This window comes from Blennius ocellaris, assembly GCF_963422515.1.
Source record: "Blennius ocellaris genome assembly, chromosome: 7".
Classification (NCBI taxonomy): Eukaryota; Metazoa; Chordata; class Actinopteri; order Blenniiformes; family Blenniidae; genus Blennius; species Blennius ocellaris.
The window spans coordinates 4973795-5045883 of record NC_137656.1 but is presented as its reverse complement, the minus strand read 5'-3'; the positions used below and the strand labels follow the sequence as shown (position 1 = coordinate 5045883).

The following is a 72089-nucleotide window of genomic DNA, read 5'->3' as shown; positions in this document are numbered from 1 at the left end:
CATAATATGACCCCGGGTTTATCTCTGATCATGTGTCCAAGTTCTGCCAGTGGCTCATCTCTGATGAAAAACAGCATTGGTTGGACTTAACTCACTAAGGAAGCGAACAGCTAACCGATTGTGTGAGTTATGGAGGACTTGTGCTGGACTGTGGAAACCGAGTTGCCCCTCGGAGATAAAAAGAAAAAGAAAAAAAGGTTTTTGATTCTCATGTAACTCTTATTGTAACTTGGGATTCTAATATTGCTAAAGGAAATGGATTTTTCTTTCCAGTTGGCATCGCAGAATTTCTTCTTTGGGATTTAATTTGTGCACAAATGCCAGAAATGTACAAAACACGACAGTTTTCTCCACTGTAAGCAGAATATCATCATTGCTGGTTAGGTGTGCATACTTGTAGTATTTACAAATTATGATGTCAGATCATCATTGCTTAATGCCTTTCCTGGGGCTTCTTTGCTAAAACACAAACGTTGAAGCCTTTCACAGTTGCTGCTCACAGTTTGGCAGGTTGTGCAAAAATCTGACACCCAAAGTGCTGTGCTACTCTTGCATTTATGACAGAAGATTTGCTCAGGATGTCTTTTTTTTTATGCGGTCCTTGAATGTTTTCACAGTGAATTCCTGAAGGGGCTGATTAAATCAAAAGTGATGGAAATGACACCCAAAAGACATCTTCAAGGATGCAAAAATACACGTTTTGGAACTCATAAGACGCCGTCTTGTTTTAACTTTAGCCATCAAAAGAACCGTTCAGTCTAATCTGATAAAACAAGTTAGTGGCATAACAGAAAACGCGTCATTTGAAAACCTGGACGATGGGGGAGTTAACAAGACATCCATAGACACAATTAAGTAAAAGAGCTGTAATTACACATCGTGAGCAACGCGTGCAGGAATACCGTGAACCAGCGGGAAACAGTCACTCAAAACAAATGAATCACACAAGTGTGGAAAGTGGATTTCTAATCACCACACTGGTGGATGTGACTAACTAGGTACTCTGCAAGATGAAGGAATGGCCCGTTTTGGAAGTACTACACAGTGAGTGTCGTCATCAGTCAAACTACATCCATGGTTAAAATACCCATTACAGCTCGTTTCAATTGGGCAGCAGACTGTTAAAACCATCGACACACAACTGGACAGGCTTATAACATAATGTTGTGTAAATAGAGGACTTCATTGGTCAGAGGAAATGCACAAATTAAAATGACTACTGGCCCTGTTAGGAGGATTTCGTGATTTTGCGCCTCGATGCCTCTCATTGGGGAAGCCAGTCAGTCAGCTTTGGGGGAGGAAGGAGGCAAAAATAGCAGAAATGTCTTTTTTCTAGCAAGATGTTATCCTTTTAATTTTTGACCTGATAATGATCCTGATAATGATTTCATCCATCCATCCATCCATCCCCTGCAACTTCCTCCTGCTCTCCTGGGTGACCCCAAGCTGCTCCCAGACCAAACCAGAGAAATAATCTCTCCAGCTGGTCCAGGGCCGACCTCCATCCCTCCTCCCAGTCCGACCTGCCTCGTAAACCTCTAATGGGAGGCAATAATAATACTGCAATAACTCAAAGGTCAACTGTGAATAATTTCATTAAAATATACATTTTTATGAAAGGGATTTATTGGAGGTGTGATGGATGAAGTTAAATCATGAAATATGCTTCAAAAAATATTACCAAACTACATATGAGGTTTTACCAGATCATTGTGCTTTTTATTACCTATGGATCTCAACATTATATTATCTAAAGAAGATTTCAATTACATTTGATGTGCGAAATAGTCTGTCAAAGTCTACAGATCATCCTCAATTTTTTTTCTTTTTAAATAAGAATTTATTCTCATAGTTGAATATTTTCTGATTTAGCTAGTGGTGATAAGTGGGAGGGCACTTTTTTTTTTTATTATTGGTAGCTGAGTTTTTGAGGGTGAAATAAAACTAAATGCTGACTTCAGTGCCGTAGACCCACAGAAGTATATATAAACAGAAGTGTTTTACAGATTACTCAACATGGAAATGAGCAAAACAAAATGAAATTGCAATTCATTATCTCACATACAGTCCATCCAATATGTTGTATTGCATCCCTTCAAAGTTTATTGTACTCCTACGTGCTTTGGTGTTCATTTGATGTGCACATATTTGCCATTACCTGACCATAAAGGGAAAGCAAAATTAGATCAAATGAGTTTCTCAAAAGCTACAGCAGAGGCTGTGGGAATCATGTTGGGGGGGGGGGACCTCTATTTTGTTTTCTATCCACATGGAAAAATTAAACTTGGAGCCCTGTGTTATCTGCTGTTTGGTGGTGACAGCATGCCACTTGTAAAAACAAGGACAGCACAGGATGTGGCAAAAGATGAATCGCTAATCAAATTGCAGCAGTGGCTTGAAAACTGTAATAATAACACATTGCTTTGATTTTCAAATCAAAAACTAATAACAAGAATGACCTTGCCCAAGTGCAAATAAAAGCAATTTATCGGTATGGTTCAGAAAACTTATCACAGCTTTCAAATATTAACAGCCAGTGTTTTTTTTTGTTTTGCCTTGATCTATTGTATACTTGTGTATTAGTAAATCGCATCTACATCCCAAACACTAATAACACACATAATTCATAACACCAGAGGGGAAAGAAAGACAAACACAGCCCATTCCTCCCCTCAGGCAGGGAACATCAGAGCTAAGCATTAAAATCTGGTGAAAACCTTAAACCCTCCCTTCAGGCTCAACTGAACGCGCCTCTTCCTTTCTGTGTCCCTCTAGATCCAACCTCATCTCCTCTGCTATTTCTGGGCCAATTAAAGCCCAGTTTTTGGATGGCCGAATGGAGGGGATGGCCTTTAGGGTAATCCTGGAAAGAGGAGGGTAAGGATGAACTCATAGCCAGTCATTGAGGGGAAGAACACCATACGTGGGAGGGAGACTGAGCCATTCTGGTGGAGACGGTCAGGGGGGGGAAAAAAAATAAAAAAATCAGTCTCTTCAGCGAATGCTGTGTGCATTTAGATTTGTTATTTTCGGAGTGCAGACTGTGGAGAAGTTTATGAATCTACAAGATGAAAGATTTAACTTGAGGTTTGAAGGATACCCAAATTCAAATTGCAAATAATTACGTTTTTTTGACAAGAAACTAACAAAATCTCCAGAGAATCATCACTTGCAAGATTAGGTGCACCTGATGAGTACCAAGTTGGATATTTGGATTAGTGTGTTGAGGATTTTCACCAGTTAGGAACTCATCGTCAGTCTGAAATGAAATTCAAACGCCCACAAGAATGTGTTTCATCCAATTACCGTTCTTTGGTCTAAACTGTGTTTAGACTTGAATTGAACTTCAATCAAATTGCACCAGAAAGAGTTTGTCAGTGTGCCAAGACATTCCGCCAGCCCTATTTCCTGTCCAATTCACAAATGGATTGGACTAATGCAGGAATCGTTCAGACGTCGACTTGTGTGAACACAGATTTTGAACACCCTCTCTAACACAGCGCTGCGATATTACGCGACTGATTTTGCTTAATATTGCATGATGGTATCACACAGTTGGAGAGCATTTGTTGTCTGCACCACATAAAAAAAAAGACCCGATTTACACGATAACGTTGTGTGAAAACGCATCGTTTGCATTTTTGTTTCCGAAATGTTTTGCGTTTACTCTGCGATGTTTTGAAAAGGATGTCCCTTGACATGGAAACAGCAGAAGCACTATAAATGATGTAGTTAGCATGTATTGAGTTGGTGCTGTTGATTGTGTGTGTCATGAAACCAAACACACAAGAGTGCAGAAAATGTCATAAACATTAACAATGCGAGTACACAAGACATTCGTATGGACAGATGACTAAGTTGTATTGCTCATATGGGTGGCTCTCAACTGCAAAACCACAAAGTCCCAGGAGAATATGCACCGGAAGTCTTGGGAGCGGTTTTCAAAAACATGTATTTTTAATTACTTCAAGCTCCATTGTCAGGTAAATGGATCCCCATAAAGCAATGCAAGTTTTCCGTTTTCATGTGATAATGTGTAAACGGGGCCAAAGGACTCAGATCTGCTGACTGTAGAGACTCCTGAATCCAGTAAAAAAAAAAAAAAAACATCTTCAAGAAAGCACCAGAAGATGATACAGGGCTTGTGCTGATTCATAATTGTATTATTTATCAGGCATTAACAGAAAATCAAGATTTTTTGGGGGGTAAATGCACATTTACTTTAGAATTGTAGACAATGCAGCAGCGTCGTCAAGCTTCGCAGAGGAGATTGAGCCAGGTCAGGGGTTTCCTCGTGAAACTCGCAGGACAGCTGGTGTTATCCAAATGAAAATATCGTGCGTTAGTAGTCAGAGACACAGAAGCACAAAAATAACGGGAATATAAGTGGCACGGAACAAAAGGTGGCACAGTCCAATCTGGTGTAAATTACCAAGAATTTTACTCGTATGAAATCAAGCCCAGTTGGTAACCGGCAAACAGCAGTCATTCAGACAGCATGGATTAAAGCTATCATGTGGTGTCCACCAAATTCTGAGCCAACCATCTGAATGCGACCGCAGAAATCCAGACTTATCCGACCAGACTTTTGTTTTTCAGCCTGGTGGAGTTTTAATGAGTCTGTGTGAACCGGAGATTCGGTGTCCTGCTCCTGGCTGGCTGGAGAGACGTTGCTCTGATCTCAGTTCAACAAGTTGTGTGCATGTCTTCTGCTGTAACCTGTGTTTTTTTATTTTTTTTGGTCATCACTTTGTCATCACCAACTAGTTTGACCATTCTCTAATAATTGGCATTAACAAGGAGCCTTCACCAATGCTCGTCTCTTAATACATTCTCTTGTTTCTATTTCACAACTTTCTTTAAAAACACTCCAGATGGAGGAATTTAACATCACAGCATAGTTTGTAAAGTTCTCAGTTCTGCAACCGTTCTGCGTTTCGAGTCACTTTCTTGTTCATATTGATGCTCCCTTTTATTCTGTTTTGTATATTTACACATACACACATGCATACATACATGCAGTTAAATACAGAGTACGGTACTATATATAGTAGACAGAGTACATTAAATAAAGCGCATATAGATATTTTCGTGAGGATTACAGTTGTGAAAAGGTCACAGCAAGGAAGCTATTTCAAGGTTTTTAGGGGGAGGGTTTCCTCCACACACAGTGGTAACAACGAGACTGACTAGAAGATAACAACTTCAACAAACAAAAAAAGAAAGTACATGTTATTGTCATACAACAAACAATACCAGGATTATGATTACCATTAGGTTGATAGTATAAAAAGTTGTTGTTTTTAGCAGCCTTGTATTATTCATTCAATAAGAATATGAGAGAGGTCCTTCATTTTGACCATATTTACTAATATAGCAGCTTATCCTTGGATCAATTCAATTGGTAAAACAAAACAAAAACAAATACTGACTCAAATATGGACTGCACATGTTTCACTTGATTAAAGAAACTTTTGTATTTCTTCTCCAAAGCATTATTGAGTTTTCTCTTGGTGTGAGTGAGTCTGTTGTATCTCACTCCCAGAACTTGTTAAATGGAGTTATTACAGTAAGCATTATCCATTCAAACTGAATTCCTGTGATTTAAATGGTGACGCTGGCGCCAATACACAATACCACAGTTGTTGTTAGTCAATTATTTGTCTACCCTTTAATGCGCATCTGTCCACAGTGCACTTATTAGCAACAGTCAAGATATTAGACATCTATAAAGCAATCCTTTCTCCCACGAGAGCCTGATTAAGATGGGAAAATACTCCCCGGTGAGGGTTCTTTAGGCCCTCTTTAATATCTCAGATGGAGCTGAAATCGATCCACAATCCCATTTGAAGTGCTGAGGTGAGGATCTTCCCACAGTGAGACCACGCTCTGTTCCATCAAGCAGATTAATATCGCTGCCATATTAAGACTTCCAATAATTATTTCTCAACATAATGTGTAGAAACTTGAATGCTGCAGTTAATGCATCTGCCTGACGCATGGAAATAACTGATGTGAAGGTGAAGGTCTGAGTACTTTTTGTGTGTGAATCAGTGTTTTTATAAGAAAAAGTGAAGAATTGTTTAATGCATACACATAAGATCAAATAGTTCCGCTGCAGTTCAGGAGCCACATACAGCCCAATGTTATCATTGTGTGCTGGACCGGTAAAATAGTACCGTAATAACCTTTAAATTTAAAACGTTTAAGTGTTTCTTTGTTGTGACGTAGAGTATACGCGGGAAAAATATCTATATTATAAACACTCCAAATAATCAGAAAATTACTTCAATCACAACTTAACCACAAAAAGAATTAATAACAATAATACATTTATCTATCAGCACCTTTCACAACATCCAATGTTGCAGTACAATATACATGTTTATATACATCTAAAATATAAATAAATACACAAAACATGTTAATGTTTATAATGATTATGCTAATTCAAAGTTATAAAATGGGATTTAAAAGTGCCAGTTTTGGCCCGTGGGCCTTAGATTTAACTCCCCTGTCCAAAAATAGTAACACTGCATGAATATTTTTAATCAGCTGTTGTATTAATTTTGAAGGTGTTATTTGATGGAAAATGTGTAAAAACTGATACCCATAATGATTGCAGACAAATAAATCTGATCCACAAAGACTCGCTGCCAAACTCTCAGGACTTTAAGAATCTCCTGCTGACGTTCCATGCCTTGATGTGTCAGGGTTGTTTTTCTGCAGCAAAATATCAGGTGGGTAGTCATAATGTTTATGGCCCTTAGTAGATATAAATTGAGTATGTGAAAATCTATCAAATACAGTTATTTACATACAATTAAAACCTTGTTAGCCAGTGTTATCAGAGAGAAAAGGAGGGGGCGAAAAGTGAATTTGCAGCACATAAATTTTCATTATAAAATATCGCAAGCGAGTAAGAATTCCATGCCTCAGTGGGTACTATATATTTTTGCTTTATCTGCATTTTGCATGCTGCTTCAAGCAGAAGCAGACTCCAGAAAAATCGTGTTTCGCCATTCATGTTTGTTAACCCCCTCCCTTCAATTTCATGCGAATATGCACATCCTGCTCGGCTCAGTATGCCACCAAATAGGCACGGGAACCCATATTGCACCTTCACATGCACTCAAGAGGCGCAGCGCAGCCCGGCGGCATGCGACAATACAAGCGCATGTGCATTTAGTAAAATTACTTCATCCTCTGCTTTCAGGATTAGGCCTTTCGGAACTTTCATTCCCCTGTCGAAATGTAGGTAACGGGGCGACTGAGGTAACACCAAGTCACGCGGCAGTCAGCCTCTTCTACAAAGTGACTTCCCATCATGCACTGCGCACCTCTCTGCGCTGCTCCTTAGCTCCTCTGGTACAGTTGTATGCCACCATTGTATTATCTTAGTCTCTCTTCTCTCCACATAAAGTTATCTCTGTGTTCTGCATCCTCTTCCCTTTCTCGTTTCCCCAAGTCAAGTCCTAGGATCATATCGTTTTAGAAAACAGGTGGTTTTTCTCTGCCTCCATGCGGATTGTTGAATTCTTAATCTCTCTGATAGCGTTTGTATTTGTCTCAACTCTCTCTGTTTGCCAAAAAAAACCCTTCCATAAGTCTTCCCTAGATAACAGAGGAGCTCGGGAGAGTGTTTATAGCCCAGATAGAGGATACCTGTATGATTCGAACTGGATGAGCTGCCTTTATGATCTCACCTACTTCCTGTGCATGCATAGTAAATGGACACCAACAACAATAACAGTCCTGACTATACAGACTCCCAGTCCATATTCTCCTGGGACTTGGTAGTTTTAAAGTTGACAATCATCCATAATGAGAATCCAAGTCGTCTGTCCATACAAATGTCCATGTACTCCATTGTTAAGGTTTATAGCATATTGTTCTCAACAGCACCCACCAGTGGCCCAAAATGCGAACTATTCATTTTGGGTTTTTTTCATTTTAGTGTAAACAGACATCTTTTACAAAACACTGTTGCGGAAACCCAAAACCTTTTTTGAAATGAAAATGCAAAAATGATGCATTTTCCTTGAAACCAACAGATTGAACTCAGTTTCTGTGTTTGGCACATTTTATGAGAGCTGTTTTGGGTTGCATCTATTTATCCCCCAAAGCACCACTCAACATGTTTGAGAGAGCATAATTCATTTCTCTCTTGAGCATATGAAACAGCTACTCTGCTTCTAGAGACAACTAAATGACAAAAATAAGCCATGACTATATACACGTAATGAGCAACATTATGACAAATTCATCAAAACATTATGGAAAGAGGTCGTTTCTCACAGATATACCGCTGCCAACGTTGCACATTCATTGAATTATGTATGTTTTCACCTGAACTATAGTAAGTTTTGACTATATTTACAGATCACATGGGAGTTTTCCGAAAATGTACACTTTCCTAGTGGGAAGTACCCAATTGAACTTGTTTTCTGGGCAATAACTATACATTTGTGACCAGGTCATATTTTTATGGGAGACTTTTAAATATCCCAGTCACCCATGAACACACTGTACCAATTTGAAAGGGTTCAAGACATTCTCTTTCCTTAACGGCTACAACAACATAACAAAACATCATATTTTTTCTGGTGTAAGCCTGAAAAGTGGAGCATTTCAGTTAAACACCTAACCAGCAGAGTGGCCAGTTGGAGCTCAGCTGAGCCTGAACAAATCAAAGACAAATAGGACAGACAGACGGAAATAGACTGCTTCTGTCTCCACAATGAATGAACACTGTGTGTGTGTGTGTGTGTGTGTGTGTGTGTGTGTGTGTGTGTGTGTGTGTGTGTGTGTGTGTGTGTGTGTGTGTGTGTGTGTGTGTGTGTGTGTGTGTGTGTGTGTGTGTGTGTGTGTGTGTGTGTGTGTGTGTGTATGACACACATCCAGCTCCATCACAGTGTGTTTGTGCATGTACACAGGTTGAGCAAATAAAAAGTGGATGTATTAGTTTAGTCAGCGGGTCAATATCAGGAGTCGAGCCTTATCCCTGTGTAATCCGGCCGTCCTGATAACGTGCGTGTGTGGAAGTGTGTATACACACATTTTATCCCCGTGTAATCCACTGACCCTGAAACACAGACTTCGATAAGTCTGTGTGATTTTTTTTTAAGTTTTCTTTTTCTTTTTTTTTTACTTCTTAATTATATCTTCTTGAGAATGTGATCACACAATCAAGGACACAGATCAATGCAGATTTGAGTTGATGGACTAAAACCGTGGGAAAAAAATTATTTACTCTATCCACTGTATATACAGACAGACACACTTTCAGGTGTATCTTATTAAACAGGGCATGTTGTATGACAATTGCTTTGTGGTATTTAAACTACGTTGCATATTAAAGTCAGTTGAAACGACAGACCTAAACTGAAACACAGGTTTCTGTCAATCCTTGAATTTAGTCAATGATGTCAAAGCACAACCATTTTCTTGCAAATTGCTCGACTTTTTCTGATTTGTATTGTTCGCTATGCGAATCTATATAAATAGCTGTTGTTGTGGTTTTAGAAAAAAAATCCTTGACCTATATTAACAAAGAAGATTTTTATTAAAGAATGTATCTCAGAATTGTATCTGGACAATTGTGCTGTGTGCGAGAGCTGAACAGGACATTAGATACAATGCATACATGCAAACCTATACTCTATTATCAAACAGCCCATGTCTTAAGACAGGGGTGTCTAATATAGGGCCTGTGGGCAAAAACCGGCCTGCAAGAGTTTCTAATCTAGCCGCCAAACAAAATGTAAACATTTCAATGAAAACATAGATATTGGTGATGGTTGCCATGCAAGATAGCTACGTTGTTGCTAACAAACTAGCCTCAAAATCATGTCAGGGCAAATTTGTAAAAACAAACAAGACGCAACAATTTGACACTTTACTGTATTGAGACTATCGTCAGTTTTGGTAGTAATTATTTGGTTTATGTCAAAACATTGATATTTTTATGACGTATCCTCTGCACCACGACAAAGAAACACTTCAAAGTTTAAACCTATGAAGTTATTATGGCATTATTTTACTGGTCTGATCTACTCAAGATGAAATTGGGCTGAATGTTGTCCCTCATAGTTCGCTGGGTTAGTTCGATGGAAAACCAGGCTGAGGAAGAATATGCAAACACCAAAGAAAACCCTTATTATCGAAATACACCTTGTCATCCGATGGCAAAATAACAGAGTTAACCACCGAGTCATCATCGCCTGCTCCCAAAGGGAATATCAAGCCTGTGCGCAGCAGAGTTTCTTGTCAAGTAGGCTATGAGGAGAAAATGTGTGGTCTCAGCGACGAGCTCGAAATCTGCTTATAGTTCAGTCGTTCATAGTTTTTACATTTCCATGGAACAAGCAAGCAAAAGTCAGCAGCAAATGAGTGCACATATGGTTTTCCCCAAGAGTTTATTTTATAACTTTAAAATCGTCTCCACCATACCAAAAATAAGTGGAATAAAAACAAATAAGTCTTAAAGTAATTTGAGTTTTACTTATTTCTATGAAATGCATCCCTCTGATCCATGGATTTTTGAAGCTGCTGTGTGCTTATGCAAATGTCAGGTAGTGTATTGAGCAATTACTTTTTCTGACATTTATATTTTCTTTAAAACCAAAAACTAGATTTTTCCTCAGGGAACTCTAGCTTTGCTGCGCTTGAACTTACTCTAGTCTGGGAAAAAAAAATAACTTCCTTCCTCTCCAGTCTCCTATGAGTTTCATTCATTTATCCATCCATGTCTTAAACTGCCTCCCTCTAATTTATCCAGCGGCATCTGTCAGACAAATATGGAGTGTGTCAGACTATTGATCCAAGTCAGAAATGACTTCAACACAACGTTTTAGGGTATTTGGCTTCCAGTCGAACCAGGAAAGACCAGCAAGTGACACATGGCTGACCACATCATACAATCACTGTAAACTGACTGTACTGTAGTGAACAAATCAACATCTGTGTAAATAACCTCAGTACACAGACTGAAGAAGACAAAGCCAGTAAAGTTGGTAAAGTTAATGTTACAAAAAAAAATTTTTTAATGTAAAAGTAAATTTAGAATTAAATAAGGAGATCTGGAGGTGCCGATTCATGACTTCTTCTCACACTTCTTTGGAGAAAACTATGAATAGAATACAACACAATGCAGTATCCTTTAGACCAGTGTTTTTCAACCTTTTTTGAGCAAAGGCTAAGTTTTTTCGTTGGAAAAGGCACACTACCACCTGAAAATGGTAACATTTTAAACTCTGTAACCTATATTAACAATATAAAGTAATTCTCATCAATGCTTTATCAACAGGAATCAAATAAATACAGAAAAAAAGTATTTCCCAATTTCTTTTTTTATTTTTACTCACTCAATGTGAAACCTGGGCGTGTTTAACAGCCATACCACAGCAAGAGTCACATCACATTTGAAACACACACAACATGTCCACCCCCCCGGGTCAAAATGTGTATAAATGTGAATAATGAAGCTGAAAATATCTCCCAAAGGCATCAAATTACAGATGAGACATTTCCATGATTTCAAACAAAATTCGGTTTTATTTACATGTTTAATTAACAGAAAACAAACAACAGGCTCCCAGAAAATGGCGTCTCCGGTTCACCATTGCGAAGCTCTTCTCTTCTTCTGTTGTTTTGCTTTCTTCGCTTGCCTTCTGCTCACATACTTCTTTCCTTGTCCCAAATCTGAAAACCAAAATGTGTTTTGTGTTAAACAATGCTGGTTACACAGCCTATCAACCAAGGTTAGTGCAGCTCTCTAATTAACTAGATATAAAATAAAGCCCATCCAACCGATCCAGTCATTTTTCAATGGTGAATAGCAGCTTGTCTTGTCATTGAGGTGCTTACTTGGATTATTGTTGGGCTGGTTCTTTTCCGTCGGGTTGGAGGAGAAGTCAGAAGTCGTGACCTTTGTCTCCTCTTTATTAGGTTGTGGTGATCTTTAATAAGCAAGAAGGAAAATAGTTAGTTTCAGTTCAGTTAGTCTTTTTTCTAATAATACTAAAACTCCTCAGAGCGGTAGAGTTTGGACAAATACCTGTTGACAGAGGCTGAAGGTTGTTGTGGGACATCTTGTGCCGGGGCCTGCTCCTTCTTGCTCAGGTCAGACGGACTATATTTGGACCAATATTTACATCCGGGCCAGGTGATGCTGGCAAGTAGTGGCTCAATATAGTCAAATTCATAAGAAATGCAGCTGTCGCACTCCTCCATGGGTTTGCTGTAAGAGTTCACAGTGGAAGATTAACAATCATTACACTGAACGGCTTGCAAAACCACAATGATGTTGAATATTTGTAACACTTCGCAGCTATTGTATTGGTCTGTTTGTTTAAAAAGACTCAAAATCATCAGAGATAAAGTTTGGACAAAATACCTGTTGACAGTCTCTGCATGGTCCAACTCCTCCAGGTGCTTTTCACTGGTTGAAGTCTTTTCACTGAAGGTGACGCTGGAGAAAAGAGGCTGAACATACTCATATTCGTAAGAGCTGCAATTGTCGCACTCCACCACACAGTTGCTGTTGGACCTGGTGATGCTGGCAAGAAGTGGCTCAATATATTCCTCTTCCTCAGAGCTGCAATCATCAGATAGAGAAACATTACAGGTCATTACACTCAACAGCTTGAAAAAGCACAATGATGTTAAATATGTGTAACACTTAGCATCCAACTCCTCATTGGGTCTGTTTTAAAAGACTAAATCATCAGAGAGAAAGTTGTGACAAATACCTGTTGACAGTCTCTGAATGGTCCAACTCCTCCAAGTGGTTTTCAGTGTTGAAACTCTTTTCGTCACTGAAGGTGATGCTGGCGAAAAGAGGCTGAATATATTCCTCTTCCTCAGAGCTACAATCGTCACACTCCACCACGTGTTTGCTGCAAGAGTTCACAATGGAAGAAAAACAATCATTACACTCAACAGCTTGCAAAAGCACAATTATGTTAAATATGTTTAACATTGAGCAGCTATTTCATTGGTTTGTTTGTTTGTTTGTTTAAATGACACAAAATCATCAGAGAGAGAAAGTTTTGACAAATACCTGTTGACAGTCTCTGAATGGTCCAACTCCTCCAGGTGGTTTTCAGTGTTGAAACTCTTTTCGTCACTGAAGGTGATGCTGGCGAAAAGAGGCTGAATATATTCCTCTTCCTCAGAGCTACAATCATCACACTCCACCACGTGTTTGCTGCGAGAGTTCACAATGGAAGATAAGCAATCATTACACAGCTTGCAAAACCACAATGATGTTGAATATTCATAACACTAAGCAGCTATTTCATTGGTTTGTTTGTTTGTTTGTTTGTTTAAACGACACAAAATCATCAGAGAGAGAAAGTTGTGACAAATACCCGTTGACAGTCTCTGAATGGTCCAACTCCTCCAAGTGGTTTTCATTGTTGAAACTCTTTTCGTCACTGAAGGTGATGCTGGCGAAAAGAGGCTGAATATATTCCTCTTCCTCAGACCTGTAATCATCACACTCCATCTCATGGTTGCTGCAAGAGTTCACATTGGAAGATAAACAATCATTACACTAAACAGCTTGCAAAAGGACAATTATGTTAAATATTTGTAACACTTAGCATCGGTCTGTTTGTTTAAAAAGACTCAAAATCATCAGAGAGACGACGAGAGGACAAATACCTGTTGACAGACTCTGCGAGGTCCAACTCCTCCAGGTGCTTTTCTTCAGGTGAACCCTTCACTTCTGCAAAGAAATCTTTTTGCACCGAGGGAAACCCATGGCTTGTTCTTTCCTTGCCATTTTCCACCTCTTCATGCAGGTCCTTCAGCTCTTTTTCCATAGCACTAATTTTCTCCTGGTGGCCATTCAGATTTTTTAAGAACATCGCTGCAACTCCCATCACCTCTGCCGCGAGGGACTGTCTGTTAATTGTGGGAGCGCCACAAATGTACTGTAAAACACAAGCAAAGACCATCATTAGAACTGCTCAATTTAATTTTTGCCTCAGTTCCCTTAGAAAACGTTATTGTGGTCTTCAATTTTCCTCTCATTTCATTGACATCCAAAATTACGTGGTTCTACTCGAAATACTTGTATTTAACAACAACTTACATTCAAAATCTGGACCACTCCGTGAAGCACATTCCCCTCTCCGGTCTCCATCTCTGGAAGCTGTGGTGGTACCGTCAAGTTGTTCATCGTGTTGTCACGACAATCTGCAGCAAATATTTGGAATAATATACTGTCAATTTTTCACAGAAAATTGACAGTTGGCAAGGTCACCAAATGTACTTTTTTGCATTCAACTCACAGTTTTGACGGAAATAGAGAATGTTGTTGGCAATCAAATCCTTGAGAAGAACCTCGCAGTGGATGAAGTCTCTCAGAGAATCGCTGTCGCGTGTGTCACAATCGCTGGAGGGTGCAGAACTGGAAATCGAACTGGAACCTGGAGAGAAAGTAGTGACTGCCAATGCTGAACGAAGCTGATCCGGACTGAAAGGAAAAGGCCGAATGCTGTCTGTTTATATGCCGTCTGTCCTTTGATGTGTCCTTTGATGTGCCCTCGAGGGGCGGGGCCTCGTGGGGGAGGAGCCTAGTGGGGGAGGAGCCTCGTGGAGGACATCAAGGGACCTTTTATCATTTTGATCTTCTCCAGTGTTTTAAAGGCCCATTTATGACACACCAAAGGACACATCAAAGGACAGACAGCACATAGAACCCATTTGGCCTTTTCCTTTCAGTCCGGATCAGCTTCGTTCAGCATTGGCAGTCACTACTTTCTCTCCAGGTTCCAGTTCGATTTCCAGTTCTTCACCCTTCTCAAGGTTCTTCTCCTTGATTCTTCTCAAGGATTTGAGTGCCAACAACATTCTCTATTTCCGTCAAAACTGTGAGTTGAATGCAAAAAAGTACATTTGGTGACCTTACCAATTGTCAATTTTCTGTGAAAAATTGACATTATATTATTCCAAATATTTGCTGCAGATTGTCGTGACAACACGATGAACAACCTGACGGTACCACCACAGCTTCCAGAGATGGAGACCGGAGAGGGGAATGTGCTTCACGGAGTGGTCCAGATTTTGAATGTAAGTTGTTGTTAAATACAAGTATTTCTAGTAGAACCACGTAATTTTGGATGTCAATGAAACGAGAGGAAGATTGAAGACCACAATAACGTTTTCTAAGGGAACTGAGGCAAAAATTAAATTGAGCAGTTCTAATGATGGTCTTTGCTTGTGTTTTACAGTACATTTGTGGCGCTCCCACAATTAACAGACAGTCCCTCGCGGCAGAGGTGATGGGAGTTGCAGCGATGTTCTTAAAAAATCTGAATGGCCACCAGGAGAAAATTAGTGCTATGGAAAAAGAGCTGAAGGACCTGCATGAAGAGGTGGAAAATGGCAAGGAAAGAACAAGCCATGGGTTTCCCTCGGTGCAAAAAGATTTCTTTGCAGAAGTGAAGGGTTCACCTGAAGAAAAGCACCTGGAGGAGTTGGACCTCGCAGAGTCTGTCAACAGGTATTTGTCCTCTCGTCGTCTCTCTGATGATTTTGAGTCTTTTTAAACAAACAGACCGATGCTAAGTGTTACAAATATTTAACATAATTGTCCTTTTGCAAGCTGTTTAGTGTAATGATTGTTTATCTTCCAATGTGAACTCTTGCAGCAACCATGAGATGGAGTGTGATGATTACAGGTCTGAGGAAGAGGAATATATTCAGCCTCTTTTCGCCAGCATCACCTTCAGTGACGAAAAGAGTTTCAACAATGAAAACCACTTGGAGGAGTTGGACCATTCAGAGACTGTCAACGGGTATTTGTCACAACTTTCTCTCTCTGATGATTTTGTGTCGTTTAAACAAACAAACAAACAAACCAATGAAATAGCTGCTTAGTGTTATGAATATTCAACATCATTGTGGTTTTGCAAGCTGTGTAATGATTGCTTATCTTCCATTGTGAACTCTTGCAGCAAACACGTGGTGGAGTGTGATGATTGTAGCTCTGAGGAAGAGGAATATATTCAGCCTCTTTTCGCCAGCATCACCTTCAGTGACGAAAAGAGTTTCAACACTGAAAACCACCTGGAGGAGTTGGACCATTCAGAGACTGTCAACAGGTATTTGTCAAAACTTTCTCTCTCTGATGATTTTGTGTCATTTAAACAAACAAACAAACAAACCAATGAAATAGCTGCTCAATGTTAAACATATTTAACATAATTGTGCTTTTGCAAGCTGTTGAGTGTAATGATTGTTTTTCTTCCATTGTGAACTCTTGCAGCAAACACGTGGTGGAGTGTGACGATTGTAGCTCTGAGGAAGAGGAATATATTCAGCCTCTTTTCGCCAGCATCACCTTCAGTGACGAAAAGAGTTTCAACACTGAAAACCACTTGGAGGAGTTGGACCATTCAGAGACTGTCAACAGGTATTTGTCACAACTTTCTCTCTCTGATGATTTGGTCTTTTAAAACAAGCATACCAATACAGTAGCTGCTGAGTGTTCCAAATATTCAACATCATTGTGCTTTTACAAGCTGTTGAGTGTAATGACCTGTAATGTTTATCTATCTGATGATTGCAGCTCTGAGGAAGAGGAATATATTGAGCCACTTCTTGCCAGCATCACCAGGTCCAACAGCAACCATGTGGTGGAGTGCGACAATTGCAGCTCTTACGAATATGAGTATGTTCAGCCTCTTTTCTCCAGCGTCACCTTCAGTGAAAACACTTCAACCAATGAAAAGCACCTGGAGGAGTTGGACCATGCAGAGACTGTCAACAGGTATTTTGTCCAAACTTTATCTCTGATGATTTTGAGTCTTTTTAGACACACCACCAAATGAAATAACTGCTCAATGTTACACATATTTAACATAATTGTGCTTTTGCAAGCTGTGTAATGATTGTATATCTTCCACTGTGAACTCTTACAGCAACCACGTGGTGGAGTGTGATGATTGCAGCTCTGAGGAAGAGGAATATATTCAGCCACTTTTCGCCAGCATCACCTTCAATGACGAAAAAACTTCAACCAACGAAAAGCATCTGGAGGAGTTGGACATTGCAGTCAACAGGTATTTGTCACAACTTCCTTTTTCTGATGATTTGGTATTTTAAAACAGACCCAATGAGGAGTTGGATGCCAGGTGTTATACATATTTAACATCATTGTGCTTTTGCAAGCTGTTGAGTGTAATGACCTGTAATGTTTATCTATCTGATGATTGCAGCTCTGAGGAAGAGGAATATATTGAGCCACTTCTTGCCAGCATCACCAGGTCCAACAGCAACCGTGTGGTGGAGTGCGACAATTGCAGCTCTTACGAATATGAGTATGTTCAGCCTCTTTTCTCCAGCGTCACCTTCAATGAAAAGACTTCAACCAGTGAAAAGCACCTGGAGGAGTTGGACCATGCAGAGACTGTCAACAGGTATTTTGTCCAAACTTTATCTCTGATGATTTTGAGTCTTTTTAAACAAACAGACCAATACAATAGCTGCGAAGTGTTACAAATATTCAACATCATTGTGGTTTTGCAAGCTGTTCAGTGTAATGATTGTTAATCTTCCACTGTGAACTCTTACAGCAAACCCATGGAGGAGTGCGACAGCTGCATTTCTTATGAATTTGACTATATTGAGCCACTACTTGCCAGCATCACCTGGCCCGGATGCAAATACTGGTCCAAATATAGTCCGTCTGACCTGAGCAAGAAGGAGCAGGCCCCGGCACAAGATGTCCCACAACAACCTTCAGCCTCCGTCAACAGGTATTTGTCCAAACTCTACCGCTCTGAGGAGTTTTAGTATTATTAGGAAAAAGACAAACTGAACTGAAACTAACAATTTTCCTTCTTGCTTATTAAAGATCACCACAACCTAATAAAGAGGAGACAAAGGTCACGACTTCTGACTGCTCCTCCAACCCGACGGAAAAGAACCAGCCCAACAATAATCCAAGTAAGCACCTCAATGACAAGACAAGCTGCTATTCACCATTGAAAAATGACTGGATCGGTTGGATGGGCTTTATTTTATATCTAGTTAATTAGAGAGCTGCACTAACCTTGGTTGATAGGCTGTTTAACCAGCATTGTTTAACACAAAACACCTTTTGGTTTTCAGATTTGGGACAAGGAAAGAAGTATGTGAGCAGAAGACAAGCGAAGAAAGCAAAACAACAGAAGAAGAGAAGAGCTTCGCAATGGTGAACCGGAGACGCCATTTTCTGGGAGCCTGTTGTTTGTTTTCTGTTAATTAAACATGTAAATAAAACCCAATTTTGTTTGACATCATGGGAATGTCTCATCTGTAATTTGATGCCTTGGGGAGATATTTTCAGCTTCCCTCTGCTTCATTATTCACATTTATACACATTTTGACTCGGGGGGTGGGGGGTGGGGTTAACAGCCACACCACAGCAAGAGTCGCATCACATTTGAAACACACACAACAGATATAATCCAGTGTAGCTGCTGATAAACAACCTCCAGTTTAAAAAAAAATAATAATAATTTTTCTTAGTTCATAAGTCAGTGTATTTTCAGAGTTCCTTAAATGTTACGGACAAGCAGGTTTGAAGCAGCGTCAATTTCAACTCATCAAGCTGTGAAGATTTTAACGAAAGGAGCATGAATTCCTGGTTGTGGAACCGGTGGCAAAGAGAGACTGTTGGGGGGGAAATAAACCCCAGTTAGAGTCCTGGTTTTCACAGGGGCAGGGTCCAGAGCCCCTGGGTGTGTTTCTCTAGGACAGTGTTTTCAACCTTTTTTGAGTCAAGGCACATCACCACCCGGAAATTTTAAGAGTTTAAACTCTGTAGCCTATATTAACAATATAAAGTCATTCTCATCAAAGTTTTATAAACAGGAATCAAATAAATACAGAAAAAAGGTATTTCCCAATTTCTTTTTTAAATTTTTACTCACTCAGCGTGAAACCTGGGCCCGTTTGGTTGAAGACAGAGCTGAGATCCTGGTTAGCATTCTTCCTCTTCAAAAACTTCTCCATCACTGTCACTGACACAGTGCTTTGATACAAGATGGGAGCAGCCGCAGGAGGTGGTGATAAACGAGACTGACGTCAGTTAAAGCCCCGTTTCCACCGCACTAAAAGTTTCGATTTCACCAGCAAAATTCTGTGCTGCCATCTATTGGCGAAGAGTATTGTAGCGATCAGGGAGTTGGTCGCTGCAGGGCATGATGGGAGTTCAGGCTATGTGTTGCCGGAGGTTATTGAGGGTTATTGTTGGGGTTGTTGTGTGTGTTGATTTGTGCTTGTGTTGTGTTGTGTTTTTGTTCCTCGGTTCAGATAGTTAATTATTTCATCTAGTTTGGTTTGGTTTGTTGGATGTCGGTGTGCAACCATGAATGAGAATTGTGTTGTGTGGAGTGTCATCCTGTTGTGAAGTTCCGGTTGTGTGTGTTCATGTCAAAATAAAAGCCTCTGGTGATCAGCTGGCAGAAAATAATCTCGACTCAGAATAACTCTTATGCGACAGTATGAACACATGATTACTCTGCACACTGCTCTCACAGCTGACAGCGGCTGTTAGAGCAAATGTTTTTTTAGAAAAAAAAGTGACATTGGATAATTTCCCACGGCACACCTGACTATATCTCGCGGAAACACCAGCGTGCCGCGGCACAGTGGTTGAAAAACACTGCTTTAGACAACTGACTACATTTTAACCTTGTACTTTTTAATAGGAGTTAAAAATAAAAATGCAAACCAAACTGTCTTAGTATACGGTTTATATCAGTTTATTACCTATCGATGCGAAGTGGACTGCAGAATAACATTTGAGTGGAGGAAGTCGGGCGTAAAATACTGATTGTGTTTCTTATTAATCTTATTTTTATGCAATTTTGTCTCAAGTCAAGAAGTGTTGGGAGCTGTGACGATAATCTCCCACTGCAATCTGATGTCTGAGAAGTAGGAAAGCTGCAAGGTTCTGATTTTTTTTCTTTTCTTTCAGTGAACTGTAGTCGGGCCGCTCAGTGGCACAGTGGTTAAGCATCCATTGCTCACAGCAAAAAAGGCTTGGGTTGAAATACTGGCCGGGCCTTCAGGCCAGGTTAGAATGTGAATGTGTGTTTGTCCTGTGATGGACTGGCAACATGTCCAGGGTGAGTCGTGCCCTCGCCCATAGTTAGCTGGGACTGGACGTGTTACATGAAGTCATTCCAGCATGCACCATCCACATGTGTGCAACACAAGCTCACCTTTAAAGCTGCAAAAACCAATTTATTTTTTTTGCTTGACAAACGGAAGCACCGGAAATTCAGTTGTTTGACAATGCGTTTGTTCTTGTGCTCCTGTCAAAACCCCACAAAAGAAGCTCTGACAAGGTTGCTCTTCCTGTAAAACCTTTCATTTGAAATATGCGACTGGATCGCCAAATATTTTCACGCCGCTCAGTCGGTAGAGCAGGCTGTCATCCGTTCCCAAGGTCCGTGGTTTGAGCCCTTATCTTTCCATGTCCTGAACCTGAAGTTTATCCAGGATGCAAACACCTTGCCTGGCAGCTACTCCTTGTACGACTGTCTGAGAAAAAAGAAGGATCGAGACAGCTCCGGCATTAAAATCCCAAGCATGAGAAACCCTAATTAAGTAAGCATATGTTTGCGCGTTCCTTTTTTCCTTGCATCATTGTTTTAAATGAATAAGAAGGTGTTATCGTTTGATAAGTAAAACTGCCAAAATGAATCCCACTCATCACTTATCCTTTATACGGCTATTCTCAGTGGCTTAAGTAAGGAAAGGGGGGGAAAAAAAGAAAAAAACACAAACAAATTTGTCTCCCTACTCCGACACATTTGAACCAATTAGTTTCTCACTTAACACTCGGTATGAGATCCTGCTGTCACTTTGGAGAGCCAGGATTTTTGCAGGCCATTAAACTGACTCGCTTAATAAATCAATGATGTCTCCGGGAGCTCGAGCGGAGATTCGCCGCAAATACTCGCACGTACACACCTTAAATAACGCAAATCAAGCTGTGACAGCGAGAGAGAGTGTGTATTGGCTGTCTCGTCAAAGCAGGGAGCCGCCTAAAGCCGAACAATCCCGCAAAAAAAAAAAAAAATCAAATCAAATCAAGATTGACAGGTAGAATTGGAGAAACATCAAAAATGTTGATGGCGTTCAGCCTGTCTGGCTTCTATTTGGGACTTCAAATGTGATTCATCTCCTTCAGTTTCCTCCTTCTTCCCTTTACCTTCCTCCCCTGTTTGCTCTGCCTCTTTGTTTCTCCGCCGCGCCATCTTGCTTTTGCCCGATTATCAAGCTCGCTTTATTTCCCTCTCCTGCTACTCTTCTCCCGATTTTCTCTCTCTTCCCCCCTTCCATGTCTCTCACTCCCATCCCGTTTCCTCTCCGCCGCAGTTTGATGAAAGTCGTCGGCGACGCGGAGAAGGAGGGTTTAGGCACATCAGACGGCGCCGTTTGCGCGCGCTTGTTTGTTTTCCAGCGACAAAAGGGACATTTCATCTGTTTAAAAGTGTAGAGTTGTGACAGCCAGCCGCTGCCAAAATATTCCTTCAGCAAACAAAAGGAACTCGATTTACATCCGATCATTTGGGATTTATTTGACACTAAATTTTACATGACATCTAAAATTGGAAGCAAGACCTTCATGAAGGCACAAGCTGATGGGGCACTGACACTTTATTTTGCATGGTTTAGTTTGAGCACTGCAATGGTAATCAACTCTCAATGTACAGAAAATCAAGCGGAGAAATTTCTCTTTATCAACTTGGGAATTTGGTCAAATTAACTGTCATTTTTTTTTTTACTGTTTATAGGCCTTAACAGAGTGGGGAAAATGTAGTTTGTGTTAAAGTGCATGTATTTTTTGGGGCTCCGAAGTTCTACGTTTAGTTGAAAATGTTATGTAAATGAGGCCTTAATGGGTTTTCTCTTCTACTCCGTCATAATTTACAAATGAAGCGAGCACATCTCCTAAATGTGCATTATTCCAACTGGAAAGTCAGATCTTTTCCCTCATCCGAGTTACATATGAGTGCACTCACTGTACTTGACGGAGGGAAGAAAGAAAAAAAAAGGCCAACTTGGTTGTTTTTCAGGATGAACAGGGTGAGGAAGCCAAATGATTGTCTCTGACCAACCCGAGTGAGGTCAGTAAGAAGGAAGAAATCAAATAGAAATGTGTTTAAATGTTCAACGCAACACAACTGCCCTGCTTTAATGAAAAAAGGTAGTTGATTTCCTGTCACTGTGCATAAATCATGCTTGTAGGTGTAGCTTCGCCATGCTGACTAACATTCATCACCTGGATAAACTGGCTGAATAGAGAAACGACTGATGCAGAATGTGGAGGGGATTTAGTTTTGTTTTTTTTTTAAAGATGGAGACATTAAACTATTTGTTTACCGAATTCAAAGGCTTAGTTTTGGGAATAAAGACTGCGGTGTTAGAGGATTACAGTTTTTATTTTGCAGAGCAGGAATAAGCGCTCATCTGAATCGCGCAGCAAACAGCTTGTTCTTCAGAAATATAGGATCTGTGAGCACAATTGTGTTAAATTTAAAGGCTCTGCATAATGGAGTACAGCCACCGTTCATCCACATTGAGAGCAAGCAGTCGGGATAATGCAGGCCCCTGACTTTGACCCCTTTGGACAAAGTTAAGAGCAGAAATAGGTGGTCCTGCCGAGATTACACAACGTGTTCAAGTGAAATGGGACCATTTTACTTTTAAGCTTCGACACAACCGAGACAGAAAGCTGAAGGAGTTCGCTTTACAGCAAGCCTCTTTGGAAAACAAAAAAATAAAAACTTTCCTTAAAGATGGAGTATGGTGAGAACAAGTTTCAGGAGAATTTATACAGAAGGACTCTCACTTGTTTCCTGATTCAAAGTCCAAACCATGGTTAGGCAAGACTTTGTCTTCTTTGCCTGGACATGAAGTGAAATCTAGATCTTTAGACCTTTAGAACTGAAGTTTTGTAAACTCGGAACTATGACCCCATGCACCGTACAAAGTTTTCAGGTGAAAAGGGAAAGAACATTTGTGGCTCGGGGCCACTAAAAACACAATTTCTTTCAAAAAATGCTCCAACTCTGTTAACAGGGAGGGGAAAAATGCAACTTTTCTGAAACTGAGCATGCGCACCACGGCCATATTAAGTAGTTCTTCTGCATACGAGTTCCATGTCGATGAAAAACAACAACAATGCTTGCCTCCACAGTGTCGTGACTCACGGTCCAGATTCTCTTTGGACTTGGTAGTTTTATAGTTGTAGAGTATTTTCCTCTGTGTGCATGTATGTGTTGTTTCGTCACCAAAAAACAAACAACAGCGCCGACTCATAGCCTGGCACGTTTTCACCTGTTGCCTTGTAATTGCAAACACTTTTCGACAACAAAAAACGCAAAAACTAAGCATTTTCACTTGAAAACCATCTAAATTGTGCCAAAGAAAAGAGTCTGATAAGATGACCTGGAGAATAGGATGTCTGGCGGGTTTTTTTTTAAAGATATTTTTGTATCCATGTGTGGATTAAAGAATACTATTGACTATTTGACAAATGAAGTCTTAATGAAAACTTGTGGACTTGCACTTTTCTCATTTGCTCTTTGATTTTAGGGGACAGCCCCAGTTCTTCCCCCTGAACACATCGCCAGGAGTGTACGTGGGTGGTACTGAGAGTGACAGAAGACGACTGCAAAGACCCACCGAGCCGCACCCCGGCTCCACACGCAGCTCAAATAACTGAAAGTGATGCAGTTTTTCCTCCACTCATCGCATCTTAAGAGAGCTGAAGAGAAAACTCTTCAAAAGTGGAGTGAAACATCAGGAAGTCTGATTCCTCAGACGGTGTTCGCTTGAGAGCCCTTATGGGACCGCCTTGATGTTTTCCACTTGAATCGAATATTTTCCTCCGTCAGGCACTTGTCAGGTGACAGAGAGAAAAAGTTAGTTCTCAGGCAAGCTGAAGTAGACGCTGCACTGCGTACGGAGCAGTGAAGACGGAGAGTGATCCATGCTCATTAGCATGGCTTTTCTCAGTTTTCCCACTCGGTAATTTTGAAGAATGGTCTTCGTTATAAAAACCACGCAGGTCTGGAAAAGATCATGCTTCTCGAGCAGTGCAGGCTGCAGATAGCGCCGATGCATCTTAGCATTAGCCGGGTTTCATTTCATTGTTGTGACAACGCTACCCTTAAAGTAAAAAAAAAAACCTGATGAAAACCAGAAATGTTAGAATCTCCACTCACATGACAGGATCTCGCAGTCGCTGCCGATTTGTCCACTGCACATCCAGGATATCAACCTCTGGTTTCGCCACATCCAGGAGCTGCTCCATTGGACTGAGAGCCGGTGACCTAGGAGGCGGTTTGAATCCTGTGAAGTAGGGTTTCAATCAAAACAGTTTGAGATTGTTGGGAGCTACGTGATCCTGCTGAAGGGAGCCAGCAGGAGACGGTACATGGAGCTCATTAAATGTTACAAACGGTCAGTAATGGGAGCCCTTTATGTTGGTTGAGTTTAAACCAAAGACAAAATCTCCCCAACACCTTCTCAGCAGCATGAATTGTTCTGCCAACTCGGAGCTGTACATCTGATTGGGACAGCAGATGTTCCAGTTTTAAAGAAAGGTTAATTTCTTATTAGTCCAGCTGATTCAAAGCGCAGTCTGTTTCATTATACAGTTTCTGTTGATAATTGGAGTTGAATCTACCTCTCTACCTTCCTGCAAGTTCTCAGACAGTGGAACTGCAAGTTTGTGGCGTGAGCCTTCTGCCCAATCACATCTGCAGTGAATAGGATCAGGGTGTGAATCCATCTCTGTCCGTCTCTGCTATCCTTGTCTTTCTTTTTATTCATTAACCCCGGAACAGCAAAGTCTCCACCTTTGAGTCTGAGTCTACAGGTTTCTTCCTATTGAAATTATTTCCCCCCCCCCTTTCCTTTATGCTTGCTCATGTGAAATTCATGTTTTTTCTCTGTGAAAGGGCCTTAAAAAGATTGTTGTATTTTATGCTGCAGAAATAACATTGCATTAAATTGCATTGGCTGATCAGACCATAATGTAAACAAGCAGTTGAACTTCCCTGTTTGTATGCAACAAACTTCTAATAACAAAATATTTTCGAACAATTTTTTTTTTGCTTGAAGCCGTTGTCTTCCATCTGATCACATCCAGAGATCAGTATTCCGTCTCTGGTGTGACGTCAACATGGAATTTTCTTAAAGGAAAAACGATTCCCCTCCAGGTAGTCGTTGCAGACTATTGTGTTTTAACAAGAGCAAAAACAAATTTGCTTCCGAGCATACGAAGTCACAAAAACCATGTGAATGGCGTCACGCTGGTGCTGATCTGATCTCTCAACTCGATGCTACTTTCATGCATATGCGCGAAAAAAAACAACTTTTTGTATTATATATTGAAAAACGCAGCAACACGCAGAGGCCACAGCCTTGTTGTGTACGTTACAGCAGGCGTCTCCCATTCCCCTCTGCTGTCATGTACTGAGGTGAAAGTCATTGATTCATCACATGTCTCATGAATGATCCATACAGCTTCACTGATCCATCACGGTGGCCGAACCCTGCGACACAACACACTATCATTCCATCAATATTTGGCATTTTCTGTCTGCACCGCCCACCTGCCCTGTTGATTTCACCACATTGACATTCTGAACCAATGGCCGCCGGGGGAACAACGGCGACATGCAAAGAGGGCTAAACTACCGGCTCCGTGTGGAATCTGCCACCCCCCCCCTTCAGTGCCGTTTGATGAAGGACTCTCTTTCAGACACTTTCCACCTCAGGCTCTGCAGAAAACACTCATGTCTGGAAGCTCTCCGGGGGGGTAAAACCAGTTAGCTTTCAAACTGTTTGAAGGGGACAAACCTCACCGGAGCCGCCGCTGGAGTGACCTAAGTAACAATGAAACGTCCACTGAGCAGGGTGGGGATGAACTCCCAACATCTGTTATATACAAAATGGTAGAAATAATAATAATGATAATAATAGAAAAAAAAAAAACAGTCACAAGTCAAAGCAAAAATAAAGTTCATTAGTTGAATTAGTTTGAGGAAACAGTTCAGTAACATTAAAAGAGGCAAAAATGACAACAACAAAAAAAGTCACAATACAAGCTTCGACAAAGATTCTACAGACGAGAGGAAAAGGGTGTGGAACAATCAATGACACAATAATAGTGGCCGTTGTGAATAAAATGGTAAAATCACATTTGAGTATGTTTCCTAAATGACTGAATATGATCACTATCCCATCCGCCAAATTTTACTGACCAAACTGTATAAAACCTACAAGACTGTCTTTATTTCCAAGAAATGCAGCCGTATTTATGAGTGATTATATTTTTCGGCTGCAGTTATTGAATTATGAATGGATTTGCTTCAAGGCTACTTCCGTCCATCAAGCAATAACATTTTACCAATAATGCAATAAGTTATTCCAGTGATGGATTTAATATTTTTAATACAGAGAGTCATTACATTATTGGCTTTATTCAACTAAAAATGGCCAAAACATTATTGATAATATAAAGCCATATTACATTATTGACCTTTATACAATGGCATTCATTATGGAGGATTTATTCGTTTTGTGGCACCAATAATTATTTTTTTGCTTCCTCAAACTGTCCATTTCAACCCCCGAGACAAAGTGAAAATGGGGATTGACCCACCAACCCACCAACTATGGGAATGGCAGATGACTTGCTCTACCAGCTGGGCCAAAGCCTATTGTTAATAATTTGGTCGTCGTTTTTTTTTATCAGCCCACCTATCGATTCATTTCAACCTCTGTCCTATACACTCTTTCCGCAACTTTATGACTTCTCGTCCACCTTTGCTTCAGTCATAATTAAGAGGTCCACGAGTAGCCACCGTCGTATTAAAATCTCACTCCGGGTCACACTAAACTGCCTGAACAAGCAGCATGGGTGGTGCGATTTCAGTCCATTAGGGAAAAACTCCCTTTTCATTAGAATTGCAAAACTGCTGCTGTATGGATAATAGCGGAAGCTTTTAGAAGCACTATGAATGGAAATTCTCCAAAGCTCCCTGTGGTAGTCCCATTTTCCTTTGACCAGACTGAAACTACTGCATCCTTTTGATTCCTCGCATTTAAATGTGAGGAACCGGTTAACTTGCTCCCTCTTTATTTCAAGATAAAACAGGTCTTTGCCACATCCCTGACAGCGGTACGTGTGCATGTCGGAGCATGGGGGGATCTTCACTGATGTTGTGATCGGATTTTCAAGAGAACGCTCCTCTGGGAACCAGTTTGGGTTTTAATAATAGGGGGGAAGAAGGAAGTGGTGGGCTTCATGTGAACATACTGTCACCTAACAATAATGGGGGACATGGAAGATAAGGTACTGTAAAATCAAAAAGAAAAGTCACGGTTGGAAGAAAATGTAGATAAATATATGTAGACAGCAGGAGAGGTCATGTGGAATTTTGTCAGACAATGAAGCGAATCATGGTCATTTAATTGACGCTCTTGTTTGTGAACTGGCAATACGTGGGGCTGCTATATTGATACTTCTTGAAAGTGATCTTGAAAAAAGATGATCAGGATCAAAGTGTTTAGTTGCGGAGTTTAATGTCCTTGTTCCAATCAACCCATATATAATCTTGTCTGAAATATGGTTCATTGATTATTTCCCAATGTTAGGCCCCGTTGACACGACAGCATTTTCAAGCGAACGCTTTGAGTGTTGAGAATCACCCATAAAAGAAATCCAACTTGTTCGTCTGTCCGTGTCCTCACAATCGCCAATGTTTACAGTGTATTGCTCTCCGAGAGCATGGGTGTGTGGTTTCAGCACAAAAAAGAACCAACAGCATCCACTAGTGGCCCTGCATTAAAACTACATTGTTGTCAGTGTTTTGGACCATGTCTGGTTCAGGTGTTGGCGTGAAAAAGCAAAACTTTTAAACAGAGATGAAAATGCCCAAACCATGGGTTTCACTTGAAGCGTTGCCATGTCAACACAGTCTTAGACAAGAAACGCAATGCCGTACTAAAAATCTTTAACCTTGCTGGATTATAAGCATGACCAACCAAACAACTGAAAAAAAAACTGTGAAGAGAGACGGAGACAGAAAATATGGTACTCTGGAAAATGCAGAATCAAAGGACAGTCTTATTTAGAATTAACAATAGATACGTCATTTCATTTCATTTCATTTTATTTATTCTTTTTTTTTCAAGGTAATGCAACCTAAAATAAAGCAACAATCCAACAAAAAACAAACAAACAATACATTCCATGAAAAGAAGAACAGGAGTTGGATGAAGAAAAAAAATCTTATAAACTCCAACCCCATTCTTGAAGAAAAACGTACAAACTAGATGGCCTAACCGATGTAAAAAACAGCAACAACAAAAAAACAACAATTTCATATACACATACATACACATACACATATACACACATATACATACATTTACACACATATACACACATATACACACAATACACACATATACATACACATACACACGCAAAAACCAGATGTAATCAACTTTCGATTTTAACTTTTTATTTTTTTTTTTTTATCATTATTATTACTATTATTATTAATGATTGTTTGCTAAAACAACAGTGATGCAATGGTGACAACCATAAAATCACTGTCCTATGTCCTTGAGCCTTCTATAGCATCTTTATTCCATTCAGGGTCATATTTGAACAACAAAAATGGGATAGTTAACATGCCTGCTGGACATATTTGCCACGGCGTAACAAAGAGCGACAGACAACAGAACGCTCATACAATAAATCACTAAACATGCACAATTTTGGCGTGTTTGAGAAAAAACCCAAATACTCGCGTCGACTCCAGGGGTGTGAAATATATGGCTCAAAAGCCAAAACATGCCAGCCAGAGCATCTAATCCAGCCCTCTGGATGACATTAAAGAACGAAACAGAGAGAGGAGATACCAAGTAGAAGTGACTGGAATTGTTTCTAATTTACTTACTGGAGAAAGCAGTGAAGCAGGAATAACCCAGAACTAAGATCTCAGCCAAAGGACCAGCAATGCAGAAGAGAAAGCCACTTACCTTATTGAGGAAATATAATGAACATAAAACGGGATGAGCATCAATTTGTAACAGGTTGGTACAAAAAAAAAATTAATGGAGCAAATGGAGGATATTTTAACGTATTTCACACCAGGCAGCATAATGTTTAAAGTGGTTGGTAACTAAAACAAAAGGGGACGAGAATGAGTTCTCCAGAAAAGGGTACTGAGGTTTATTGAGCCACCAATGTGACTAACGAGCAGCTTAGACACCCCAAAGTTTTTCTCCTAGTTTTTCGGCACTTCCAAACTGAAGAGTTACGATCAAGAGCTTTGTCAGGCCCCATTTACATACAAGCCTTTTTTTCGTTCCAGAAAAGTTTTGTGTTCATACAACAATGCATTTTCAGTGGCTCCGAGCGCCGTCGTCATGTAAACGTGGCCTAAATCTGCTTTGTGAAACAGAACTGATGGCGTGTTCAGTCTGCACAAACCCAAACCGAAGGCCCGACCAGCGACTTCAGGAAAACCTGTCCGGAGGACCTCACAGGTCAGAGTCGACAGTCTGTCTGTAATTGAGGTAGTTTCAGCCTTTAAGTGATTTCCTCTCGAGTGAATTAACCGTCAACCTCTGCCGAGCACAAAGTGTACAATCACGCTGTTAACGGCCATTTTCTGCTTTGTGATGTGCGCGGTTACGAGCCCGCCGGGGATGAGTCACACAGCAGCTTCTCCAGAGGACTACACAGCACTTATCGCCGATGTTCATCAGGTGGTTCTCGTTTGTGAATTTGCAAAACACTTCAGCTTTTTGCATTTGTCACCGACGTTATGTTCACACACTTCCCATTTCTGCAGCTTCCCGTCTTGTCTTCTGCCACAAACTGAAAAGAAACCATACAACAACCCCTCTTGAGTTTGAAAGACCAGAGGCAGCAACATATGAAAATACAACAAGGCTGACTCAGTTTGTTTTGGGGTTGTTTTTTTTTTTTACACCGAGCAACTGGACTCCAACCAAGTCTCACTTATTCTATTTTCATATTTTTTCTCTCTGGTTTGTTTGGAAGTTTGGCTGAGTGGCATGTCTGAGCATTCACACTTATAAAGGTTACAGGGAGCCTCAAAACTGCCAAGTTTATTTCGAAAAAGGAGCCGTCCATCAAAATGACTGGCTCCGGCACATATGCGGGGAGACAATTACTCACTGATGCACGCATGCTCACCAGCACTTTTCCCCCCGGTGTTTCGACAGCCTGTCGGTTCTTTATTCTTCACCCTAAAGCAGGGGTTCATATGCTGAGGTGGTCATCACATCCTGCAAGCTGGAGCTCTCGTCCTGTTTCTACAAAACAGCATGCAGCGTGCAGATGGTGACGACACCCAACGGTGCTGCTCGACACCACAGACGGCGAGGAAATTGTTGGATTTCTCAGGGACTTTTTCTTTTTTTTTTTTTCTTTTTCAAACTGCAGGTTGGTAGCTGAAACTCCTGTGTGGCGTTCACATATGCACTGTGTCCTTCAAAAGAAAAAAGCCTCGTCATAAAAGTTACCCAGCACATCAAATATGTAACTTTTGAATGTGTGCACAGTGTAAAGACAAAACAAAAAAATTAAGAGAACTCAAAGCAACTAATTGCACAGGATTCTTCAGTTATAAATCTTAACTGTTACAGTTTAAGATCACGGATATGAATAGTTGTGCCAACTCATCGCATCGATTAATCGGCCGATAATTTTTTAGATTACCGTAATTTCCTGGCTATAAGCCGCTACTTTTTTCCACACGCTTTGAAACCTGCAGCAACAACGACGTGGCTAATTTATGGATTTTTACGGTGTACGTAACTCTGACCTTTCTTTTTAAATTTGGTGGCTGCAGCTTATATTCAGATGCGCGCAATAGCTCAGAAATCACGGTCATTGATGAATTTTTAAACCACATCTTGAACTTCCGCATCTTTATTCAGAAATAGAAGATTTGGACAGAGCAAATAAGTGCACAAACAGGTTGTTACTTGAATATTCTGTTAAAATATTAAAATTATTTAAACAAAATCAAAAGGTTAGTTAAATAGCTTCAGTAAAACAATAAATGCACACAAATGTGTGACACAACCGCAAAATATCAAGGCTACTTTTTTTTTTTTTTTAAGAGTGCAAATAAAGAAGCATTTTTTTGTGCGACTCAACAAATTGAAAATGAAACCCACTGCCAACACTTTTAATAATCAATTTTAATTTATAATTTGCTGAAGCCCTACTGTGGAAACGCTCCACCACCGTGGTAAATGGTTCTTCTGCTCATGTGCAAGTAAAAACCTTGGCGGCCTCTGGAGTGGCATGACTCCCAGTCTGTAGTTTAATAGTTGACATTCCCCAATAGCATCCAGTTTGTTATCCATCCATATGAATGTTGGGTACTCTCGATTGTGTTCATGTTTATATTGTATTGCTCTCTGCACAAATGCATGTGCGACACATTTGAACCCAAATATTTGTATTTTTTTTAAGAGTAAGCTTTATTTAGGTGTGAAATACCTATCCGTGCTAAATATGTACTCAGCAGCACATGGCGAATCGATAGTGTAAATATATTGGCTTTTTTTCTTCACAATGAGGAAATTCTGACCCCATTTTGCTGAACTTACTATAAATAAGTTAGTTGTTTTTTTTCAAACAAACAGTCTCTTTAAAATCCTGAGCTTTGGAAACCCAAACAGTTTGTTTGCACTGAGACTGGCCTGACTTTAATGGAGCGGCTCACAGCTGTCAACTTGAAATACACCCATGCTTGCAGCAAACTCTCCTATGGTAGTCAGCTTGAAATTGGTTTCATATGCAAATGATCATTTGAAAGATGAGAAGATGAGAAGAGTGCACCCACCCCTCCCGTAGAAAAAATAAAAAGCCTCAGTATGAGACGACAACAATCATACTGTACAGTTCATTAAACTTTGTTGTAAAGGACACTTGCAAGTAACATTTCTAGGATGGAGAGATCGAGGAACAACAAGGCAGAAAAAGTAATCTCCACCTAAAGTAGAACTACGGAGGAACATTTGACAAAAGCAGGCATGCATATGACAGAATGGTTCCAGTTTTAGGGTGCAGTGCAAAGTAAAGATGATCAACGCTGCAAGACATTAAGGATTTTCACGTGAAACGTTGTGTAAATGGGGCTGAAAAACTCATTTCACTTCATTACTCATGTAGAATTATCGACATTGGTTTTTAAATATACTTTTGTTGAAGGTAAAAGTACCAACTCAAGCTTTTTACTCAAGTAGAAGCATAAAAGTACTAGTTACAAAAAGTATTAAAGTAATATGAAGAAAAAAGGACCAAAAAATGGACAAAACCAGCTTAGGCTGCACACCAGAGGGGCTTATAGAGGTTGTTTTTTTTATGCAATAATGACTAATGTTTTTTGAGCTCACCAATCTGCAAAATACCTGAATAATGGACGGAGACCCCATCTACCCATTTTTGTGCACTACCAATTTAATATAACATAATATTATGTCATGGATCAGTCTATAGCCTGCATGACAACACCCGTGCTTATCAATTATTGATCATCCATAATCCAATAATATTTGTAAAGCACTGACCGAGGAAGTTGCACTGGTTAAAGTTGATTTATCACAAGAAGAGGCAAAGTCTCACGTCACAATGCAGACGTGACAATAATTGGCACCAATCTGGCGGACTTACAAGAGGAATAGAGTGAATAAATGCATTAAAAAAATTAATCCATATATGTAGCAAATACCATCAAACAGATACATTACTGAAAACACACACAAAGCACATTTGCCTTAATGTGGACTCGTGCTCGTAGCTTAAGGTTCAGCTTTACCTGAGCACCTGCTGCGTCTTCAGGTTGAGTCTCCGTTCCGGCAGCGAGAGGCTCCATCGTCGTCGCTGCACCAGCATCATCTTCATCTTCATCTCGGAGTGAAACCGCCGTGGACACGAACCCAAAGTGTGCCAGAGACACTCCAGTTTAACTTTAGCTTGTTGTAGGTTTGAAGGTTTGCGCCACACGTGGCTAATTTTCATACGCGCACAGCATTGGCTGGCTCGACCATTTCTCATTCATGTTCAGGGGTGGCGGATCAACCAATAGGGTGTTGGAATGGTTCATCTTTATACTTCTTGATTCAACCATGGTGGATTGGGATGTTTTTGATTGATACAAATCTTAAAAAGCAGGCTTAAATGAAACCAGAGGGAGTAGCCTTTTTTTTTTTTGACGCAATGATGTAGAAAGTACAGATATTTGTGTGAATAAATAGAGTAGAAGGAAAAGGTTGGCTGAAAAATAATTTCTGCAGTGAAGGATAAATACCTTGAAATTCTACTGAACGCAGTATTTCTACTTCGTTGCTTGACACCTCTTGCGCGCACACTTTAGTCTGCACAAGCTCTCTGTACTTGTAGTCTCTATATATTGAGCCAATTTCTTACTCTTTCAGGCACAATATTTAGGAAGTACTCTCAACACCCTTTCTGCTCCTGATTAACTCTAACACAGCTGTGAATGTATGAATGACTGACATAAACATAAAGCTAAAGTGTCCACTATAACAGTATACCATCTTTATATTTCATCAACGTGTCAAGTCTTTTGTGTGAAGCTCCGAAAGCAAATATATGTTTGTCATTGGGAGAGGTTTATCAAAAGTTGATTATATCAGAACCAGCAAGTATGAAAGATGAATTGTTTTACTTGTGCCTTATAGAAGAATAAGCCTAAAATGCAAAAACACACATTCCCAGTGAAAAGTCTTAGTGCAGTTTAATTCTCATCTATACATCAGACGCTTCTGTAACATTCATACTTGAGACATTTCAACATTTTCCATCCTGCTCATGTTTTCCCATTAGGGATGAAGCCACAGTGAATCGTGACTTACTTAACAGTAACCCAAACTGCTGCGTTTCATCTTCACCAGCACTAAATTGGAAGTTGAATACGGACACTATCTTTACTTATAAAATAAACAAATCAGGCTTTTTAGAGTTCTGACAAACATGGAACAAACTGTAGGTAACTAAATACATACAATGAGGTTGCACTGAACCGGATCGATACAGCGTGCTGAAATACCCCGGACGCTTTCATGCCATCATCCCTGCTACATGTAAACAAACAACAACCGCAGCCGTAAACGACCCTCGACCCGCTTTGGTTAATCAGTTTAATGCACAATTACCACGTTAACACAACTCCACAATCCCAAAAAATATATTTCCATATATATATATATAAATATATACATGAATAAAGCAGTACGCACCACATAACAATAAGGTGAGCCACAACTAGCTGAGATGCTAATCTGCTTGGACCCGATCAGAAGCAGCTTCAGTTCTATTTTTCTTTTTTCTTTCTTTTTGTTTTGAGGGGTGATGGTATGAAATGCCGATACGGTATCTTCACACGCTGCTGGAGGCTGGTGCGTGTCGCATTGGATCCAGCAGCAGCGAGATGACTGATGAAAGCACAAACCTCCCGTTTAAATCTTCTGCTCGACACTCTCAACTTACCATTATATATACATATACATATTAGCAGTATTATTCGTGATTGATATTTTTTTTTTGCACGCCCTCCCACGATCATGGATCTCAGTTAATTGAATTTAAAATCCCCAAGTCCCGCCCTCTTCCTCTCTAATAGTTTTGCAGTTCAGGAATGTTTTTGTAGAGGTCCAGCGAGTCCGGGTTGGAGAAGGCTCCCCTCTGCGCCACCTCCCGCCCGGCGATCACCTGCTTCACGGCCACCTCCACCTTCTTCCCACTGATGGTGTACTGCAAGACGAGAGAAAAGGAGAGTGACCCTTGACATTCTGATTTGTTGAGGGGGGGGGTTTGTGAGTGCTCTCGGTTGTCATCTTACGGGAATGTCTCTGGTCTCCAGCAGCAGGGCGGGGACGTGTCGGGCGGACAGGGCCTTCCTGATGGCACCGCGGATCTTGGCCACCAGCTCCGGGCTGAACGGCCGGCCCGCCGCCATCTTCAGGAACAAGATGACCCGCTCCTCTCCGTCTGCGTTGTACTGGGGAACGCACAGGCTGTCGGAAACCTCCTCGAAGGCTTCGACTGTGCAGCGCAGAGGAAACGTACGAGAGAGGGGCAATCAGTGAATCAAGCAGTATTTATGCGATAGAAATCCACGAGGATCTATTAGCTGTAAAGCACAGGGTAAACTCGGCAGGATATTGTTGAAATTGCATCTCTTTTATTCAAACGTCAGGTTTTTCATGTGTTGTTAAAGTATTAATACTTTGCTGTACTAAAACAAAGATTTAAAGAGTTGTAGTTATTTGAACATTTTAAAGCTAATTTCTACCGGACTTGTCCACTTGAGATCAAATTGTGCCGTTATGTGACCCCTGAAGTAAAGTGGGTTTGACACCCGTATATACACATCTATAAATGGAGTGATTCGTAATTAAAAATAGAACAAATTAAAGAAAATCGGATGAAATATCCATAAGTAGAGGGGGATTTTTACTCTCAAAACACAAGGCTTTATGTTCCAGCAAAAAGTAATGAATGCAATTGAATTAAAGTCATTTTACTTTCATTTCCAATGAATCAGGCAGTGAAAATGACATTTTATTTTAGAAATAAAGAAAATCTGTCATTCAGACAAGTATAAATACTTACTGAGGAGATGTGTGTGAAGAGTGTGTGTAAATTTCTAGTTGATGGTTAATGTGCGACAGTGACAGCACTTGAAGAAACTTTAATCGGAGTGGAAAGAGAAAATTCTACTTCGGAAAACATTTATTTCACTTTAGAGTGGGCTTCACTCAGTGGATGGTTTTGTGTTAGATGTGATCAGTCTCATCACAAAAAAAAAACAACCTTTATCTCTATATAGCAAATACAGCAAATATAGCAAATGTCTTTCTTTAGAAAAAAGAAAGAGGACTTCGACTTGTCGTGAGATCACAAAAAAAAGCCTTCGTCTCGGCCTCACTCCATCTGCCCCGCTCCAAACGCTCACCAATGTTGTAGATCTCCGAGCTGCCAAATCGGACTCCGTTGGGGTTGAGCGTGCCGTCGCTGCAGAGCAAACATGAAAGATTGAAAACTTCACTGTCTGTCATCCAGAAGCTGGCACACATCAAAAAAAAAAAAAAAACAAGAAAAAAAAACCCAGCATCGGCGTTTCTCAGCGACACACACGGAAACTATACTTCCTGTCTGTTTATGTGCGTCTGGAACTGCATCTGTTTGGTACACTGGAGTTATTCATCTCATCTCTGGAGGATCTGAAAGCTCCTAAAGTGCCTTTAGACTAAACTACTTTATGGCGCGCCACAAAGCAGCTCCGGAGTGACTCTGGGCCGCGAAGCCCTCTGAACAATAGAAGGCTCTCATGGCGAGAAAAAAAAAAAAAGAAAGCCTTTCAAATGACTTCAAACACAAAGACATTAATATATCATTTCTATGTTAGCATCTCCTGCAAACATGAATCCAGATGGATAGAAAACGCACTGCTTTGCCCCTCAATAAAAAGTGAATCAGAAACGTGAATCTTTCTGTAAATTGGCCTTATTTTGACCACATTTATCTGATCTTATTGGATCATTAAAACTAATGAGCGTTTGACATCCAGTCTTCATTCAGCATGGAAAATCGTTCTTTTTTTTTGCATATTTAAAAGAGGAAAAAAAACAACTTTCATTACATTAGCTGTAAGGTATCGGTACTGAAGTCAGAATGCTAACTGGCCACCCACAGCCTTTTCACTTTATAAATCCAGCATCTAACCTGTCGTCAATCAAACATAACCCAACAGAGGCTGCAGCTTTTTGGTCATTTCAAACTTTTTACACTGACTCACTTCTGTCACCTAATGTACAGAAGTGGAAATACTTAAATTTTAGCACCTGTGCCTTTAAACAGCTGCATGTTGTAATTAAAAAGAATTTGTTCACATCTGACCTCCTGCCCAGCATGACGATGCCTCCCGTCTTTGGATTGATTTTACAGTAGTCTCCATGTGCCCACACGCCTAGAAAAAGAGAGGAAAATTATACTTTACAACCAAATAATTTGCAGATTTCTGAATATTTGGACAAAAAAACAAACAACATGAAAGGCTACAGTAGAAAGCCAGTCTTTAAAGAAAAATAGACTGAAATAACAAATGTCCGAGCTGATGGCGATCGTAAACATGTCAACTTAATTGGCTAATCACAAGAAGCCACACGGTCGATCTGATGGGCTGAAGTCACAAAGTGTGTAAAAAAAAAATAAAAAATAGGGAATTGTTAAAGCAGAAGACAATAATATCATCTGCTTAAATGCTTGTATTTATCATAAGTCATGTCCATATCGTGCAGCCCTACTTTGAAGTGTTTATCTTTCTGATGACAATTTACATCAATTTCCTGTATTCCCAGATGAATAGCTGGAGCTTTTACTGTAGTTTTTATTCTGTACGTTCTTCAAACGGACTCTTGTTCTGAACGTAGTGACGGTGACTTGATGTAGGAGAAGGAGACGGTCGGGAGAAATTTTAGGGCCGAGTGAGTGTAAAGTTTGTTACGAAGAGGTAAACGCCAGCAGCGCCATGAATAAATACCAACATAAATGCTGTGATTTGAACTAAGTGTGACAATCTGGATGCATCCAATGCAGCAATGATGTTCCTCTGTAAATAATAAAATATCTATATTGTATTCTATTTATTGACAGATTTAGTCCATCTTTGACTTTTTAATCTGTCCTCCATCCAAGCAGAGTAGAATGCCGTTTCAGATATATAAAAAAAAACACAAAAAAAAACAAAGCATCTTTAGCCACCATTAAAAGTAACAAACCAAATCCCAGTTGTGAAGCAGCTTCATTGGAAACAGTTCAACTCTTTCACACTGAAACAGACTCACTAAGCCAAAGTACTGAGTCTTACCAGGATACGTTGAGAAGTATGCTTTGTGATATTTGCTGCCGTTCTCGTCATTCCAGAAGTGCGTTGGCTGGCAGGGGATGGGCTTCAAACACACCAGCTCCCCGCTCTCTCCCCATATCGGTTTACCTGTTAAAACACACATCATCTTCATGAGCCTTATGCTGGCGACACATTGACTTCATATCTTAATCTGAATCGCTTAAAGTGGGTTTTTATTGATCTGGCTGATGGGAATCAGGGAGTCAAGAGGGTTAGGGTGTAGTTTCCAACAGCTTTCTACACACCTATCAACACACACCGACACAATGTGAATCCTCCCCAGAAGAAATCACCGAATGCACTTCAGTGTGTGGTTTCACACAACCCCACCCTCCTCCTCCTCCTCCTCTTCTTCCTCCTCCCTCAGGACGGTGCTACATGGCTTTAAGACCGACTGAAATAATCCCAAACACTTCCCACCACACTGCCTTTAAATTATCCCTCAATCCACACTCTTTTGAGGTAGTGGAGACGTGCCAGTTCCGGTGCTGAGGGACCAAAATCAATGAGAAAACATGGAGGGCTTTGAAGAAAAAGCAAAAAAAAATAGCTGGATTCGATATGGAAAAGATATTGCCTCAAGTTTCAAGCTGGATTTATTAGGAAAAAGTTTACTAATTGCTCCGGAGATTTTACAGATATTAGTTAGTTTATCACGATGTGGGCGTAAAACCTGCAGCCGGGTGCAACATCAGGATTGTTTTTATCGCTCTTAAACACGTCCGGGAGGTCGGAGGAGCGACTAATTACCAACGCCAACATTAGCTGTTCTTCTCTGAAGATAGTAAATGGACTTTTACTAAATGTAACACATGAGCAGTAGCATTAACCGCCATTCTCATACAGCACATCGGCTTTTTCACAGGACGATCTCTCTCTCCTGGAACACCTGCGTCTTTTTGGAGTTTGTGAAAGTTTTTATATCTATTTTCCGTATAAATAAAAGACAAGCAAACTCCATAGTTGCCATTTTGTTGTCACCCGGATACAGTTCCTTTAACATTTCCTATGTCTTCTGACAAAAATGTCATGAGTCATGAGAAGAACACCCATCAGATGATCCGGCTCACATAACAGTCGCTCTCTCTGTATTGAGGCATGGCACATCGGATTTTTAGTATTCTGTACAAATTTTATGAAACCAGGTGATTATGTTTAATAGTTATTGCGACAGTTAACAATTTTTACTGTAGGTTATATTCGTAATATGTATTATAACATTGTGTGGCTGCCTGGGGACTGCAGATGGAAGCGAGCCACAGCAAAATCAGTACAAAACATCCTTTCTTTAAGATTAATGTTTTTTGCAGGTATGTTGGTGAATAGTTCACTGCGTGTGTCGTATAGTTAATTTCTTTGTTCCATCTGGTCAAGAAAACATGGGGGGGATGCTGTGTCCTAAAGTGTTCATCCATACTCTGCTGGATTTTGGGAGGGAATAAATTCAGTCTTATTCAATTTGGGGGTTTTTTCTTTTGTCTTCATGGTAGTATTAATAGTCACACATTCAAGTGACACTCCTGCAGCAGTCATAGTCAGAAAGCCTGATTTGTCCTGAAAAGACTCAAAGTCTAATACATGATTATGCATCAAAGGTTTTACATGCATTTTTACACAAAATGTCCATGCACTCCAAATGCAAAAACAAAAAAAACAAAAAAAGAATAGCATTGACCTCATTCTCTCAAACAACACAGATACTATCCATAAAAGCAAAAGGAAAACGATCATATCAACAGATCCAATCTCACCATCGAGGCCCCAGGCCTCCACAGCCATGCCCAGATTTCTTGTCTGGATCTCGCCCCGGTACACTGGAACTGTTGGGTTCTGCCCCATGAAACAGGACACAATGTCTGTCCCTCCTGGCCAGAGAAAGAAAAACAAACACTTGGTTGGTTGTTGGTTTGAAACAAACAACAACAACAAAAATAAACAAACAAACAAACATCATTTCTGCCTCCTGGTCCAGTTTTGTATCTGGTTTAGGGTGTGTAGGTTTTGTTCACAAAGCGTGTTTTGTATTCTACTCTACAGCTTTGCCCAGCTTTGTGACAGGAAATAATTGAGAACCGCTGCATGGGGTACATGGGGGCAAGTCATAAATAGACATTTCTTAATTAGATGCATTTTAAAGTATATAAAATCATTGAAATAGCACAAAACGTACAAAGCAAAAATATAAAAATGTGCAATTTATATTGAGAATAAGTATATGAGCTACTGTATGTTCAGGTCAGACATCATGGTGATATTTTCTCTACACACACTATTACACACTCAAAAGTTTAACAACCACTCTTGTTAGCTATAACAGGCTTAAATATAAAGTAGAGAACAAGTCCAGACTTTCAATTTAGAAGCAAATTGGAGTGATTTCTTTGAATTATTTGTACAGTTTTAATGCTTATATCTTATTTCTTGGTAAAACACTGAATTACTTTGTGTCTCTATTATGCACTTTAATTAAATTTGCCTTTCTTTACAAAAACAAACGGCCCCAACTTATGGCCTGGCATGTCAACGGCATCGTTTCAGCATTCAACGACGGACCGTTTTTCAAAACGTTGCTGTGTGAACGTGAAGCTTTTGTGAAATGGAACTACAAATTAAAACTTTCACTGGAAACATCGCCGCGTAAACTGCAACTGTGAAAATGACCAATTAGATGACGGGTGCGTCCTCACCCGTATTTTAACACCGCCAGGTAGCATCGTTAGCACCCTGCTCCACCTCCACTGACCTATATAGGAGTTCCACACCTTCGCAGCATATTTCTGATATCATTTCACACACACAAACGCACACATACATACACACACACACACACCCACCTAGTCTACCTTCCAATCATCTACCATTTCTGACACGTTCGATTCATCTCGCTCCCCACTGTTCCTCCTCTCCGGTTCCTCCCCATTTTGTTCCTCCCTCACAGACTCCATCCATCCATCTCCTTCGCACCCTCTCATCTCCTCCCTGCCCTTCCACCAACTCCTTCCTCCACTCTTTCCATCCTTTCTGTTCTTTGCACTCGTTCACCGCGTCGCTCTGTCTGCCAGGTTCTTCATTGAGCTTTAATTGGCTCCCAGGAGGAAGTGGAAACTTTGTCTTCACATTAAACACACGCATGCACACACACACACACACACACAGACAAACACACACAGACACGGTGGGAAGATACGCAATTATTTTATCATCAGGCTCACCTTAATAGGTGGGTAAACACAGAGATGTATTTTAAGCCAAATATGACTGTGGCTTCCTCTGGATGCCTTCCATCATCTGCCATTTGTGTGTGTGTGTGTGTGTGTGTGTGTGTGTGTGTGTGTGTGTGTGTGTGTGTGTGTGTGTGTGTGTGTGTGTGTGTGTGTGTGTGTGTGTGTGTGTGTGTGTGTGTGTGTGTGTGTGTGTGTGTGTGTGTGTGTGTGTGTGTGTGTGTGTGGTGAGGGGGGAGGGGGGCTTGTCACACTGTCTTGACGCTTTTAACAGTGCTGGCGTTCCAAAACAGAAGGATTTTTTTTTTTTTTTTTCATTTCAAGAGGTGGAAATACCTTGAAGATACTTCCACCCAGTTTGGGGTCAGAGTACCTTTGCAGTGACCTCCACATACAAGTAAAGAGCTTTCTGAAAAGCACGGCCGTACCAAGCAGTTTTTCTGCACATGCTCAGTAGAAGGACAATAAGAACAATCTTTCCTTCAGAGTGTCGTGCCTCTCAGTCGATATTCTCCTGGGACTTGGTAGTTTTATAGTTGATAGTCACTGTAATAACAATCCAACTTCATTGTCTGTCCATACAAATGTCCGTGTACTCGCCATAGTTAATGTTTAGCGTGTATTGTTCCATGCACGCTTGTGTGTGGGCCCTTACAGTGAAATTTAACAGCGCCAACTCATGGCGTGACATGCTGACAACATTTTTTTTTCCAGAAACGATGTTGGGGCCTCACATCGAGGACAGGAGAGGAGAGGAGACATATGGGCTGTCAGACGGAGGTATATTAGATTTGAGAGAGTCCAGCAGTGAAAGTGTTAAAATCGCCTGGTAACACAACAACAGGGGTCTGACAGGAAAACGCACACCATGAAGCACACAACAGTCTTGATGAACCCCAATACACACACACACACACACACACACACACACACACACACACACACACAGTGAAATCAGCAAAGGGGCCCATCGCATATGTCACCGTGGCGACCAGTCAGTCACATATGCTGTGATAAACCCCGAGACCACACACACACACACACACAGGAACAGAGTGTTGACCTCGGGGGTCAAGGTTAGGGCGGGTGGCTGCCAACAGGGTTGCAACCTGCTGTTGCCCTTGGCAACAGGGAGAAAGCTGACTGGGGCAGAACGTGCAGTTAGGACACACACACACACACACAAATTGATAACAAGCTGAGGAGCTTTTTCACAGTTTGAGGAGACTTTGCAGCACTCTCAGTGGTATCGAATAAATCCAGGAAACCTCAGAGGAGACATGACCAAAGTTTGAGCTGTAAATATTAGTTGGGAACTCGCACTGTTGTTTTTTGTTTAATAATGCGCTCGGTTTCAGTATTATGTTAAAGGGTTATTTGGCATCTCCATGTCTCCACAAGCCTGTGAAAGTAAAACAATGTCTGGGTGGTTTGACCCGATACCAGTTTGCAATGGTTGCCAGTCTTCATCGTACTAACACAAAAGGAACACAAACGACATGTCTTGGATTGGATTAGTAACTTGTATATAACTTCATATCACCACCAAATCTCTTGTTAATTATTAAGAGCGAAGGTCTTTGCCAGGTTTATTGACATTTGCTGAAGACATTCAGAGTATAAATGAAATCTGATTTCTGGCCAAAAGCTGTTGGGACTTGTCCAAAATAAAAAGAAATTTACAGTCCGCGCTTTTTTTTTTTTTTTACAGTTTGTGTAAATTCTAAAAAAATATGCACTTGGTTCCCTAAGAAATCCTCAATAGAGCAAAAAGCAAAACACAGTTTAAGATATTTTGTGCTTTGGAGTCCCCCGTGAAGGCTGCAGCTTTATTAAAGGTGTGAATTAAAATTCTACTCTATCCCTGAGAGAAATGACTCAAAATGATCTGCAGTTCACCGCGCATGTGAACTACTGGGAGTTTATTATGAGCAGGAAAGTGAATAAGTGAATGAGGACGCTGGGAGGCTCGGTGGCCTCTGTAATCACCTAATTTGTGCTCGGATTGTCGGTGTTAGATGGAAGGAGAAGAACAAAAGGCGAACGGACAGAGTTTCCACGGAGGAATCTCCGTCACCAGATTCCTGTCCTGTGATTGACATTTCAGCCGACGCCTGTGTCCAGTCGTTGCATGAGCGTGTCCTGCTATACGCTACACCCATTATGGCCGTCATTCAAAATGACCGCGTGTGTGCGAGTGCGTGTGAAGGCCAGACGCAGCAAGCTGCTACTCAGTCAGTGTGTGTGTGTGTGTGTGTGTGTGTGTGTGTGTGTGTGTGTGTGTGTGTGTGTGTGTGTGTGTGTGTGTGTGTGTGTGTGTGTGTGTGTGTGTGTGTGTGTGTGTGTGTGTGTGTGTGTGTGTGTGTGTGTGTGTGTGTGTAAAACATGTCAGTCACCCAGGCTGAGCTAAATGTTAAACGTTTCATGACTCAAAGAGAGAGACAGATAGCATTCTACTGCCCTGTCAACATCACAATGGCTGAGAGGGCCTCCGAGTGTGTGTGTGTGCACGCGCGCACACGTGTGTGTGTGTGTGTGTATATGCGACTATCGGTGTGTGTGTGTGTGTGTGGGTGGGTGGTGGAGAAGATGTAGGTTCCTATATAATTTATTCTTCAGTGATTTTCTTTTTTTTTTTTTTCCACGTGTGAGTCATTCCTTTTGTGTTCGTGTCGCTTTGCTGCTTTAAATATCACCAGTGATATAGTCATAAGTGTTAAAGAAAGTTTGTCAATGTGAACCTCAACATCCAATATATACTTTAATAAACTTGACAGTATTGTACTCAGTGAATTTAATGTTTGGACCATCTGACCTCAGAAAATGTCTTTTATGTTGAAGAGCAGCTGAACCTTATGCACATCGTTTATTATTTTTATATTAGTCATCCCATTATGAACTCTTGTGTTGTGTTCAGATAACCCGATGTATTTTTTAATTAACACATTTTGCAAACAGAAAGTGCGAGTATTTCATTTTCAACACCTAACCTATGGTACTAAAGTGGTAAAAGGAAAATAAAAAGGAAACATCTCTAAAAATGGCTACAAATGCTAAAAAAATGTACTGAAATATATCTAAAATGTACCTATGACCTGAGTTTTTATTAAAATACAGCAATTTGTTCACATTTTTTTTCCCTTCATTTGAGAAAATTGACAAGTTTTACGAGTCCAGACAAACTTTTTTGGAGGAAAATCATGAAGATTTTGTGATCCCTGATCCGATGCATGAAAATTAAATGATTGCTTGGCATTCAATCCACCAGGAGCCGCCAAAATTATAGCCAATTATGGTAAAATTTTTCATTGTGTCTTACAATGGCATCAATATAAGTAGAAATGTACCAATTTGATCAGCTGCAGGTAAAAATACTCAGAATCAAATCATTAAAGTGCATTTCTACAACATTGTAAGCAGTTTCTACTCTTAAACTCAGTGTCACATTTCCATAAAGGGACAACTTTTAATGAGAGCAACAGCAGCTTCAATGTAAAAAACATAAATCAATCGATAAATGTACTAATAGTGTGGAAAAAAAAAAACTTTTGAGTAGAGTGGGGAGCGTCACCTGAGATGGAGCCCAGCAGCACGTTGCTCTTGATGCAGCGGTAGACGTAGTCGTAGCTCTGAGGCTTGAGAGGAGATCCGGTGGACAGGATGGTGTGGAGGGACTGCAGGTTGTGTGTTTCAGCTGCAAGGAGGCGGACATGCAACAGACAGGAAAATGAAAAAAAGTTACAGAGCAGCAAATATAACCCATCGGAAGGAATCCCTTCAGTCCATTGGAAAAAAAAAAAAACATAAATCTCAAAATGGGATTTCTTTCGGATGCATTAATTCTTCTTAGTAGAGACCTGACTCCGCTCATCCATCTCATTGGTGATCATCGTTGGTTTTTGGGAGTGTACGTTAGCAAAAAAAAAAAACTTGTGATTCGCCATCGAGCATTGTGAGCACAATGAATTCATTGTGAAGTTCGGCACACATTTTTTTTCCATTTTGGATCGGTACAGAAAATCTATTAGCACAAATGCTAACAGATCCAACAAGTCATCAGTCGAAATCAACAGATCTGTTTCAGTCCACACACACACATGCAAAATGAGCATGAACCCGTGAACAGCTGTGGCTTCCTCCACCCCAGCATGTTGTGTGATTGCAAATTGCCACCCTGGTGCGACAGAGCACATGTGCCAACATACACACACACACACACACACACACACACATACACCTGGGCCATGATCCGCAAGATCCATGTGCACGCTCACTGTCACACAACACACCAAAACCACAAGCCAATAAGACTCGGAGAACTAATAGGCTGCACACAAAACACGCACGCAGTGGGAAGCCTTGCTGCCCCCGACCAGGCCTCCAGGTGTCCGGCCCAAATGTCAGCCCAGGGAAGAGGGCCTCTCCACTGGGGCAGCCGGTGAAGAAGATCCCCCATCCTCCCCAGCATGGTGGAGGCGCACACACACACACACACACACACATAGGATCAAATAGCTGGCTGACTGATTTGAAACGGGTGTTGTGAGGGAGATCGGAGGGCAAAAAAAAAAAAAGTCTGAGCGACAGAGAGAAAAATAGTGACAGGCGATAGAAAAAGACAAACCGAGAAGCTGCGACATATATAGAGATAGAGAGACAAGAGAGAGCGATGGATAAGTCAGAGCAGAGTGAGAGGGAGAGAGGGAGAGACAAATTCAAAAAGAGAAAGAACAAGCGAGACTCAAAGAAATGACAGAGACAAAGATACTAAAAAAAAAATAAAAAAAAAAAAAAATCAGAGTAAGTCAGAGAGATGGACAGAAAGCAGGCGAGAGAGATGGAGAGGTGGCGAAGGAGAGAGATTGGGGGTATACAGTGGGCAATGTGAATTTTTATTTTTGAAAGATTTGGTGCTTCATGTCTACTTCCTGTGTCTAGCAGCAGAGTTCTGAATGTGTCGGGTTGATTTAAGGGGTTGCAGACAGAAACAGGCGCACGCACACAGACACACAAACCAGAGGCCATGAATAAAGATTTGTGGTGATTATAACGGCGCGCTGGGACACAGCACAGCGACTGGTAGGCAGCAAACACTGGTTATAAAGTGCTAATTTAACACGAAGAGAGGAAAGGAGAGGACAGGGAGAAGGTCAGGAAATATAAGGACAATCGAGAATCCGCTCATGTATTTGCATTAGTTCTAAGTGATCGTTTCCAATTTGACAATCTTGAGAATGTGAAATTCAGCTAAAAGAGATGGAGGACATAATAGAAATGGTAGTCAAAAACATCTGATGCGCAGTGTTCAAACTATTTCAAGTCTATGTTGAGCAAATCCATTATTACTGTTGAATACATTAGAAGCAGAAGAAAACCTCAAAAGAAGGTCACAGGGATCATTAAAATCATCAAATATGCCTTAGAGACCTTCAGTGTAACAATAGCGGGAAGACTTACCAGGTATTTGAAATTAAAAGCTACTAACACGGGAAGTAGGGGAGTTTTTTATTGCCAACTTACTTTAGCAAAAATACTCTCACGTTACAATATGGACCAATTTGGATTTATTGCATATCTGAAGTGCTTGACCATTTGAAATAATTTTTTTTTGTAAATTGACCACTTTGACCCCAGACAGGTCAGGAGCACCCAGAAAACCCACACATGCATAGAAAGGACAAAGAAACTCCACACAGAAAGGGATGGGAGAGTACTAATCCCTCCACCACTGTGCAGCTCAAACATCCTTTACTGGGTAATTCAGGTCACACCATCACTGGAAGCTCAATTTCAAGTTCCGGCTCCCACTCTTGTGGTTTTTTTTTAGCCATTTCTTACTTCTCGAAATGTTGCATTTGAAAACGAAATGTCCCTTCACAAAATCCTCTTCCTCCCATATTCCTTCCCTTTCCTATATCCCAGACACGACTGAGATTTAGGAGCAACATTCAATTCAACAGTGCTCGATGGAAAGGCATTCATCTCAACGCGAGTAAGGAAGCCGGACAATGCTTCGCTCCGGTCTGTGTTATTACGATGCGGTATGCACTTTAACAAGAGAGCCAATCAGTCATAATTTTAGCGTGCGTGTGTAAACGGACAAATGCCAGGGAGAGAACAACATGCGGAAAGGTTAGCGGGGAGGCTAATAAGCAGTGGCACTACTCTGATTACGTGCCGAGATCTGCCTCTCGCCGCCGAGCGCCGTCGTCTCTAAAAGCAATTAGCTGGCCCGTCCGTGACACGCACGAATCATCCCAACAGCACTTTTATCCTTTGGATTCGGTGTCAAACAGCAGAGCGCCGGGCAAACTGTTGATTCATGCAGCAAATGGAATGAAGCACATTAAGAGTCAAACGACGTCGCTTTTTCGAATCATTATTGTGTCCATCTGCTCTCATTGTCTCCGACTCCACTCGCGGAATCTAAATGCGTGTGTGTGTGTGTGTGTGTGTGTGTGTGTGTGTGTCAGAGAGTGCTTGAAGGTGTGTGTACCACAACTCACAGGGTTTCAGGTTCCTCTCCTGCAGCACTGCGAGCCACTTGGCCCCGGTACCGAAGATAGTGATGCTGGAAGATAAGAGGAAAGGAAAAAAAAAAAAATTGGGAAATTAGTTATCAAACACACCAAAATGAGTTCCACTGAAGATTTTTTTTTTTTTATTTTTTTGTCCCCCTCGAGAAGAAAATGACACGATTTAGTTTCCCAGAAAGTTTAACTTGTTGTCTATTACTTTGGGAAACGCACTTGAATTTGCGTCAGCGCTGCCAAACACTGACAGTCATTGCAAGGAGCCCTCCTACATGCCGCATTCTCCATTGTGACAGCAGGAACTCAAAACAAGGGGACAGAATTAGCAAACGTTATGGGTGGGGGGGGGGGGGGGGGGGGGTGGCGTGATTCTATGTGCCAAAATTTCTCTGCAATCTGGACGTCCATTGTTGAGAGATATTGCTGGAGATTAAAGAGTTGGACAAAGGAACGGATGCGCAGACTGGCTCACTAACTCTGTCGCACCTCGATCATCGGCCATCAAGACCGTTAATGAGAGACTCTACTCCATCATGCCTGGATCGCACACTCTTATCGCTCCATCGTGTCTATGCGAGGGTGGTTGTAAACGTTCGAGAACACTGGGGGGGTTTGTCCTTTTTACTTTGACTCCTTCAGACGGGAGGGGAACGTTTGACCACGGTGGAGGGGGGATAGAGAAGAACGGCGCCGCAAAATTGAGCAGTTTAGAGATAAAAGCTATGAAGACAGGTCGAGATGGTTTGGACACGTGCCGATGAAAAGAGAGTTCAGAGGAAAATGTAAAAAAAAAATAAAAGCACTTTCAGTCGTGTCAATGGGCACCCAAAACAAAATGACATTTTCACTTTTCCACTTCAAAACGTTTGTGTGAACGGGGGGGGGGTCATTTTGAGTTGAAACAATGGTGACATGAACGGTACCACTCAATAATGTTGGAAAACAAGTTCTATAAACTTCATCTCTAAGGAGGTTATTTTCACGTCAGCGTCGGGCAGCAGATGCAGGCGTCATGTATGACGAAGCGTAAACGAAGGGGATGATGCCAATCTGCTGACATGAGCACTACCTCGGTGCCGAGCCTGGCCGTCGCTCCATTTGTTGCCCCGAATCTAAGCGTGACGGGGAATAATTTCGTCGTTTGTGCGCCGAATGTAAAAAGATATGAAAGGGCAACAGTTACTGAGCAGCCTTTGCCCTTAATCCCATCTGCTCTGCTGGAGCCGGGTTGTACCGGCAGGGTCCCGAGGGAGAAGGGGAGGGGGGGGGGGGGGGGTCGCTGTGTAAAGCAAGGCCCTGAAAGGTAGCTTGTGTGCTCGCTCAAGCCTCATGGATAGATAAAAAAAAAAAAAAAGAAAAAAAAGAAAAGAACGAGGCAAACTGACGGGGAATTGACTTTCAAGTGAACAAACAGAAAAAGAGTCGAGCACAATGATGGCGAGTCGCATGGATGAGTAGTGAAAAATGTCTTGTTTTTTTTTCCCCCCTCGATGTTCCACAAGGAAATACTTGAGATGAGGACTGTGTTGACACAAGGTTTCAACAATCAAATAAACTGGTTCCTCAAGCGTGAATGTAAGATGACAACCGTTGGACAATATGTGGACAACAAAGAAGCGGCAAAATGCCATATTTGGGTTTTCCAGACGTTTTAATTCCAAGACAAAAGCCCACCCCTCCTTTGAAAGTCTCCATCTTCATGTTTTCAAGCTATTTTTGCTGACATCAAATCAATCAAATTGCCTTCTAGCACCATGGTAACCCGTTCCCGTCCATCAAAAAGAAGAAGAAAAAAAAAATCCGTCTCTGGAACACAAAACACGCTTGATTGGTCCATAACCAGAAACTGGTTTCTGATGAGAGATGTGATTTGTTCTCAGGGGTTAGATCTGGCTGATGGGGTCCATGGAAGAGGGCTGTTGGGGGTTAGACGGGGTGAAAGGAGAAAGGTCTGGAGAAGTAATATCTTAGAGGGAATGAAATGAACAGTATGAGCACAGGTCGAACATGTGCACACACCTCTCTTCTGCCTCACACCATTGTTACCAATGCCTAGTCTGAAGCTGATATAAATTCCATTAAAGTCTTAACCGTTCATATGTAATGTAGCCGGTGTCGGTCTATAAACTGGATGAAACTCCCTCGAAAAGGAAGTTAACATCTGAAGCTGTGGGCGAAATACAAGCTGGCACAATGATGAGGCTGGTGTCAAATTACAAGCACCGAAGGCTGCAGTTCATGTCTATTGAAAGATGCTGACTCATTACAATATTTTTAGAAAGGTAAAAAACAAAGTGTGAACAACTGCAGTGTATTCCGTCGATGGGTAGATTTCATTCAATTTTATAACAATTCAATTTCAATTTACAATAAACAATTTTGTTTCAGTGTTCATTGAATACAACTTTCGTGCTGATGAACAAAATAAAGGCCCGATGACCTTAAGTGAACTAAAAAATTATGAGACGCATCAAAAGTTAATATTCGGTTAAAGAATCGTGTTGCATAATTTCAAACAGTGAAACTCCTGTGGTGACTTTAGGAGTTCTATAAAATGGTTATGAAGCCAGACACGCTCTGTGATGTAAGCGTAGTCCAGCTGTCTGGCTACAGCAACCTCCTGCCCTGTGGGTCGGCCGGGGCTACGAACAGAAGCCAGATGAAGAATCAAAGGATGCAAGTTGTGGGACTCTCAAAATAACTGTGGTTATTATGACTGTTGGGGGTCAACAAGTTGCAAGGACTCCAACATTAATAGATGTCTGAGACTATTTGACCCTGATCTTAAATGGAAAAGGTTGGAACTGCAGTCAAAGTTTCAGAGTTTGATTGGGAAACGTTGCCTTTGGTCAATATTTTGGGAGCTTAAACTTTTCAAATTATACCACTTTGCTTCAGTGATCACAGAAAACCAATATATCCACAGACACAACCCTATATGAATACTCTGTATAGATACTGAGTCAATATGGAGGAAAATGTGTTTCATGTCTCTTCTTCACATGCATTTAGTCGAAGCTGCGTGATTCTTTAACATATAAACATAAAAAATAGTGATCGGTTTGCTATCCACACACAAACACACACACACACACACACTCTACTACAACTCTGACCACCCATCTGTATCTGCCCGTTTCCGTAGCTGGCTACCATGGAAACAGTCACTCCGCTCTGATTGGAGGCAGGTGGCCAGGTGTGGCTGCTAATTGGGCGTTTAGGATGGAGGGTGCAAAGGAAGCTGTGAGTCTCTGTCGTCAGGACAGTGTGTGTGTGTGTGTGTGTGTGTGTGTGTGTGTGTGTGTGTGTGTGTGTGTGTGTGTGTGTGTGTGTGTGTGTGTGTGTGTGTGTGTGTGTGTGTGTGTGTGTGTGTGTGTGTGTGTGTGTGTGTGTGTGTGTGTGTGTGGCAGAGTGCGCGAGTGATCTGGAGTTTCATTTCAAATGGAGACATGCTACTGGAAGCCGTCAGGCCAATCAGAGCCACTCAGCGGCTCAGACAGATTATTACGTTAACGCGTCTCCGTGCAAAACGTGACGTGGCAATTAAAGCCCCACTTGTCAGTGAATCTTCCCTCAACTACCCTCACCCTCTTTCTCCGCGCCGGAAAGATGCGAGAACAGAAATATGAGCTGCTGCTGCTGCTGCTGCTGCTTTCTTCGCGAGTGTCAGAGGGCATCGGGTATGACAGGAAGCTGGTCTTTCACTGAAAATTTGAGATTTGCAAAAAGGTACTGAAAGCAACGCGTTCATTTCAAAACATGGGAATCAATCAGGGTAGCTTGGAAGGTGTCCAAGATCAAAGCTCCAAAGTCATTTCGGCTACATACCGGGACAATACGTCGATCCATTTTCTCATTTGTCCGGGGAGGAGGCATCTCGAAGCAATTCAATGGGGTCAACTGTCTTTGGCTTCGTCAGTTCATTCTGTTCCCCTGAGTAACTGGGATAAGGGGCGAAACGTTCTCCAAGACCAGTTGACTTGATTGAAATGCTTTAAGATTGATACCATAGTTGATGGAAGGACAAGAAAATCCATCAAAAAAAAGACCACTTCCTGTCATGAAAAAGGTTGTGAAGCTCATCTTTGACCCCAGAATGCAGCTGTGATGCCCCAGGTCGTCTCAAATGACAGATATGTTAAAAGTGATGATCAACCTCAATAACAGCAGCTCTGTAGTAATACTTAAGATGGTGGTTTTCTCCGTATTTAATCTGTTTGGACATTAATGTCCTGTGATGGACTGCAACTTTATCCGGGAGGCACTCTGCCTTCACCCATAGTGAACCGGGGTCAGACCCAGGGTCCTGACACCCTGGACTGGACAAAGCGGTTTTGGAAATAGATGGACGACTAATCTTTCTGAAGCTCCACTCACACTTGTAAACAACAAGATCGTTTCAACAGATAAGCTCTCTTTCCGGAGACTATTCCAAAGGAACAGAAATAACCAAGACTTATTCCGAGCAATGTGTGGCAACGAGAGAAAGCAGGAAGAATCTTCTAAGATACATCGGCTGAAACCGAAAAGATGGAAGAGACAAGAAAAGTCCTCAGAGGAAAAGAGAGCCCCGGTGGAGCCTGTCACAGAGAAATGCTGTAACCTTTTCCCGGCCCCACACAGGAATACTGCTGACGGTATTTCCACCGCGGAGCGGTCGAGGGGTAATTCTTGAAGGAGACGCCAAAGGTGCCAAACAAAGTATTGATGTATATAACGAAGCTGGACTGGACCCAGCGCGTTTTATTATCGGAATTTGAATATCACAAGTTTGTTAGGGCATTTACTGAATATAAGACATCTGTAAAACAAAGGAAATGTGTATTTAAAGGTTGTTGCACTTTAATTTTACTGGTCCAGCTATTTCAAGCTTAAAAAAAAAAACTGCGTGGTAAGGGCTGGTAAGGCATCGGAGACGATCCCAGCTAATAAAAAGGGCAAAGGCTCGATCAAGCATTAAAATTATCTTAATTTTAATTACAAAATTTTGTGGAAAAACATTTTTTTTTTTTTTTTATAAATGGGTGGCTTTAGACTCCATTTGCACCTTTTTCAGATAGTGGATATATTTCTGGTTCTGCTGAATGCCTGTTACAGTCGATGAGTAAATGAACAAGTCCGGAGCCTCACGTCAGTTAGAAACACTTTCCAGCTCAATTTGCTGTGATGAAGAAAAAGAACCATCTCTTTAGAGACTCGCCACGTGCGTCAGCCTCCCATCACATTTTCCTTTTTCCTCCTCGCTAAGAGGAAAAACTGCGCTAATCCCCTTCAGCAAATAGAAAGACTGGATTGTAAAGTTATCAGGCCTTTTCCCATAATTGAATTTTCACCTTTCAAAAAACTGTCTATTAAGACATTTAAACCTGTAAATGTCGATAGCGAGATGTGGAAAGGGGGAAGATCCAACGGTTAAGTGATTACTGTGACACGACTAACCAAGACGATTCAAAACCACGGGGGGGGAAAGTGTCACCGCGAGGTTTTACAATTTAAGTCTCTGACAGATTTAGTCCCAATTAGAATGTCCAACCTCAACTGTGAAGATCAGGCTATAAGAAAATGAACGGGGGAAAAAAGAAGAAGAAGAAAAAAAAAAAAAAAACAACCTGTCAGCCATTCCCAGAGGGGGTTTTTCCTCCAAGTAGCTCTGGGAACTGGATGATAGTGACAACATCAGCACTTAATTGGTTCAAAAATCTTCTCACACCTTGCAAAATGCTGTCCATCTCACTGTAAAACCAGTGGCTCGCTTCTAAACTCCTGCGTTATGACTGATGTGCAGCAAATTATGTGTGCTCATGCTCAAAGTCAACACATTTGGCCAATCAGATAAGGCTCGACTACAGTGTGTTGACAACTGATGGTATTTTTTTATTTTTTTTATTTCAATATTCAAGAAGAAAAAAGAATTAAATGTGGTGCGGTTGGTCTGGTTAAAAACTGGGTCCGACTTATCTGGAATCCCAAAGCACAAGTCATCAACTTAAAAGTATTTATTTATCCATTACAATGCCATATCTTAATTGCGATATAAAAAAAAAAAAGGTGAATTTGATGGCTTGTACTACTTTGGTTCATGTTTACAGCGACTTGCATTGAACTCCGGTTGAAACGCGTGCCATGTTCCCATGACGACCACACATACCTTGTCAAACCACATTTCACTTATTTACATCACGTCTCATTTTATTAAATGCAAAAGAAATGTAGAAATTCATTTTCCTATGGCGTTGTTCACACAGAGCATTCAAAGAGACGTTTACTGGACACAGAATATACTTTTGAATTTACTGAACAAATATCATTGAGGCACACAATCTCAGGTTTTGCTCCAGGTTTGGACACAGTTGTTGGCATTTTCCTTCTCCATTCATGAAAACCGGCTGCATACATAGCTGATTGGACAACGGGAGCCTTTTTTTTTTCAAACTTGGGACGTACAGGACACGGGTTGGACCCTGGGGCGGTTGCATTCACAACAACAATTGCACCAGAATGAATAAATCTCAAGTCAACGACACATTTAGATCAGCCTCTTAAATGCTCTTATTTATTTAAGACGATAAATTGTTGGTCTATCGTACTTTTTAAATCTCTAAATTCCAAAATAAATGTGCTTTGGGTCAATTTTACCCCCCTTTTTTTTATTTATTATACACTAATAGCATAAAAAAAGCATCTTAACATCAAAATCAGTAGAGTAAATTTAATCATCGATGAGACGAGTGCCCCACAAACGGTTAAAGACAAGAATATTTCTCCCAACACGCGTAATTTACGCCCCACTGATAAAATTGTGGTTCTTAAAGAAAATTGCCAAACATCCACATATGTTATTAGCCTGACTTTTTTTTTTTTTAAACAGGAAAAGAAAAGAAAAAAAAATCATCCATCTCGCACGTAGCTTCGGAGGGCTAATTTAAAAGTGCATTAGAAAGAAACCCACCGGTCAAACTGGCACATCATAGCGCTGCTCAAACCACTGACACCTTCCCGGTTTTTTTTTGGAGGCAATTATCCGCTTGGTTTTAGAGTCGCACGCACAGCCGAGTGGTGCCCGGTTCAAAAACTCCACATTTAATTGGAAAGGCTGCCAGTGGTTGGGTTTTTTTTTTTTTGGGGGGGGGGGTTTGTCTTCTTCAATTTTTTTTTTTGGGGGGGGGGGCAGAACGCACACAAGTTGCAAAGCTTTTGAGAATTTCAAACGCAAGTGCACAATGAGTGAAGGAAAATAAATTGTGCTCACCAACTTTCTTATTAAATTTGAACAAATTAATTGGCTGTCCGCACACACACACACACACACACACACACACACACACACACACACACACACACACACACACACACACACACACACACACAGGACTTTATAGTTTCCCTGCTTTTAAAATCAACATGGTTTGATATCAAATCTGCGCGTTCCCCAACATATAATAACATCAGATCCTCTCATCTTTTGTTATTCTGGACAGTAACGTTCGGCGTAGCAGGAAACGTTGAACCCAACACAGCGACTGGTAAACTGTTCGAACGCGAGCTTGCGGACTCTCTCTCTGGCCGTCGTTCTACCCCCAACCCGGGTTCGCTGGGTTCATCCAAATTTACATAGTCATCAGTCTCCGTTAACGGCCGGCCTGGAGGGCGGCTGACCCTGCAGTCTTAAAACGGCCTCTTCAGCTGAGCGCTGGACACTCCAGTGCACTTTCCAAATGACAGCGAGCCACAGTCGTACGATCAATAGGGAAGATCGGGGGGGGGTTGAGGAGATTGAGGCTGATTTGAGCTGTAGAAAAATAATCTAAAGCATTAAGTTTTTGGCTTTATTGAAAATCTGAGAGAAAGACCATCTGTAAGAGTTGCTTTTGATCACAATGGTCAACATTCAGAAATATTGGATCGATGCTCTTTCAGAGTTACGGAATAAAGTCTTTGTTGATGAGTTTGTTTGCACATTTGTTCAATTCAATCGGTCTTAGTTCTTTTAATATGTTAGCTTGTAAACTTGCGTTGATTAACAACAACAACAAAAAACGACTCAATACTTTTTAATGCAATCTTAACTGCTCCGTGTTACTCTTTGAAATTTCTCTGTAACTTGGGTGACATTGCAGCATTAAATATTAATAAAAAAAAGCATGTTAGCAATATGCTTCTTTATTTTTCCGAGATCGCCTGAAGCCAAAATCTTATTAAGCCATTGTTTTGCAGTTTTTTTTCTGTTAAAGTTTAAGCTCCAGTCCAACATACAATCTGTCTCCGAGTGTAAACAGACATTTCATCTTGACAGAAGATTTTCACATTGCGACTGTTTGGCAAAGCTTCAAAATAGAAATCATACTACAGCGCTGAGCAGCGACGTGTGTGTGCGCGCGTGTGTGTGTGTGTGTGTGTGTAACTCACCCCAGCTGGTCGGTCAGGTCCCAAAGCACATTGGGTGTCGGCATCAGTGGTGAACCATCGTATAAAACCACCGAAGCTCCCACCGCCAGAGAGGACACCAGCCAGTTCCACATCATCCAGCCGGTCTAACACACACACATAAACACAAACACACACACACACACACAGGTCAGTTTATCTACCACAAACACTCCTTTATCATCAGTGCGGATAAAGCCGAGCAGAGCGAAATGCAGACTGTTTGTTTTCTGGCACAATCCTTCACAAACCATTAATGTGAACCGTGTTTCCATTGAATCGCGTTTACATGCAACAATAAGCAATAATACAGGAATCTAAAAGCGACTATCACAGGTAAAAAGTTTAGTCAACTAATCAATAACACAAACTACGGATGAAAAAAAAAAATCTAAGGAGTTATGAAGCGTCTCGGTTTTGGGGACGTGTGTTTTGACTTTGTGCATTTGAAGGTTTTAAGACCGTTTCAGGAAGAAACTCGTTCAAATTTTCAAATTGAGTTTTATCAGAGTTTCTCTTCAGCCAATGAAGTGAAGCACCGTCACCTCAAGCAAGAAGGCTTCACAATCAAACCTGCTGGTGAAGAGGGTCTTGCTATGGCCCCATTTACATGTTTTAAGTGAAAACAATTCATTTTTGCATTTTTCATTTCAGAAAAGTTTCATGTTTACGCGACAACATTTTGAAAATGCTGTCCATTCACACAACACACATGGACAATGGACAGACGATGAAAATGGATTAATATTACGGGGGGGGACCATCGACTATAAAAACTACTCTTTTCTGTGATTTTGTGCCAAGTAATCCTCCCACAATCCAAAATCCAGCCCAGTATGGATGCCTGGAGCTGCACAGATGTTGGTAGGCAGGGTGACAATATGTGTAAAGGTATACAGGTAAACAGATGTCTGTACCGATGCTCGAGTCGGGGAGTTCGCCGATGCGGAGACAGCTTACATCGCACATAAGCACCGCTTCAGAAGTGTCAAAGTGTTTTACACTTTGAGTCACATTCATCCATTTCAGAGAGATGGCTGCCACGCAAGGTGCTCCACTTCCTTTGGGGACAATTTGGGATTTAGTGTCTTGCTCGATGACAGTGTGATGTATAGACAAGGTGAAATGAAGGATCCAACAACCAGCTTTAATCGGCTATTTTTTTTTTTTAAAGAGATGAATTTGTTTACATGTTGTTAGTCTGATTTAAAGTGTTAAAATTCTGCCAGTGCTCATTCATTTTCATACATCAAAAAAATATCTCACGCAGTGAGATATCACGCTTGTTTTTATGAGTCACAGAGGCAGTTTTATGAATGAAATTAGGCTGAAATAGATGCACCCAAATGAAATGTAATTTGTTAAAAAAAATGCGCTCGTATCAAGTCTAAAGTCTGATTTTTGCTCCCGGGAACAAAAGTGAAGAAAGCACAACACTTCTTCCTACTCGACAACCGAACTTGCACAGATTTCTAATCCGCAACAGGACGACACAGGCTTAATCTCTGAATGAAACAAGCTTTAATATCGACATACAGTCAAGATCGTCAAGATATATCGGCTACTGGTAGCAACTAGTCGATGCGGAGGTTGCAAACTCACCGTGGTGTAGTAAATGATAACGTCATTGCTGGTCATGTTCCCGTGGAGGATGTGTTCCTTCAGGTGCTGGATGAGAGTTCCCTGAAGAAGGAGCGAGCGACAGTGTTAAGAGAACCTGTACGTATTGTTTAACATCAGCGTCCATACAGTTGAAACGAGACAGTGTTCAGGTTTCCCCAATAACTCCTGATCACAGCGTCCGTTACGCGGGAACTCTTTAAACGATTCGTATGAGGAGTGACTCCTCCTGCAGTTTCCAACGCATCACAGTTTGGCGGGTTATTATTGCTGGTGGAGGGGAAGATGGATCGAGTGTGTGTGACACGTGGTGCACCTGTGTGTGTGTGTGTTGTATGTATGTACGAGCTTTGGCAGGCCGCCGTCGCCTTCCTTCGGTGCGTCGCCATCTTTGCCACTGACAGCGTGTTAACAGAGCCGTAACAAAGCTGAGAGCCACGACAGCGCCGGGGCTAATTGGCTGAGCTGGAGAGGACTGCCGGCGCCACCAGGCGAGATGTTTTCACCGACGCATTACTGTCCAATTATCGGCGGAGCGGGGCGAGGAAGGGAGAGGCGAGAGAAGTGGGAGACGATGAGAGAGAGAGAGAGAGGAGAGTGGTTGTAAAGGACGAGGAGAAGAAGTATTCAAAAATGTGGGAGCTTCGAGGGTAAAACCAAGGCGAAATAAAGGCGAGAAGGGAAAAAGACTGGGTGTGTGGAAGGGAGGGGGGACCCAAAAACAACACGCATTTATTTTTGAACCGTGACAGTTTCAGCGTTCAAAGTGCGACGGCGCTTTTGAAATCACACGTCCTCACCACACTCTCCCGCTCCCTCAGATGTGGCGCCGAAAAGCAAAATGTCATTGGGGAGACTCTCATGGGCGCAAAAGACCTTAAAGTATTTACAGGTGGAGCTCTGCTGCCATCTTGTGGTGAAAACTGGAAGAGAAACTCTATTCGGATGCTCACTTTATGACTGCAAGAAGGTTCTCAGGTATCATTATAAGGCACCACCACTGCTAGAACTCCTCACATGTATTACTTCTGAGTTTTTAAAGGTTTTTATTAGCTTATTGTGTTTGGATGCACTGCAGTGAAGGGCCGGTCGAGCTGTAACTCGACATTTAAGATTCATAATTCCCTTTTTCATGGAGGTTTCACAGTACTTTCAGCCCTATTGTCCCATCTTTGTTCTGGGATATACTTCAAAGCACAAGCACAGGTTGTGTTTCTCACAGAGAGTCAGATAAATGAGAATATCCCCGGTGAGAGTTTTTCAGTGTGGAGTTTGCAACTTCTCCAATGTGCATGCATGGCACCTGTATGATCAAACAACACAAAGTGGGATGGATTGATAAAAAGTTTTAATATGCTGAAATTGCAATTAAAACGATTAAGAAAAATTACCTCAATTAAGTTAAAATTACAGACTTTTTCTTCTTTGTAAATGTATTTCATCCATAATCTTTTCGGAGATTAATTTACTTTAGTTATTAAATTGAAGAATTTCCTCGACTTTTCTGGAAGTCAAACACATGATGGTGCTGCTTGGCATTTGTTTGCATGTTTTTATACCGAGTGAGTTTCAGATCCAATTTAACAAAGTTCACTAGAAAGTGTTGAGATGAGTATTTTCATGAGCTGCAGTTTTCTGAATTAATTAAGAAAAAAAACTCTTTCCTTCTTACTTTCTGTCCGTTTAATTTGATTGATCGATTCTATAAATGCACTCTTCTTAAAACTGAATACTGTGTTGAATTTTTTAACATTCTGAATCAGACATTTAATTTCACAAAACAACCAACATGATTATTTTTTTCAAAAATGACCTAAAAACTATTGCTATTTGAGAAATACAAACTAAACAAATCGAGCAAATTACCCGAGACAAGTGTCTGTGCATTTACATTTAAAGTTAAAGTTTCATTTCAGATTTTCTTGGTTTTTTTTTTTTAAACTGTTACATCCATCGTATACGCCACAGGAGTCTGAAGCCAATCCTGGCTGACTATGAATACAGAGCACACGCCACGTTTTTTGGACTCTCAGGAGAAAGTACCTGGAAGAAGAATAAAAATTAAAAACAACCTATAAACCCTCACACACCCCCACAGAAAGGCCTCAAACCGGGGTTCCTCTGGCTGTGAGCAGAGAGTGCTCATCACTAGTAGCCCAGAAATTTCCTCCCACCCTCGGCTCTGCAAACAGATGTGAGCGGTGTGATTATTTCTGCTCGTGCGACAGCTGTTTGGAACCCTGGCGGAGCGTTCACAAACCATTAGTTACAAAAAACAGCAATTACGCTCCGTGCGGTGGCGAGCACCGATAACAACAGAGGACAGGCGGCGGGAGGGGGGGGAGGGGGGGGGGGTGCCACTCCACTCTTTGTGCTGACATTTGAAAATAGCCAACCGTGAGGGTCAAACATGGCGCCCGTGCCACCTCAGCTAGCGCTCACAGTGAGGGGGCGGGTGAGGGTGGAGTATGTGTGTGTGTGTGTGTGTGTGTGATGGGGGGGTGGTGGGGTGTGTGTCTTACCCCTGCCGAGTGGACCATGCACTTGGGGGCTCCTGTGGTTCCGGATGAGTACATGATGAACAGAGGGTGACTGAATGGAAGCTGCTCAAACTCCAGCTGAGGGAACTGGTCGGCCTCGCCGCGGCCCGACGCCAAGAAATCGTCCAGGAAAACACTGAGAGACACAGAGGAGGGGAGGCGGACACAACCTGCTTCAGCAGAAGGTTTTCAAAATGGGGGGGGGGGGCATCCTGTAGAGGGAGCCAGAGGGCAGCTGGACAACTGTGGGGGTCAGAGGGATGCCCTTCCCCAAATAAGTGAAGGCTGAAACTCTCAATTACCGTATTTTCCAGACTAGACGTCACACTTGAACCGTGCTCCTGCTTTTTGGATCGAAATGAGTCCAGTTTTGACTGGTTTTCTTTTTCCATTACATCGGCTGCTTCCAACAGTAGCATTTCAAAAGTCGCAAACTATTTTCTGGATTGTAGGTTTTTTTTTTTTTTTTACTTGCTTTACTGGTCCATTGTGTCAACATGGCCTTGGACCAACAGCTGTATTTGCACTGAGACTTGCAGCAAATGAGTCGATGGTGGCGCCATGTTTTTAAGTTGTCAGACAAAACAACAAGAAGATCTGGAAGTAAAACCACAAATAAGTGGTTTGCCAATAATGACCATAATTTCTGAACGATATGAAACACTTTTTTTTATTGTTCGCCATGGTCATGGTATTTATTTTAAAAAGTGACTTATGTATCAAAATATAGTGAAACACTGACAATAGAATGCAGCGACAGTATCGCAGAATTTAAAAATCATAAAATCAAAGAGTTCAGGTTGTGTTACAAACTTATGGAACTGGAGAAAAGCAGAGAAACTGTCGACTGTGAGAGAGAAAACAAAGAAGGCTAATCGTGGGCTAAAAGCACGATGGCCCAGAGCCGAGGACCACAAAAAGTTCTCCAAAAAAACAAAATAACAGCACCAACTCATGGCCTTGCACGCTCACTACGTAATTTTCAGCGTTTCTGCCGTTTCCATGGAACCGGACATTGTTTTCCTGTCCGTGTGAACGCAAGAAATTATGGTTTCACTTGAAATGTTGTTGTCTGGAGGAAGCATTAGTGTGACACACACACACACACACACACCTGTTGGGGATCTTGGAGAGGTCGGTTTCCTGCTTGGTGCGCGCATAGGGGATCACAACAACCTTCTTCAGGTCAGGCAGACCTGCAGAAAGCACACACACACACATCAGATCAGATCATGTTTTCAGGGTCTTTTCACATTAAAATCTCACTAGGGGAGAACGTCAGTGTTATTTTGAGCCCAGAGCAACGATTTAACAGAAGTTCTGACCAGACATCCAGCATAATTTCTTCATAAACAACCATGGGAGCACTTTACCCGACAACAGCGATCGTAAGAAGTTATAAATACAGTACTTTGACAGCAACATTACACAGGATCAGGAGTGATGAGACTCATTCACGTATCCCACAAGGACAATTCAAAGCACATTAATCAACATAAACAACATACAGATATATTGGATACAGGAGAACGTGTACACATCAAAAACAATCAAACGGCATATATGATGAGACTATATAAATATGACAATTAAACCGACTGGCCCAAAGCCGTAATTATTTACTGCAATCATGATCTAATCTTCAGCGCTAATTAGTAGAAAAATAGAATCAGTGTTAGATTTGATTTTCACAATGAGGACAGCCGGCATCAAACACATGTTCTTACTCTTCATTAGATAAAGACGGGGATTTTTGTTTTTTTTAAAGAGACCAAGAGGAGATGCGTCTGCTGACCTTTGACCACACTGATGAGCTTCTCCATGTGGTCGTGCGTCTTGCCGTTGTAAACCACCGCGGCCACAGAGAAGATCAGCTTGGGCTGGATTTGAGAGAACCTGTCGAGGACACCCTGGGGAGGACGAGAGATACAAGTTAATAAACACGCCAGAAAGTTGCAGAAAGATTCCTGGGAAGAAGAGAGAATGGATAAAGCAGGAAAAATCTTGCCTATCTGAATTAAATACAGCCAAAGAAATCTGAGATTTAGAACCCATGAATATAAAACCAATTGGCAGAATGACGTTGATGATTCAGAGCAGCTTCAGTTCCTCTGATCCTCCAGCAGAGGGAGCAACCAGTCACTCAGGAAAAGGTGGAGAAGACAAAAGGGCCTTTCTGGGTGAAGGCAGATGAAGTAATTCCTTTGTAAGGACTGATAAACAGCCCAGTATAGCACCGCACAATGATGTAGTGTTTCAGTTTTGTGTCCGACGAGGGAACATAAACTGTGTTGGAAACACTAATTAGATCCAAGAAGACACATTTCAGGCTGAGCGTCCCCATCAGCCGTCTCCTGGTTAACAGAACTGCACGGCCTGAGGGTGAAGCACACGCGACGAGACGGGAAATAGGTTCTCACGTTGACTCCGAAGTCGACGGATGTGGAGCTCCAGATCGCGCCGATGCTCGCTGCTGCCAGCATGGCCTCCACGGCATGTATGCCGTTGGGCAGGTAACCTGGATACATGGAGACAACGAAAAGTTAGAAACCACTTTTAAAAGGTTTGTGGCTGATTGACATAGGTACACCCGAAAAATTCACTTCACTAAATAGATGAGTCAAAGAGCATACACTCTAATACACATCCTTGAGGCCCGTGCAATTCAACATTAGATGGTCATTTGCTGCAAGGACAGCAGCAATAGCCGATTACAATGATGCCGGTGTCAAATGACACAAACTAAATGCAGATTCAACCTTTTCTAGAACAAATCGGAATAAACAGATTTGGATAGAAAAGAAAATGGGCTGAATAACCTGCTTTCCTGCTACCACTGACTGGAGGCAGGTTGGACAGGCCACCAGCCAATCACAGCGCGAACACACAGATTTAGATATTCACTTTAAAAAAAAAACGTGTAAACAGAAAACCTTCGTAGCGTTTTGTGTGTCCGTTTACATGACAACGGTGCTCAGAGTCACTGAAAACCCAAGTTGTAACTCTTTGGAAAAATATTCGGCTCCGTCGCCACGGAAACAGGGGGAAATACAAGTTTTCTCATATAAATGCTGCGTGTTGAACGATCGTGAATCCCAGTTCATATTCTCCTGGGACTTAAGAGACGTAATGGTGATCTAACTTGACCGTCTGGCCATACGACGGTCCGTGTACTCCCACTGTTAAGGTTAATAACGTGTGCGCTTCCTATGCTCAAGCGCGTGTCATTTCATTACAAGAATAACCAACAGCACCCACTAGTGGCACAATGTGAAAACTAGAGGGTTTTTTTTTTCATGTTTCTGTTGCTTCTGTGCTTCATTCAAAACGTTGCCGTGTAAACGCAAAACTTTCCTGAAACAAAAAACACAAAAACAATGCTTTTTTACTTGAAACATTGCCACTTAAACTTAAATCAATCAGTCTGAAATGCATGTTTTTGGGCCGATGAAGGAAACCTGGAATGTACATGGAGAACATGCAAGCTTCACACACAAAGACTCAAACCCACAACATCGTCACTTCCACTCCGGTGGAACCTTAACTCACATCAACTAGTAAAATTAGAATTAAAAACAGCCCCTGGAAATCTGCATCAGGAATCCTGATCGATATAAATCGACTGACGCAGATGATGGGGGACGATCCAAACGCAGAGGACAGGAGAAACACGGGGAAGGAAGGAAGGAAGGAAGGAAGGAAGGAAGGAAGAAGCGTCGACAAGGACGATGAAAATCCTTCATTCCTAACCAGCCGGGCCGAGATCATAACGGCCTCTTGCACTGATTTATTCCTCGATCGATATCACAAAGTGCGCCCAAGAGAGCGAGAGCGAGTGAGAGAGCGAGAGAGCAAGAGAGAGAAAGAGAGAGGTGTTTGTGCATTTGAGCAACAAGATTGATTTGAGACGCACAATGTAATGCAAATTTTCTGCCCAGTGTGCAGCTCAAAAGCCGTCGCTTCTCCCTGCTGAGGTTATTGACATTGTTACCCAGAATGCATTTGGACACTTCTTTTTTTTTTTTGTCAATGTGGTTGAAGTTTTATTCCAATGAGAAATCAGATGGTCCCATGTATATGAACGTTAAATGCATTTATCTCAGTAATGTCTCAGATTTCAGATTCAGACACCTTTATTTATCCCACCAGGGGCAATTCATTTGCAGTTTTCCACGATTTGAATAAATAGACTTGAGTTGTCCAATATATCGCAAAGTCATTGCATTAGATTTGTAAAAATGAAAGAAAATTGCCATTTAATAGCAACTAATCCACAATAATGGTGTGTGTAACACACACACCTTTATATGTTTGTTTGTTTGTTTTTTAACAATAGATTATTTTTGTACTATTGTATCACCACATCGCCAGGACACCTGCACTCTGTTTGGAGCTTTGCAGCTTTTCAAATCGAACATAGAAACGATTTCTTTCACTGGTACAGGCAGAAACCATTCAATATGTCTAAATGACAGCGAGTTGAGTAAATACCAGGAGCTGCTGCTCGCTCTCAGCACAGGTTGATAAGGTTTATCTGATCTGAGGTCATAAAACCTTCATGCCAACAGTCGGCAGACTGGAAAGAGAACGTCTGAAAAAAAGAGAAAGAGAACGTCTGAAAAAAACATTTTTTTTAAATCCTTACAAAGACTTGCAGTTTATGCCACTTTGTGCAGATACTGATAAGAGAAAGGATCAATGAATAGGAGCGTGTGTGTGTGTGTGTGTGTGTGTGTGTGTGTGTGTGTGTGTGTGTGTGTGTGTGTGTGTGTGTGTGTGTGTGTGTGTGTGTGTGTGTGTGTGTGTGTGTGTGTGTGTGCGCATTAAAAGCATGGCTGACTTCATTAGCTAAGTGCTCATATATCTCCTGGACCACAGACACTAATAAGACATTCCGGACCGACGTGGAGACAAGGACATCTGTGTCAGTACCGCACTCACGGAGGTTTGTGCTCGATGGCAGAAAAGCTCCGGGCTGGAGAGGGTGGAGTCGCTCCCTCCACCTCCGCTCCTGCTCTCCCAGATTTCTAACAAGATTCCCACAAAGCTCCCGGAATTTATCTAATGAATTTCACTTCCATTGTGCCCATTGTGTGAGTAAACACTTGATTGTTGGGTTTTTGTCCACGTTTATTTACGGTATGTATGTATTTTACCAATGTTATGTTTAAGCTTAATTTTCCTTTAAAAAATCCTGGTAATTTTAGTTTAGATTTAGGTTTTTTTTCATTGTTATCTCCATTTTAGGCACTTTAGTTGTTCTCTCTTAAAAAAAAGCCTTATTTAGCCAAGAGTTAAAAATCCTTTTCGGAGAGCCACTACCGAAGAGCCAAAGAGCCACACGTTGCAGATCTCTGGTATAGCTTCACCAAAAAAATAAAAAATAAATCAAATGTCACCAAATGAAATGTTCCAGAAACCAAAACCCTATACTGTTTTGTCCAATACTGTAAGTCTGACAAGCTAATCAAACACCGAAATATTAAAATACTCAACTGTGCATTGATTTATTGATAGATAATGGACAAACATCTGGTTTTATTTCCACTTCTTTTGTCGTTTTGAAAAATATGTCAATTTATGAACATGAAGCCACCCTCCACTGTTTGTCGTCTGTATCAGAGTGCAAATGAAACTGTTGGTCTCTGTAACAGAACTTGTTCCACTTCAATGGAGTTCAATGGAGTAACATTAAGTAAATGTCAGGGTTTTTGTTTTTTTCCCCCCATACTTGCAGAGGACTTCCTTGCTTTGTGCAACTGTTCAGAAGGAACATAACGTATCTGAACGGTTGCCATGGAAATAACGATGTTCGGAAAGAACCAAATACCACCAGAAAAAACGTAATTCGTATTTCACAAGCTGTTTTTTTACGTCATTTTTGGAAATTACACAATTTTTTTTGCAACCGTTACCTCAAAAAAATAGCAAAACTGATCCTACTTTAAATATAATAATTAAGTCAGCTTATCCACTGTTAGCAGCGAGCTAATTATGATGATCCGCTATTAAAAACCTGTCTCCTTGTACAAATACAGTGGCCACAGAGCAGGAGGAGCAACATGTGGCACGGCTCACGTTGGGTCCGGGTGTGAATGTGCTCGACGGTGAGGAGCCGAGGGCTTCCCTCCCTGTACAAACATGAACTCTGCAAACATCATCCGCGAAAGAGGTTCGACTTGTGCCAAGACAGCCACGCCTCCTTCGCGAGGGAGCACGCCACCCGACCGCACGTGGCCAAACGAGTCAAACCGCGTCAGAGTATCAAAACCCAAAGACACGGAAAAAAAAAAGTATTTTCATTGGGAGGCTTACCGACGACCCGGTCTCCAGTCTGGACGCCCATCTTCCTCATGGCGGCGGCGAACAGCGCCACGTCTCTCCTGAGCTCGCCGAACGTCACCTTGGTGATCTCCTCGTTCGATTCCCCTGAGAGACAAACAAACAAACAAGCAAACTCGAGTTAGACAAACATACACAGAGCGCGCAAAAGTGAGAAAAGCCACTTTTTTTCCCTTCCTTCTACCTGCTAAAACAACCCGATCAAAACGTGTTGAAACAGGAAGAACGTGACGATTCGTTCACGGAACAAACTGAAAAAAAACCGGCGTCTCATTTCTTCTTCTTTTCATTTGCACAAAATAAGAATATAGTATATAATTATAAGAAAGAAAACATGAGGAAAGAAGCCCAGCAGGTTTATACAAAATTCAAAGCAGTTCCCAAGGTGCACCATTTTCAAAAAGTTGTGTTTTCACACCCAAAACGCATCGCAAGTTCTGCGTTTTCACTGGAAAACAGCACGTAAACAGAGCCTCAGTCTACGTCCAGCAATTAGCAATATCAGCTTAACGAACAGGCCGCTCTGGCCCGACAATGTATTCAGTGTAGTTATAATTTGGGAAAAAATATTAAATTCAGATTTTTCCATTATGATTCGACTTGACGTTTAATTACCTCCCGCCAAGGAGCGTTCATTTGTCCGTTAACGAGATGTCTCAAAAACTAAAGAGCCGATTTTCATGAAAATCGGTCCACTGGTGCATTTTGATCAAAAGAAGAACCAATTAAATATCGGTGGTGATCCAGGTCAAAAATTATTGTTACAAATGTTCATTTCGCGAGATGTTTATACATACTTAGCCTTCAAATGGCGAGTGCAATGTGGGCGATGGAGTCGTAGCATGTTTTTTTTGAATATGTGTCATTTCCCTGAATCCATGTCCTACCCTTGGCGGAGGTCAGAAATCTCTGATTGCTCTTGTTTTGTTTTGTTTTTTTTTAAAGTTCATGAATAGAATTTAAGTAGACACGTGCAGGTGTGCCCCTCAGTGGTATCATGAGTGCAAACAGATAAAAGGGCATCGTGCCTTCAACACTCCCGACTTAATAAGTAATTTTTCTATAGTTAGTCTAATTAGTCAGTTATTTTAAAAACAAATAATACTGAAAAAGCTACATTAAGTATTCCACGTGTTAAAAGAACACTAGCAGGGGGGGAGGCGTCACGTTCCCATGACGACGTGTCCAATTCTGCCCATGCTCCAAATGCAAGGAAACTAGAACCAAAATCACACATTTCCAGTCTTCCTTGGCAGGGAAGAGATAAGAAGGAAGAAACATTTTTACAAAATTAAATAAATAAATAGAGAAGGATGACGTGTGAGAGCAGAGCCAGACAGAAAAAGCCGTATCTCTCTAAGTAACAGCTTCCTGACGTCCTCCGAGGCTCCGCAGCATCGGGACCGATGGCATCATTCCATAATTACATTGCAGCTCCGGGGAGGAGGCTGGGTGCATGTTGGCCAACACACACACACACACACACACACACACACACACATACTCCTGAGAGGTGGTATGAGGGGGGGGGGGGCAGCTAATCTCATCACAACATGACATACGAGTCCACACGTCAACTTTCAGCTGCATGGATCCAGTACAAGACTCATCTCTTCTTTCACAACGTTTCCTTCTGTTTGTGTTATTTGCTAAATCCTCACGTGGATTAAACATACCTGGACGTTATGATGCGTGTGTGTGTAATTAAGAAGGTTTAGATGATTTAAAAAAAAAAAAAAAAAAAAAGGCTGTAAAATTGATAATGATTTGCAGAGTCCACTTCTCGAGGACGACTTCACACACGGGGCGTCTCGTTGGCGTCGCGCCAACTCACTGTGTGGACTTACTGGCGGCGTAGAGAGCCACTTTGTCCTGGTCTGCGTGTTTCAGCAGGTTCTCCGCGTAGTTCAGCCGAGCACCTCGGAACCACTCGGGGACGTCGGATATCCGTTTGGTTTCGTCCACTGCCTGGAGTACACACACACAAAACACACACACACACGCCAAGAACACACGTTATAAGTAGTACAATAAACTACTGGGTCAATAAGGTTTTTCCACAGTGATCACACATATATTGGAGTTCTCATTTGTCATTTCGCAGTCGCCTCTCAGCAGGAAATTCGATCGGCACGCAGCGAATAAATTCTACATATCGAGAGTAACTCGTAATAACAATACGACTTCCTGGTCTGTCCAGACGAATGTTTGTTGTCTATGGCTGTAGCGTATCGTTTACTGTGCTCTTCCGCGCACGCGTCTGTGGTATCATTATAAAAACAACCAACAGTGAAAACTTGCGGCCTGGCGTGCCAACTAAGTCGATTTCAGTGATCTTTAGAACTATTTCTGTCAGAAACACCTGAGCAAAAGATTACAACACTGACACCTCGTGGCTGAAGTAGGAATACTCTTCTCTAAACCAACAGTGGAAGGATCTTTTTCTTGGGTATTCAGATGATTGGACAAAGAAAACGCTGCATCTTTCAACACACTGATTCTTCACTGAGAGCGAAAACCATATTCTAAAGTTTATGACAATATATTAAATAAAAACGCATTAAAAATTAACAGGAGGGTGACGATGGTTTCGTCACCAAACGCCACAAAGCTTTGAACATAATCAGGTCGGACTCACCTCCTCGTAGGACTTGGAGCTCACGACTCCACAGAAGCGCCACACCTGAGCCCAGAACTCTGGGTAGCTGTCCACCGACCACTGGTACAGGTCACTGTAGTTGACTGAGGACATAAAGAGACAGTCCTGAACGTCAAGACCACATGGTATTAGCTAAATATGGGGCAATATGATTTGTGACGCATGCTTAAGAAAGACAAGGCTCTTATCTATATGCTTGAGGATTTTTACTTCCGGATAACAGGTTTGGATTTTTTTATTTCCATCACGAGTGCGTCTGTTCCCACCAGCAGCGTTTCAATGGCAGAGTACCGTATTTTCTGGACTATGGGTCACACAATTTTTTTTGTTTCGCTGGTAATGTGACATAAGATGCGTCCATCCATCTATATATCTGTATATAGTGGTGTATGCCATCTGTGACCACTAGATGTCACTGTATGACCACATAAACCTGCTATAGTACCACAGAATAACCTCTATTATTATCCTATATAAATGAGATCAACCAAAACTTTGCCAAAAAGAAAACGCTTCACGGAACTTCAGCTAAAAATTTTGAAATGTGTAGCTGCAAACAGAAACACAGCATCAGAAAGAGTTCAGAGTGTGAGAGACTGGAAAAAACGAGAGAAACTGCTCCTGGACACGGGACTAATGAATGGGATTTAAATCTGTTGTTTTGCTCCATTTATAGTCTTGGAATTACGGTAGTTGCTTTACAACAGCTTGGGGAAGTTATACTTTACAGCATTTTACCGTATTTCACAGAATATAGATCAATAGTTCGGCTGGTCACTATTCATAGAAAGTTGTGGAACAGCAGCTGCTGGATTATTACATGACATGCTTTTTGACAGATGTGACTTCTAGTCTGGAAAATACGGTAGTTCGGCTGTCTGCTGTTAGATCACATAAGAGTGCCTTTTTTTTGGTTTGTTTTTTTAAATTAGGATGTCAATATGCTCACTGGGTCTGGCGGTTAGCCAGCCAACACCTTTCCATGAATCCCTTCCTGATGTCATAATGAAGAGGTGGATGGAAATAGTCAACAGCCATGTTGGTCGAGACCTCAAGCATTAGCAGCCACAACTGAATCTGCAGAGACTTTACAGTGGGAAGCAGAATGTTTGATACACAAGTCACAGGATTACTGGCAAACAACATTTTTTTAAAGTGGCACTTATAGAAATAGCAGCCCGTGCATTTGTTTATCTGATGAGAAATAACAGTGTTTGTGCTTTCGTTAATGAGCTTCTTGTTTGAGTTATGAAGTAAAGATCAATAATAATTAAATTATTAGTGTTTTAACTGACATTTAGACAAGTTTTACACCATTTTTATAAAAAAAATAATAATAATTCTTTAATATCTGACTTCAACCTAGGATACAAGTTATTTGTGATTATTATCCTTTTAAAAAGAAGAAGCAGTAGGACAACAAAATTAATGATAATTTCTAAGGGAATAATATGAGCGTTATAACGTCTTTATTGCTCTTTTATATTATATAATGATGAGAGGTATGGGGTCTGTGGGACAATGAAAGGGGCTTTGTTTTTATAAGCTTCACAGAACTTTGTGCTGCTCTTTATTGTATAAAAAGTGCATCATAAATAAAGGTATTTATGAGATAACTCAAAAGATGTTGTGGTTTTTCTACATTTTCTAACTTAAAATGAATAAACTAAAAAAAACGGATTACTTTTGATTAACTTGAACTGATAAAACATAATGCTTGCATGATCAACTTTAACTGCTACTCCAGGCAATTTTCAAAACTGTACTTTCTTACTTTAGTAGACAAGTTGAACGTTCAACTATAGTTTTATGCAAATCTCTGCAACTCTATTCAACTAAGGTGCAAAACCTGTCTTTGTGCCATGATGCAAGCTTACATTTCTCTCGAACTACGTAGAGAGAGAAACACTTGCGTGGAGTTTGAGGAAACGACGGTGTAAAAAAAAATTCCAGGTGTCTGTGCATCACTTGCGCTCACATACGCTCGCGCTCCCGTCTGACCCGGATTATGTAACGTCGCTCATCGCCAGGGTGAGGAGGTTTATCAGCATTCCTGATGTGGGATTAATGTGGTAACGAGACGACAATGGATGCGTGTCATCTCTGAAGAAGATGACAGGAGACCACCATCATCATCATCACTTCCTTATTGATGTGTGTGATCTAAATTAGATAAACGGATCCGACAGGGGGAGGAGGAGGGGGAGTGTCAGGCTCCAGCACACCGACAGTCCGTGTCGCGCCTCCACACTCACCCAGATTAATCCCGCAGTCCTTGTTGACCTGCATCCTGAACTTGTCCATCTGCGTGTTCTTCTTGGAGTCCGGGTACCACAGCACCTTGCTGTCCATGTCCATGATCTTCTCGCTCTTTCCCTCCGTGTCTTTGGACATTGTGGCGTCTCGTCAGCGGGAAACAGGCGGTGGTAGAAAGCAGCTGGAGGTCTGTCCGCTCCGGGAGGGCTCGGGGGCGAAGGAGGAGGTGGAGGAGGTGGATGACGCGGGGGTTAAATGAGCTGAGAGCCGAGAGAAGCTTAGCGTGTCCGGCTTGGAGGAGGTTAGCAGGACTGTCAAAGACAAGCGTGCGGCTCGAGGGATAAAACCCACAGGCCACGCCCCGACGTGATGACGCAAAAAAAAGAGCTACGTTCAAGAGTGGCAGTGTTCCGGAGTGTTACGAAGAGGAAGAATGTTCTGCAACAATAAGGGTTGGGAGAAAGGACAAACAAACA

The 72089-nt window shown here is 41.4% G+C and overlaps 1 protein-coding gene across 1 annotated transcript; it reads right to left on the bottom strand.

The window, feature by feature from the left end:
* Positions 1-33889: 33889 nt before the first annotated feature.
* On the bottom strand, positions 33890-71864 carry aacs (acetoacetyl-CoA synthetase). Its single transcript, XM_080499855.1, has 18 exons — positions 71613-71864; positions 69337-69440; positions 68546-68666; positions 66672-66785; positions 62777-62874; positions 62152-62266; positions 61471-61552; positions 60339-60492; positions 57799-57879; positions 56179-56303; positions 47746-47810; positions 44811-44933; positions 39770-39883; positions 37980-38105; positions 37010-37079; positions 36066-36124; positions 34950-35152; positions 33890-34861 (listed from the first exon to the last, which is right to left on the bottom strand). The coding sequence occupies exons 1-18, from the start codon at positions 71749-71751 to the stop codon at positions 34724-34726; spliced, it is 2031 nt and encodes a 676-aa protein (XP_080355981.1). The 5' UTR covers positions 71752-71864; the 3' UTR covers positions 33890-34723.
* Between the last annotated feature and the right edge of the window lie 225 nt (positions 71865-72089).

What these genes read in the sequence shown, in the direction of transcription:
- aacs (XM_080499855.1), bottom strand. Translation starts at nt 71,751, where the DNA reads ATGTCCAAAGACACGGAGGGAAAGAGCGAGAAGATCATGGACATGGAC. An exon ending in GGACTGCGGGATTAATCTGG is followed by an intron (nt 69,441 to 71,612) that starts GTGAGTGTGGAG and finishes TTATGTCCTCAG; the next exon opens with TCAACTACAGTGACCTGTAC. An exon ending in TTATCATTTACTACACCACG is followed by an intron (nt 56,304 to 57,798) that starts GTGAGTTTGCAA and finishes TGTGTGTGTTAG; the next exon opens with ACCGGCTGGATGATGTGGAA.